At 38.8% G+C, this 72,089-nt stretch overlaps 1 protein-coding gene across 4 annotated transcripts; it reads left to right on the top strand.

Moving 5' to 3' along the window:
• Positions 1 to 16,118: 16,118 nt before the first annotated feature.
• On the top strand, positions 16,119 to 45,106 carry LOC18434949 (putative lipid-transfer protein DIR1). Of its 4 annotated transcripts, none has more exons than XM_020667805.2 (3): positions 16,119 to 16,546; positions 43,471 to 43,718; positions 44,519 to 45,106. In XM_020667805.2, the coding sequence occupies exons 1-3, from the start codon at positions 16,237 to 16,239 to the stop codon at positions 44,663 to 44,665; spliced, it is 705 nt and encodes a 234-aa protein (XP_020523464.1). In that variant the 5' UTR covers positions 16,119 to 16,236; the 3' UTR covers positions 44,666 to 45,106. The 4 variants fall into 4 exon arrangements, with proteins under 4 accessions (XP_020523464.1, XP_020523463.1, XP_088726471.1 ...); XM_088870345.1 differs by having other exon boundaries at positions 16,120 to 16,546; positions 43,471 to 43,669; XM_020667804.2 differs by having other exon boundaries at positions 43,471 to 45,106.
• Positions 45,107 to 72,089: the final 26,983 nt, after the last annotated feature.

The raw sequence follows: 72,089 nt of genomic DNA, 5'->3' as shown, positions 1-72,089 counted from the left end.
GAGTCTTCATCCTCATGGTCTGCTTGTGCAGTATTATTGGTACTTGCAAGTAATTGTCAGTACTTGAGTGTTTTGCTTCGGCAGCTACTTCTTGGAGATTTCTTATTCTTTTTTTTCTTTAACCGTTATGCCTTTTCAGGTTTTCACCGCGTCTATTTTTTTTTTTCCCCCTTTGTGATGCCTTTTCATGTTTTCACCATGCTTTTGGGCCTATTACGTGTAGTATTTTCTGAAATGCATCACATTAATGGGGTCGTTGAGTTCGTACCCCTCCATGTGCACTCGTGTAACTACGAATGGTCCCTCCCAATTAGGTTTGAACTTGCCTAAAGGGTGTGGATTTGCAGGAGTGTGGAAGATTTTCTTGAGTACCATGTCCCCTTCTCTGAATTGTCGAGGAACAACTTTTCTTTAGTATGCCCTCTCTATTCTAAACTAGTAAGCAACAATATTTTGTCTTGCTAGTAATCGTCTTTCATCCAAAGTAACTAAGGCAGTGATTTGTGCTTCGATCTTTTGTTCCTCATCTGAAATTTTGTGAATAAGCACTCGGAGAGACGGTATCTCAACTTCAACGGGTAGCACTACTTCCATACCATACATCAATGAGTATGGGATCATGCTAGTAGAAGTCTTCTCGATTGTCCGGTAGGCCCATAGTACGCCATTTAGCTTTTCATACCAATCTCTGCCTCCTTCTATTATTCTGTCTATAACCCTGAGAAGTCTTTTGTTCGTGGCCTTTGCTTGTCCATTTCCTTGAGGGTAGTAAGGTGTGGAGAATTTTTGCGCCATCCCGAACTTCTTTCCTACCATAGTGACCTTTTCATTTTTGAAGTTGGATCCATTGTCAGTAATGATTGACTCTGGAACATCGAATCTGGATGAAATGATGTTCTTTATGAAACGGGCAACATGTTGTCCCTCAATTTTAACAAATGATGCGTCCTTTACCCATTTTGTGAAGTACTCTGTAGCCGTTAATATAAAATGGTGGCCATTTGAGGTTTTCGGTGAGATCACTCTCCCCACATGGCAAAGGGCCATACAGGTGGTGTTGAGTTGAGTGGTATGAACAGTGCATGGATGAGGTCTCCAAAAAAGTTGACGTTTAAGACACCTCTTAACGAACTTCCAACACTCTTCGGTCATGGTGGTCCAATAATAGCCTTGGCGCCCGATTTTCTGAGCTAAAGCGGCTGCCCCAAAATGACCTCCTTCATTGTGTAACTCTATCAGTACTTGGTTGATTTCTGGCTGATCGAGACACTATAAAATAATGCCATCGAAGGATTTTTTGAGCAGAAGATCACCTCTTACTAAGAATCCCATGAAAAACCTTGGAAGGGCTTCTGTATTCTTTTTGGTGGCTCCTTCGGGATATAAACCATCTTTCAGTAGGGACAAAACATCATAAAACCAATGTTTTTCCTTAGTTAGCGCATCCGAGGCCACTAAAGACACTTCTTGATCGTTCACATTTTCTTACTCTGTTTCTTTTTCGATCCTTGATAGTGAAGGGTCATGTTTATTCTTGATGTAGAATGGCGGCATGGTGATTTCTGAAGGAATATCAACCATTGAAGCAAGGGTTGCAAGGGTGTCGGCGAACCGATTATTTTCCCTTGTTACATGCTTAAAGGTGATTTTCTTGAAATATGGGATCATCTTTTCCATCTTTTTTTAATAGGATTTGAGCGTTTCTTCTTTCACCTTCCAAATCCCTTGAACTTGATTTATGACGAGTAAGGAGTCACCAATCACTTGTATTTGCTGAATTTTCAATCCCATGGCATTCTCGAGCCCGGCTATCAAGGCTTCATATTCAACAATGTTATTGGTACACGGGAAATTCAATCTGATGGCTATTGGTATTAAAATCTTCATAGGTGAGCATAGTATGATACCTACACCTGACCCGTATTCATTCCTTGCACCTTCGAAGTATAGCTCCCAACTCGAGTACTCAATTGTGAAGAGATCTTCTTCAGAAAGATCCATGTTAACGGGATTGTTATCTAGCAGTGCATGTTCAGCTACGTGGTCAACAATGGCTTGTCCTTTGACCGATGTTTAAGGATACATTTGATCTCGAACTTGCTCTATAGTATTCTCCACTTTACCAAACATCTGTTAAGGACTAGTCTTTCCAATAGGTACTGGGTCAATTTGTTAGATGAGCTCGACTGTATGAGATAAGACATAATGTCTTAATTTCTACATAGACCACACAAGTGTTAAGTAATTCTTCTCCACATTTACGTATCTTGTCTCGTAGTCTGCCATAGTTTTGCTGATGTAGTTATTTGGAGGCATTTTTCAACACCTTGATCCCTGATGCGTAATAAAGGAGAGGCCGGTCAATAAAACCTTGACTTACAGTGGAATTTTCGACAGCCTCAGAAATGCCCTAGAGCGGCTGAGAATGTTCTTAAGGACTTCAAAAGATCACCTACCATGTTTCGTCGCAATCCGAGATGTCTAAGGCAGTGCAGAAAAAGAAATAGTTTCGAAAAAATAAGCCTCTAGCACCTTGAAACGGACCCTGTAAGTAGAAGCCTATTTTCGAAGCATCAAATGGTTGTAAGACCAACGCCATTGGATCCGACACTGTTAAAAAGCCTCAGGGATCAAGTTTCAGCTTAAACGGACATTGTATGACAAATTTATGGGCAAAAGACTTAAAAAGGAGAGATCGCACGCTTTTCTTGTGGGCCCTCCCTGCACTAATCTCCATTAAATGAGACTGGTTTTCACAGTCACGAACAACAACGTTGAAGACTCATATCTCCCTCGTTTTGAGTTGAATCGATCCCAATTTTTGGGAGCTTGTTCGTTTCATCAAGACAAGCATTTATATGTGGCACGGCCTCTGACGACACTCGAGCAGGGAGAAAAGCTAGAGAGAAGTTGGTGATTCGTGATCAAGGTTGTACGAAAATCAACAGTAGCACGACACACTTGAGCGGTCATATCACAGCGTTCGCGTACCCAATCGATGCGAAACCAGTTGCATTGTGTGCGTAAGATCCCGAGCTATGTCTGGTCCGAACTACGCCTATGATGAACGGTTAGATTTGGCATACGAATGTATTAAAGTTGATGCAAAATTTCGGCCTGTAAAATCCAAATTCCCGTCAAAAACCCAAGATGGTAAAATCTTCGTATGGGCATGAAATCGAGCTGCGCTTGTTGCAACACAATCGTGACGGCGTGCTCAACATAATACTATGAAAAGACCATGAAAACATGTCGAGAAACAAGCGCAATCTCGATTCAAAGATCGCAAGTTTCTCTCAAATCTCGCGTCGCATGATCGTGGCCTAAAAACGCAATCTATGGCTCGAAATGGGTATCAAATTGATCGTCGTTTTAAGCCTAACGAGAAAACATTCATCTTTTTGCCAAACAAACGTCGAAGTAGCCCCGAATTAGCTTAGGAAAATCACGAGAATTCTATGATAGCAGTAGGGACTGAAGTGGAATTTCGTTAATTGTTGGGTGGGGGCAAAATCGTCATTTTACCCCCATTTTCAGAATTTCTTCTAATTCAGTAAAATTGTAATTTTCAGCAATTAAGGTAGATTTTGATCAATCCACCCATATTCGTACAAAAGTCTATATATATCACGTGATATCATTATACAAAGGACCCCACTTTGCTTAATAAAATTTATATATTTCTTCATTGTTGGGTCACGTTTTTTGAGAGAGAGGAAGGAGAAAGAAATTTTTGGGTCGATACACCTGAGCTTAAGATAATTGTTTCTTTTCTTTCCTTCTTTTTTTTCTCTCTCTGTTCGAGCACAAATTTTTTTTTTCTCTTTTCTTTATCCCTTCCCCTTGCAGTCTCGCATGACCACAACATCCTTTCTTCCTTCTTGTGGTCCCGCATGACCATCATACCTTTCCTTTTTTTTTTCTTTACCCTTTATACATTCACCTGCTCCATGTACCCCCTCGAGTCCACTTCCTCTTTCTTTTTCTGGTACTCCGTCGTGCGCACCTCCCTTTCTCTTCTTTTTCTGTGTTCCCTCCCATCACCCCGTTGTGCACCTTCGTGTTCCCTTTCTCTCCCTCACGATCCGTGGTCCCGCGACCACTTTTTTCTAAAACTTTTATTCCTTATTACTTATTGCAACTCATGTTGCCTATAGCGGTTTGCAACCCATCTTTACTATTGCCGTTTGCATCCCACCTTATCCTAACACGGCACATGGCACATGGACTCCACCCAAACGCAGTGCATGAACCAACCCCTATCGCCGCGTGCGACTAACCTCTCCCCATTGCCGTGCGCGACCGAAGTCTGTCGCCGTGCGCGACCGAAGTCTATCGCCGTGGGCGACCAACCTGTGTGCGACCGAAGTCCATCGCCGTGCGTGATCAACCTTTTCCTATCGCCGTGCGCGACCAAAGCCCACCGCCGCACACAACAACTCCTGCACACCATTCACCCAATCTCTGTCCCATTGCCGCCCCTCTCTTAACCACACACCCAGCTCCGTGCGTCGCTGCTGCCCCTTCCCTGCCTGTGACCAACTCTACTGCACCCGGCTGTCATCACCTCCTTCCCATTCAGCTGCGCCTCAGCCCCTCTATCTCGGCCCAACAACAACTAATTTCCGTCATCTCTCTTAACGCTTTACTCTGACCATTCTCGTCTTCCGAATTGCAGCCATTAGCTGCAACCAATTCTCCCCAACTCTCAACCAACTTCGTTTCTCCCTCAACAGCAGTCATTAGCTGCAGCCAACTCTCCACCATCTTCTCTACCCATTCTCCTGTTCCAACCAGCAACCCATCGTCTCCGTTTCTTCTCAGCCATCCAGCTCTTTCCCTGTTATCGTCTCCTCACCTCCATCAATCTCATTCCTCTTTCCTCCACAGTTGAGCCACCCACCCCAAAACTCAGCTCTTTCTTCCACCTCTCTCTACCAACAATTCCAGCTGTTCCAACCATCTAGCAGCAATAGCCACTATCATCTGAAGTCCTCCACTCACCAGCCACCTCACCTTCTCCTTCCCATCACCCTGCTCTTCACCATATCTCCCCTGCCTTCTCTCTCCACCACCACCCTCTTCGTCTCATTCCTGCCGCCTCGTCTCAGTCGTCTCACTTCTCTCCCTGCTTTCAAATCTTTGTGCAAATCTCTGTTTAATTCTCCAGCCCTCCACGATCATCCCTTTGCAACCTCTCACTCTCCCTCTACAAAAACCCCATTTCTTCTTTTTCGTTTGTTTTCGTTTCGTCTCTTTTCGTCGTGTTTCATCCAACCCTCCTCATTTAAATATTAATGAGGTCTTTGTATTTCTCTCTCTCTCTCTCTCTCTAAACCTATTTTTCACAAATAACCCAATAACGCCCACTCTTGATCAAACCACTTTCTTTTTTTTTTAATACTATTTCACTTTACCGTCATCCATATGTCAAACTCTCCCTCCCTCTTAATTAGTCCACCCTTCCTTTGCTTTTCTTTTCATTTTACGTTAGTTTCTTTCATTCATCTTTTCCTATTTCGTTTTACCATATTTCATCTTACTCTATTTTACCTCTCTATCTACCTCTTTCCCTTTTATCTTGCTTCACTTTACTCCTTCCTTCATCTTATTGTATTTGCTTCAATTTATTTCCCTTTATTCCGTTTTATTTTTTTATTTTATTTCACTTACTTTATCCCACCACACTTAGTTTATTTTCGTTCTTATTTTATTTTAAACATGTCATTTTATTTTATTTTCTTCCATCCCTTTTATTTTATTTTACCTCACTCCATTTTATTTTTATTTATTTATTTTATTTTATTTCATTCCAATTACATCTTCTAAAGTTAATTTTTATTTTATTCATTGTTTCACTTTCGTCTCTTTTAGAAGACCTAACGAGAGTCAAGCTAGTCTTCATCTCTTCTCTTCTTTACTTGTTTGACCTCAGGGCAGGATGAGCCTTGTACTGCCGTGTCAGTCTTGTCGTCGAGTAGTTAAGTCGACATACCGATCTAAGTTACCGTGCCCGTCTAGCCGTCGCGCTAGGCTAGCCATCACACCAGTCTTGTCGTTGAGCAGTATTAGTATCGTGTCGGTCTGAGTTACCGTGCCCATCTTGCTGTCACGTTAGATTCGCCATCACACCAGGCAAGTCGGTGTTGGTTATGCCATCGAGTAGTACTACCGTCGTGCTAGTCTAAGTTACCGTGCCCGCATTGCTACCACATCAAATCAATCATTGTACTGGTCTAGCCACTATGCCAACCAAGCCGCCCAGTCAAACTTCTTCTCTCATCTTCATTTTATGTCTTTTCTTCTCTCATTCTTTACGGTAAAATATGTACGGAGAGTCCCATGTCGAGACGACGTCGGGAGGCTGTCGAATTGATACGGATTCTCGTGTGTTAATTTTCCATTTCTTCCTTGAGTACACACACATGTGTGCGCTCGCCCTATAACAAGGTGGGGACCCATGCCCCACTTGTTTGTACTTTTAATGTGTATATATGTTTGCAGGAAAGGAGAAAACAAGATAAGGGAGGCGAATCCAAACCGGCCACAAGGTAGTGGGCATTCCAACGTGATCTAAGAGGGCGCCCATACAAGCTAGCGTGAGCGTGTCACGGATCAACGCAAGGTAAGTCCCGCCTCACGACCCTAATTCCTCTCTCACCGGTTGGTACTCATGCCCACGTCTTCTTTACGTGTTTCCCGAGAGAGCGATCTCTGGTCCCGGGTCCATCTCAAACCCGGAACCACGCCACTAGGTCAACCCGACTCGGAGGGAGAGATCGAGGCACCTAACCAATAGTATATGGTCCGTTGTTTTTCATGGTCATCGTATTGTCCTAACATTGCCCCCATGGTCTTGTCTTTCATAGTTATGTATAGGAATAGGGGTTTATTTGGACTAGGAGGACTAAAGATGGGATGTTTGGTGAGGTACTCCTTGATTTGATGGAACGCTTCTTGGCAATTCATTATCCCATATGAATGTGTTATCTTTCTTAAGGAGTCTATTGAACGGCGTGCACTTGTCCGCCAGTTGTGAAATAAAACTTCTTATGGCTTGTATGCGACCTTGAAGCCCACATATTTCTCTGATGTTTTGAGAAGGGCATTTCAGTGATGGCTCGTATTTTGGACGGGTCCACCTCAATGCCCATTTTGCTCACTATAAATCCTAGTAATTTGTCGGATTCAACTCTAAAGGCACATTTCTGTGGATTGAGTTTGAGTTGATGTTTTTGGAATCTTTCGAAAATGGTTCTCAGTTTGGTGAGATTATCAAACCTGACCTTCGACTTGACCAAAATGTCGTCGACATAGTCTTCCATAATGGTATGCATTAAATCGTGAAAGATGCTAGTCATTACCTATTGATAAGTTGCCCCTGCATTTTTTAGGCCAAAGGGCATGACACAGTAGCAGTAACTTCCCCATTATGTTATGAATGAAGTCTTGGTCTGGTCTTCTTCTGCCATGAGGATCTGGTTGTGGCCCAAGAATTCGTCCATGAATGACAGCATCTCGTGCCCTACAGTGTTGTCAACAAAGGCATCTATATTTGGTAACGAGAAAATGTCTTTGAGACATGCCTTATTGAGATCTCTGTAGTTGACGCACACTCTAATCATCCTGTCTTTCTTAGGTACGACCACTATGTTGGCCAACCATTTTGAGTAATCGACGGGGGTAGTGAACTTCTCTTTGAGCAGTTTGTCGATTTCTTCCTTAATTTTGAGCTCAAGGTGGGTCTTTTGACGTCGGAGTTTCTGCCTTACAAGCTTTGCCCCTTCATTGACTATTAGGTGATGTTGCACTAATATGGGATCTAACCCTAACATATCGATGTATGACCAGGCGAAGACATCACGATATTCCTTGAGAAAGGACATCATATATTCCTGCTCATTAGAAGATAGAGAGGTTCTAATCTTGGTTAACCTTGGGTCACTCTCAGTTCCTAAGTTTACGTCGATCATCTCTTCAATGATAGCCGTTGGGTCACCATCGAATCTCTTCTTGAATTGCTCAACATGGGAAGTGAGTTCCTCAGATTGAGGGATTTCTTCAGACTCTTAGCTCTCTTAATCTTTGTCTTGGTCGTCCGATTCATCGTCTTGGGTATTGTGCACTGTTATTGGGCTATCTTAAGTGTTCACCATTTTTTAAAACTCTTTTTCCTTTTTATCAATCTTATCATGTTGTGAATTTTCAATGATTTTTGAAATAACACAAGAGGTGTCCCTTATGGGACTCGCGAGAGAACTGTTGGGGACTAGACACACAGGGCGGTTAAATGGCCACCCTACGCCGATTCATTTTTTGGTATCGGGAGTTAAAGGTGTCGCTGGTATGCTTCCAGCGATTCTCGAGATAGGGGAGTGATTGACCAATTCTGACCCTGGATTTGAATAGGCTGATGAGCACACTTGGCTTGAGAGTGGGTTCCTAACTATTGAAATGCGACTAAGCTGATATAGGTCCCCACATAGATCTTGGCCTCTTATTATAGGATTTTCACCAGGTCCTACTATACGCGGAGTTGCTTTGAGGCAAAGGATTACGGAGGGGCGCTCCCATTAAAAGTTACGTGAACCCAAACCGCCTCGACTCTCAAAGCTAGGTTCCCCTCATGCCGTTAATGCATATTTTGGGGGTTTTCATAGTTTCTTAGGCATTCCCTGTCCGGTGTGTGTTGAAGTGTGTAAAGAAGCACGCAATCAAAAACAATTGTCATGCACACAATGCAATGAAGAAATAAAGCGAGCGCTTGGCACTAGTGGTGCCTAGCTATGCGTGCCTCGAGGCAAAGCTCTCTCGAAGCACTGTATAGTTGGAGGGGTAGGCAACCGCTAAGAAGGTACAGTCAAAACAGTCACACCAAGCACAGTCCGTGCTAAGTCAAGCGCGGCCCGAGTCAAGGTTAACTCGAAGGGAACACGGTTCAGGGAGGGTGCAAGCAACCCTCAATGCATTTTTTGTAATAATTTTTTTTATCTTTTTAACTTTGATGAAACACAGTTAAACTAAGCATGGTGAAAGCAAGGAAAACATGATTTCAATCAAAATTAACAAACTAAAATAAAATCAGAAAGCTTGGAACAAAACATGCCTATCTAAAGAAAATATTTTTTTTGTATTTTTAAAAATTTTATTTTAAGCCAAAAATTGGTGAACAGGAAGCCAACAGCCCCTGGAATTGGGCCGTACAGTCCCAAGAAATTTTTGGAACCACTGCACCGAGCGACACTACAGGTGACGCCCTTGCAAGCTAGATGAAACTGCTAGTGTCGCCCAAAAATAAATTTTTTATGAAATAAGGTTACAGTAAACCTGCAGAAGCATGGAAAATAATGTTTCTGATGAAATAAATTAAAACAAAAAAGTGCAGGTAAAACAGACCTAAATTAAGAAAAATATTTTTTTTGTATTTTGAAAATTTTATTTTGATCTGAAATTTTTTGAGCAGTCACAAAATAGTCCTTGGAATAGGACTACAAAATCTCAAAAAGTTCTGAGACATCAAGATTTGGGCGACAGGGGGCGTGTGGCCTTGGACCTGGGCGGCACTGGTGGTGTCGCCCGGACGGCACTACTGGTGCCGCCAAGGACAGACAGTGTTTCACAATACCGAAACTCTGGGTCTTGGTCACTGCCAATTTTTTGGACTTTTTGTAACTGAAAACAATAAAAATAGTGAATAAAACTAGTGTTTCGGAGCTCGGATCAAGCTCGAAATACCCAACGGTGGGCGCCAAATTGTTTACGATGAAAATCGGAAGGCCTTCCAACAAAGATCCCTCATATTTTGATACCTTAAACTGATAAAAAATAATGTGGTAGAGATAATAGGATAAATCGAATTCAGATCTGAGGCTAGATTAGCCCAGAAAAGAGCAAATCCACTCTCATATCTGTGGCAGAGCCAGCATGATCCAAAACATTAAAACACAAATTCAAAACAATAAACATATCAAAATTAAATAAACAGTAAGAAGAAGAAGAAGGAAAGGGTAAGAGAACAATACCAAATCGGGTCAGATGGCTTAGAAGTCTCGAGCCTTCGAGGGCTCGCCCATATCAGAACCGACATCCTCTTTGCCCCTCTGATTAAGATGTTGATCAGACAATCTCTGGTTGAAAAGGTTTGTTGTGCCCCAAGGATGGTTTAGAACTAGGGAACCCTAGTTCTAGGTTAAGGTTTCTCCGGCTTAGGGTTAGGGTTTTCAGATTAGGGTTTCATAAGCTCACCAAGTTTTTCCCCTCTTCCTTTCTAGTAAAAGTCTTTCTGAATGGCCATGAAAAAGGGTTTATAAAGGCTAAGGATCTGTTGGGAAGGGAATCTTTCTGTAACCAACAGATCCTCCAACCAAAGGTACCATTTTTTGGGATCCGGATTTGGGTGACATGTTGCCCAAACAAATATGGTAAAAACTTCTTAAAAAGGCAAGAAATAGACACACAAAGGAAAACTCTAATTTGGGACTAAACAGGGATGGGAAACACCTTGGGCGACACTAGTAGTGTCATCCTAGTCTGGGCGGCACCACTCATGTTGCCCAGTCTAGGCTGAGCGACACACTTGGTCCTGCCCAAACCAAAGTTGGTCCAAATTAAAAAATTTTACTTCAGGTGTGTTCCTCATCATCTTGTGAATCTCTCCTAGAAAATTTGGGTCAAAAAGAATTTTTCTATTATTTTTAATGATTATTTTAGTAAAACAGAGCGTCTGCAGGATTCTGGGTCAAAACAGGGTATCTGCAGGGTGCTGGGTAGGTAGAATGGTTTTGGGTCACAGGGTAGGCTATGTGGGCTATAGATTTGGGTTTACTAAGGCAATGTGGTCCTAAGGGCAGGAAACTATAGAATTTTTCAGATTAAAAATGGGGTGTCTACACTAGTTTGCCTGCCAAGCATTCTGATCATCACTCACGCACACATGTGTTCGGGATTATTTAATCCCTGCATCCGAGTTGGGGACTTCATCATCATTACACTCGTAAGTTTTTCCCCTGGGAATCGGGTTCCACAAACCTCATACCCTACTTTTTTCTTGAGCGTCGACCAAGTTTTGCACTACCGACATCAACAGACCACCCGTTGATGTCACTTGCATCGGTGGTAGTACAACCACATCTCACGACATTCACCCAGCTATTGACAAATCACTTGAAGCCGAAAGGACACCACTCTATCTTCTGCAATTGGCAGAATGCCTGCCATTGCCTTTATGGGTTGCCATGCGGCCACCCTCCACTCTTAATAAGGACACCACTCTATCTTCTACAATCGGCAGAATGCCTGCAATTGCCTTTATGGGGTGCCATGCGGCCACCCTCCACTCTCAGTCACTCCGAACCACCACTTCTGGTGGTTCGGCGCAAAAGGGAGGCTTCAAAGCCACTCCCTCTCACCCATTTGCAAAGACAAGCAGCTCAGCCGCCAGGTCCACATCTTGGGGCAGCCCAGGACTCCCCCGGTCCACCATCACAAGCTGAGTCTCTTAGGACTTAGCCTCACACATGCGGGCGGCCCAAAGGTTGCCTCACCAAGCATGTTGCATCTCTATCACTCAGCTCTGGGTGGCACCAAAGCCACACCTCCACGAGTACTTGGGCAATGGCCCCCACGTCGACCTCGCTTGAACATATCTGCATATCCCATGAGCTCGTAAGACTACTTCATCATGCACAATGGCTCATGGGACAGGCATTATTAAAGCCCCCCCAAGTCACTCGAAAGCCCTCTGTAAGCCATACACACACACGCGACCCTTGGATTGCCTCTATCGCAAAGGGTAAAGTCCATTGGTGTGTGCTCGATCCCCCGTTCGCTCCTCCTGTTTTGCCAAGACAACTGATTATATGGTATTCGAAGACGCTCCCACCGAGTACCCTTCTACAATCCCCTCAAAAAAATGAGCTCGAGACAGAGCTCTAATGGTCAAGAAAGTTCAGTCTCCCCCATCTCTCTTGATCAAACCATGGCCACCCAAAGAAGCTGTAGAACCGGCCGGCCCTCTCAGATCATTCCCTGCCTCAATTGATGGAGGTAGTCTTAGCTTCCCTAAGAAAAGCCAATCGCCTGCAATCAGTCTCCCAATTCTAGTTTTGGGAGAAGATATACTGGAATTTGAAAATCAAGCACAAGAAGGGCATGCATGCGGCTCATTTAAAGGGAGAAGCCCGAGGCACCGGCAACACTTGAACTTATTGACCCCCTTAAAGAGAATCCTTCTACGCAGTGTGTGCAGACTCGAGAAGGGGGGAGGAATGCATGGTGATCGAAGTTGATGGAAATGACCCCAGCCATCAGAATCCACAGTCCCAAGACCTCCGCAAACCGATGATGTCCCTGTCTACCATCAGAGCCCAAGCTCAGTCGAGGTATGCCCAACCCCTTCTGACTGGCCTCTCAGACCGAGTCACCCAGCAGTACAAAGCCCCTGCTATGCTTGAGACCTCCTTCCCCAAGGGGAGGGTTGAGGTCATGGTTATTAATCAAACCAATGATGAGCCTCAAGATCGCATATCCCAACTTGAAGAGATCACCAATTGAATGGTGGAGAGGCTTAATTTGGTGGAAAATGCTAGGCCTCTAGCAAGCTCATCCCACCATGGAGCCAATTCACCACAGTTACCCCACTTCGCAGATGAGCTCCCTTGGGAACCCCCTCCACCGCCGATGTATGATTCTCCCCCAATGCCATCTCAAGCTCTTCCTCTCCCAATTACATAGGCTGATATTGATGTCATGGTCAAGCACAGCCTATGAAATAAACAGATCCCTGGGTGCGAGAGATAGCTCTTTATCAAAAGCCATGTATTCATCGATTTGTTACCATTCTCAGCAAATTACCAAAAAGGGCGACTCTCAGTCTTCAATGGCCCATCAGCATATTGCGCACTTCATGTCAGCATGCCATCAAACAGCCTCAGACAGCGGACTCCTTCTCCATCAATTTGTGGAACCCTAGATGGATCGACATTCAGATGGTATGCTCGTCTTCCTCCAAACTCTATTCAAACATGGGATGAGATGGAGCATTGTTTTATAAGCGTTTCAATGAAGTTGAGAGGGAAGTACAGATCATAGAACTGCTTACCATGACCCAGGGTCTAGACCAGCCCGTTGATCAATTCATCTCCAGATGGAAAGACTTTGAAACATACTAAAGCAACCCTATGCCAAAGATCGACGCAATATAGACTTGTGTCTGTAATATGTGACCTGAGATCTCGCTGCATCTCGAAGCTTCGAATCCCACTACTATTTCGGATCTGATTTCAATGGCATTCATATAGAAAGCTTGTTTAAGCACTACAAGGGAGCCCCGTCCGAAACCTCAAGTAGGGGAGCCAGTGAGAATCACACTAACCATCAGGGCAAACAACAAAGGGGTGCAATTAGTGTAGCAATCACTATCTCCGTAGCCAAATAGGCTGTTGACCGAACCCCTCTTCAGAACTTGGTCTTTTGAAAACTTAGGAGACCCCTCAGCAAGGGCAGCATAGGTCACAGTCATATAACAGGGTGCCACCACCTCAAGGCCTCTATCGAAGGCACTATTGGGAAGAAAACAGGAACAAAGTCTATAGCTTCGACAAGGAGTGGGTCCCAACACTCCTCCAAATGTTGTTGGAACAAGGAATGATTGCCCTTTCTGAGGAAAAAAGCCAAAAGGTTAGACAAAGTTGAACTAGTGAATAACAAGAGGTATTGTGTGTATCACCGAATGTTGGGGCATCCAGTCCAGAATTGCTTCACTCTGAATGACCACATTGAGGAATTGATTCAGAAAGGTCAAATATAGTTGGATAGCCTCAAGAGAGTGTTTGGGACCGCTGAAGTCTCTCACATGGTCGTAGTCCGGGAAGAAGAGTGAGTTCAAGGATTGTATTCCGACGAGCTGTCACTCGACCTTCTCCCCACCATATTTTCCATGATGGTCCAAGAAGGAGTAATCTCCCCTCACCCGTCGCGTTGCGGCAACCCAGGTACATAGTTCAAGGGACTGAGGATCGTAGGTGCCAATACCATCAGATAGTTCTTAATGTTTTGGCTCTTGAGCGATGACCGAAGAGAAGATAAAAGAACGGAGAATTGTTGTGGACGTGTCAGTCCTAAGTAACAAAGTGCATGCTCAAGAACCTGGCCCAATGATACAAGAAGTCATTCAAGAGCGGACCTCCTGTGAATGTGCACCCCCTGAGTCGCCTGACTCCGATGAGCCCTCTACTTCGCATCTGGCAAACTTACAGGGGGCAAAGCAGAATGAAGTCCATGAAGAGGGAGGCAATTCGTCAAGCAAACATGGCGCCTAGACCCCGCATGCCTTGCCCGCCTGTTCCTGTCAATAAGAAAGGAAAAGGTAAGCGGACCATGCGAATTGCTCGTCGAAAGTGAAGAATACCACCCCCTGTTGAAGCTGTGTTCCTCCCACCTATTCTGTCTTTGACAACTTTGCGGGATTTCCTCCCCGAACTAATCACATTGTCTGATGATGGTTGTGATCTGAACTTACAAACCAGTTAAGAAATCATCCCAATGGGAACATCTACCCATATCTCCACTCACTCGTCTCCCTCAGTAGTCTATAAGGATAAAGACCTTAAAGATCTCCTGCACACGTCTGACAAGGGTTATGATGTTAAAAGAACCCCGATAATGTCCAATGAGAGTGAAAACATTAAAATCCTCTTCGAATCCAATGCAGGTGATGACCCCAAAAATGGGATCAAGTAAAAAACGTTTTGCATAATATGACTTTTATACCATTATGAAAAATTCCTAAGAGAAAGAGCCTTATAAGCGATATTTTCAAACAAATAATAGTTTTTAAATTAAATATAGTTCAATAAATTGATATCCAATTTTGTTTAACTTGTCAAACTAGCTGATTCAAACGGCCAAAACTGGTCAAGATTGGTTTTCCCAATTTCTGCTTTGGACTTGGTGGTTCGTTCTAGTCTTGATAAGTACACTTGGTAGTGAAGGGTCTTTCTTCAGCACATATGAACAGAATTGCGAATCCACAATTCTCGCCTATACTAGGTCAATATGGACATCATCCATGTAAGCCATGAAGAATGAAAGTGTCGAGGTAAAGGCCCTTGTTTATGCAATAATCTTATACATCACTTGCCTGTTGAATTTTAACCACCACTGGATAGAACTAGACTCAATGTGGTGTCCAAGAACCCACTCTAGCAGATGCATTCTGCGATCAATGGTACACTACAAGCATCTGCCCTAAACAGCAAAACCAAGCTAGAGTCCTACACTGCATAGGTGCACTCTGACAGCCAGCTTCAAAACATATAATGCTAATAACTGAGCCTATTCCATGGGCCCGCTCATCATGACACGTCATAAACCACTATATGAAAACTTGAACCGAAAACTTCCACTGAAAAAACAGAGCTAATGGTTTTTAGATGGCCACAAATCCATGGGGCATCCAACACCATGTCTGGGTTTTAAGACATTGATTCTAGACTTTTTGCATTATTTGTCAATATAATCTTGTGGATGGGGTATCTATGAGTTGGATGACTCATATGTACATATGTAGGCCCACACAAAAATTTATTTTAGATGCTATTTTTCTAATTTTTTTGATTTATTATCCTGGTCAAGATGATCATAAATAAGAAAAAAAAATAAACTTTTAAAATTTAAAATATAGTTTTTTAATATATTTTTTTTATGCACCTGCCATATCTTATTTATAGACAATACAGATAACGTCCATCTTTATGAAAGACGACTGTAAATTAGCGGGCTCTTGCTACTCATGAAAGAATTTTCCTAATCTTATTTACACGTTTTTATAGTCATAGCGGTTTACACGTTTTTATGGTCATAGCGGAAAGAACAATTTTTGTCAAGATACAAGATACGCGAGAAAGGAGCGTCAGTAAGACAAAGGGCAAAACAACAGAAAAGTAATAAAGCGTCATCCATTTCGATTCGATTCGATTTGATTTGTGACATCTTCCTGTTAAACCCGTGACAGAGTGTCCCAACCACACAAATCTTCCCCCTGTGTGCAAGTCACGGGCACCCTAAATATGGCCACAAAACCTCATTCCCTTCTTATATAACAAATCATTCCCTCTTCATTGACCACGCAAACTACTAAATAGGGCCACAAAACCTCCTTCCCTTCTTATATAACAAAGCATTCCCTTCTAATACCTCAAAACTAGAAAAATAAGAGAGAGAGAGAGTACAGCAAACATGGCTAAGGTGACGTGCAGGGTTCCGGCCTGTATGGTGATGGTGGTGTTGGTATTGGTTGTTGAATCCAATGCACAGATATGCAGGATGAGCCAAGATGGATTCAAGGCGTGCCAGCCCTCTGTGAGTGGGTCGTCACCCGCGCCCACCAACCCATCTAAAGTGTGTTGCAAGGCTCTAGCTTCAGCCGACCTCGGGTGTTTGTGCTCCTATCGACATTCTCTCCTCCTCCCCTCTTTCGGAATCGACCCCGACCTTGCCATGCAGCTCCCTGCCAAGTGTAACCTCACGACTCCACCTCAATGCCAAGGTCTTTTTCATCTCCTTGGATTTCTAAGCCCTTTTTCCTTCTTTTCTTCTGTTTATGCTGTTTTAAGGCTTAACATACACAATGCATGCAGTGCTGTGCTTACCGGTAATCAATCCTTGTCGGTGTACCATTGTTTATCAAGATTGATGGACGGCAAAATTGTAGAAGTCATGCATGTTTTGTTTGGGATGCCTTCATATGCACGAAATCCACCATTCTACTTAATTTCCCCACGAAGACCTTCAGAAACCACTATTATTCTTCATATATATTACTAAAAGGATGCAGATTCTATAAGGCACAGGCTTTAAGAAAACAAAGTAAAGCCTCACCTAGAATTTTCGAGCGGAAGACTCATGATTATTGGAAAATCGCTATTTAGCTCTAACATCAATTTCCAACACCAACTATAAAATTTGAAGTTTAAAAAATAGTACAGATCATACATATTTGTGAACACTTATTTTTAAGACGAAATGAACAGTCTAGATAATTTGTTATAATATAGGTCATGTTTAAGGCTTTAAATCTTAATTTTTTTTATAACCAAAATGGTCAAAGTCAAAATGATCAACTTGAAATTTTTTTATGCTAAAAGGATAATTATCAATGAGTTTTAAAGTGAAGATTTACTTATTTTGATGGGGCTGCAGCCCTATCCAACAATGTTCCTTACCTATATTACAGTGCCAAACTACCAAAATGACCCGCGCTGTTCCAAGGAAATTTTATTTATTTATTTATTTATTTATGTCATCCTAATGACACATTTGCTGGGGTAAACTTCGTTGTTTGTAGGCTTTACTCTATTTATTCTTGATATACTTGACTAGAAGTTGTCCTCCATTAACCGTTGATTATAACTCATTCAATTCAAATAAAATAATCGTTTCTGAAGTTCGTCAATTCGTACTTAATTTCTTTTGTTTTTGGGATAATATTACTTATTTTATTCATCAAAAAGACAAAGAAGGAAACTAAAATGGCATCACAGAATCCGACTTTTCCGAAATAGTCAAGCCCAATAAAGAAGCACCCTGCTTAGCTAATCCATCTACTATCTCATTAGCTTCTATAAACAAGCTTCTATAAACAAGAGAAAGAGAGAGAGCTTCTATAAACAAGAGAGAGAGAGAGAGAATTTCATGTGTAAAAATCGTCTCATTTGTATACGCATATGAGGTGCACTCTAACATGGACCTTGTGTGACGCAGGAAATTAGGTTGACGTAATTACTGTGTCCTCGTACTTCATGCTTCCAACAGCTGACTCAAGCATGGAAGCTGTTTGTTGGGAAACCACATTTTCTTTACATGAGATGTGTCTCTCACTTGTAAGCCTATCTTATGAAATAATATGTTTCCTACTATTTGAGTCTCAGGAACGTCCACGTCTTTTTACTTCTCTTTAAATTAATTTCCATGTTTTTCCTCTTCTCAGCCTAAACTTAACTGCTAAATGTTGCATTGGTACCAGCCATGAGTCTTCATAGTAGTATTGGCAGTGGATTGGGCTGACGACAGGCCATGCTTGGGCTTGGCCAGCCATGGCTCTAACTTGGCGATGTTCCCAATAGGATCGACGGGGTTGAAGAGTCCCTGGCCCAGGTCCTGTTTGGGCCAGGCCAAACCTAATATACTCAAAAGGGCAAAAAAAAATGAGAGAAAAAGAAAAGGGTTGGACTAAGCAAGATCGGCCCTGACTTGGCCTAGTCCCTGCCCGCCCTAGCCCTTAAGCTGTGGTGACCCATCCCTCAAGCCACATTGTGCACACCGGGCTCTAGTTTTTCAGAGTTAGGTCAAGCTAGGCGAGACAGACCATTGTCAACCATAGCAACGGACTAGGCTTCGAATGGGCCATGTTTGGCCCTAGCCCAATCTTGAACCGTAGAGCAAGCCTTGAAATGGCCATGCCCAAGCCTGGCACTGAACCAGCCAAGGCCAAGCCTGGACCTACATGGGCTCAAGGACCATGGCGTTGGCCCAATCCTAAAAGTACTTGTCTCCCTACCTCGGCCTAATTGCTTGGGCAGGACCGACTCTATTTCTGGCCCTGTTTACCTAAAACACATAACATGAGGCATTTTCTAAAAGTAAACCATATCATTCTTGGTTCACTGATGAGCATGTAGCCCTAACTCATATCGAGCAATACATTCAAACATCTTTCATTACCACAAGGAACAATAGAAAGCTAAAACTTTAAGGACCTGGTTGCAATCTGATTGTGCCTCTTTTTTAAATACATCAATACACCCATTAAAAAGATAAGAACCAAATTTGTTCGCTTCAACAAATTTCTTCCAGCCTCACAATCAATGCATCCCCTCTTACCGTGGAGTCGCGCCCAAGCCGGAGCCACGCACAGCCAAATATTAACCCACCCCTATTATGGGCCCAGATTACGGGTCTAGCCCTTGCTCTTGAGCCACAACTTACGGCCCAGGTCCTGGTATTTTATGGCCAGGCTGCCTGAGCCATTGTCACCCTCAGTTAAAATGAACCATGGGTCCCACTCTTCATAATGTGACGAGTTTTACGTCACGTACATTGTCACCCTCAGTTAAAATGAACCATGGGTCCTACTCTTCTTAATGTGACGAGTTTAACGTCACGTACGTGCACTGAAGGATGAAGCAACATCTTGTTGGTCCCTGCAAAATAAACACTAAAAAACAAGAACACATTGCTAGAATTACTGCCACTTAGATTTGTCCCCAAAACAACATTGGACATGAGATGCTAATCCAAATCCTATTGGTCAAACCCCATGATGACAAGTAGACTGACAGTGAATCATTACTCAATTTCTTTCTTAACCACCATTTCTTTAGAAGAATATCTCTACTTATCCCTATCTCAAAGAATTGCTTATAATAATTAATAGCCTACAGGAGTAGAGACCCAAAGTGTTACTCCATTGTCTCTGTAGGAGTAGAGACCCAAAGTGTAACTCCATTGTCCTATAGGAGTAGAGATCCAAAGTGTAACTCCATTGTTTGACTTGCCATAGAAAAGGCAGTTTGGGAGTTTTGACAGGCAGTCAACTAGTTATTAAAACTCCCATTAAAATTGAATATGCCACTATAGACCTAATAAAATAAATAAATCTATTTGGGACTCCCTTTTTTTTTTTCTTTTTTCCTTGTCAACAGCATGATATTTCTCATATAAGCATATGCTTATAATATCTGAAATGCCACAATTTCCAGCATCTCCCACTTGGCCTGAAAGCCTTTTAGTATTTCTTTTATACATAGTATTGTCTTTATATTCTCCACATGGGATATTCTTATTTAGCAATATAGCTCAACCAATCATATATGGCATTGCCTCATACCTCTAGCGGGTTTCACAAATATAGGAAACACCATTATAACACATATGCCATAATTCAATTTCCTTAGCTTTAATAGCCTCATGTATAGTGTGTCTCATGCTACCCATGGAATTTTGATTATACCCCACCAATTTTAGTGATATACACCAATTGGATTTCCTAGCTCGAATGGCCTTATATATGGGATTTCGTCATGCTAGTTATATCGGATTTCACATATACCCCACCAAAATGGTCAACACATACTCGAATTTTCTAGCTTAGATGGTCTCATATATGGCATTGCCCATTCTTCCTGCATAGGATTTCACATATACACTATATGGTATTGCTTTATGCTGCATGCATGGGATTTTACCCATACCCCATCAAAGTTATCATGCATCACACTTGGATTTCTTGCATGAGACTGCACATATACCTTATACCAAACTTAGATTTATTGGCTTAAATAACTTTATATACGGCATTGCCTTGTGCTACCTGAATGGGATTTCTCACCACACTCAATTTTCTGTTCATTGGACTTGTAGCCAACAAAAGCCTACTACTTTCGCTTGTCTTAAACATATCATCCACCATTGGTTTTTTAAACCAAAGCTCAAATATGCTCCACTATAAAATAAAATAAAATAAAAACAATAATAATAACTTGACTAGTTTGCCAGTGGGCCGGTCAATTCCAAGCTGAGCTGGTCTCAAGATGGTCGTGCTAGTCCCAAGCCCGAATAAAGGAGGGTTGAGTTAGGAAGGGCATCCGGTATAAAACGTTACCACATCTTTCTATGAATCATGAGCCTATGATAGGTGATAAGATGAGGAGAAGTAGACTTCGGTCGGTTGGCCATGTGCAACATAGGAATAATGCAATACTCGTTAGGCAGGGTGAATTGGTTCAAGTGGAAGGCTTTAAAATGGCAAGGGAAAAGTACAAAAGGACATGGATGGAACTACTAAGGAGACATACAGTGCCTTATAGTATGATTGAGCGTATAACCCTTGACACAACATAATGGTAAAACATGATTCACATACCTGACCCCAATTAGTTAGGATAAAGCTTAGATGATGATGACGATGATGATAATGATCTAGTGCACTGATATTATTATGTACACACTAATAATGCTTTCATCTAGATAGTCATCGACCTTGACTATAAAAAAATGCTATATCATTTCCAATTGACATGTTCAATAAGTTTAAGATTTATGCCATTATCAAGCTATTCAATAAGCTATTCAGCAAAGGCACCCACTATGCTCAATATGTTGCTAGGATCAAGATGTCAAACAGTTAGCCTAATATTAAATGGTACGATTGGCATTTGCTCCCATTTTCTGAATGTGTACTAATAACCATCAAAATAAATAAATTCAATTCTCATTAGGTGTAATTGACAATTTTCCCCAACAATTCAATTAAGGTTCTACATAATTAAACAAGTTCAATGTTATGTGCATATACGCAGATTACGATAAGGTGCCAATGATTATTACATCTCAAAAATATAATAGCTCAACATCACATAGTCATGGGTACAAATTTAACTTTTCAAATAAAATAAAGAATATTAAAAATAAGCGTCAATTTGTTTCAAAATAATGAACAACATCATGAATCCAAATAAAATATTCTTGGACGACATAACAAACAAGCTTAGACTTCCCAAAAATTTTGTAATGCATAATCTTCGTAATTACAACAAAGAAGAAAAAAAATCTTTTCATAGATATACAAGTAATGCTGAATTTGGAATATTCATGAGCATTGATCACCATGAAAAATTTCTAAACAAGAATTTCTTTAAATAAAATTGATAACCAATGGTTATCTTTTCATAATATGCATAATTGCTAGAGTGTTGTACTGGAACTAAATAGGAATGTTTCTCAACCTTTAGTTACACACATACACACACATATATATAGCAAGCATTCAGATAGCCATACGACATGCTCCATCAAGATTCAAAATTAAGTCTTTTTTCTTTTCTTTTTCTTTTCTTATTTTTTCTTAAGATTCCAACAAGAAACACAAACAACATTGCCATCACCTAATATTATTGCATTATGATCTATTGTATCTTTATAATCGATAGTTAGAATCAGAGATTGAAAACCAATTAATCATGTAAGCAATTTATAATATGTGGTTTAGATGTCATTGAGCCGCTTTTTAGTGGTACCAGCAAAAGAAGTTGCCGGTGCGTTCTCTTTAGCTTTCCCTTTCCATGTGTTTTTATACAATGCCAATGGTTGGAAGATGGGTGATGGCCTGCATAGGAGCTTGGGCATGTTTGGGAAGTCATCGATGAACATGTCAAGGACATATTCAACAGCTTGTCCTTTACAACATTGGCCATGAGCCATAATGTGGCCACATCATATCCATTCCCATGCACATGCGTATCTCTCTCGCAACAAATATGAACACATTGAATACATAGCCCACAATGGAATGCTAAAAATTACCAATTGAAGCCAATAAAGAACGTACCACAAAAGCTTTATCACTGAAACTTACTAAATACTTTTGATATTGAAGCTTACTGCAACAATTTTGTAATTGAGGCAATAAAGAACTTACCACAAAAGATTTGTAACTGAAACTTACCAAATATTTTTGATATTGAAGCTTACTGCAATAGTTTTGTAATTAAGGCAATAAAAAACTTAACACAAAAGCTTTGCAATTAGGACTTACCAAATACTTTTGATGTTCAAGCTTAGTAAAGTTTCGCCAAGTGCTTTTGATATTCAAACTTCCTAGTTAGAAGCTTATCAATTATTACGAAACACTACCTAACTGTGGTTACGGTCTCTAGAGGACTAGACTTTGACAAAAGGAGAGCTCGGAAAAGTAAGAAGAAACCTTACTGAGAAGACCCAAGAGGGTCTCTTTGGATGTTGATGCCATGGACATCTGCCATGCTCATATCCACAATTCGAAGCAAGCACATGCATTGTTACATGTTTTCTCCCTGTACAGTTGCGAAGTGAAGAACCAACTTGTCCATGGAGGATTGTGGCCAAAGGTTATGGTGCAATGCACTCTTTTGCCATGAGGAAGATCCGATTGAGACAAGTTTTGCCCAACCATTTCATAATTTACAGTTTAGCCATGCTCCAATACCAACGATCCCATTGAGACAAGTTTTGCCCAAACGTTTCACAATTTACAGTTTAGCCATGCTCCAATACCATTTTCTTGGTCCCTGCAAAATAAATATTATAAAACAGGAATACATTGATAGGATTACAGACACTTGGATCTGCCCCCGAAATACAAATAAAGCATAAGGTGCTAATCCAAATCCTATAGGCGAAAGCCCATGGTTACTAGTAGACTAAGAGTGGGTGAATCATTGCTCAATTTCCTTCTTCACCCCCATTCTTTGAGATGAAGTCTATTTTATAGTGTCCCCACCTCATAGAATTGGCAATGATAATTAATGGCATACAGAAGTTGAGATTCAAAGTGTAATTCCTACCTCTACTCATCATACCAAAATAAAACAGCTTGGGAGTTTTGACAAGATGTTACCTAACTATTAAAACTCCCACTAAAATTGAATATACCACTAAAGAAGTAAAAAAAAAACAAAAAAAGAAAATGGATCTATTTAGGGCTCTTTTTTCTTCCTCTCTTGTGCGCAACAACATGATATTTCTCATACAATATCACAAATCCTCCAGAGGCCTCTGGATCTATTTATGACCTCTGGATCTGGATCTATTTATGACTCCTTCCAAAGGCCTTGTGAGAGGTTGTTAACCGAGAGAGCAATCCTATGAATTTTGGAAATCACTTTCACAACTAAATGCATGGAGTGCCACTTTTTCACAAAATTGGCCAAAATCGTGGGAAGCTTTCACAACCAGTATAGTACTGCTGTCCCAACATACATGGGAGAGGTAGTCTAGTAGGAAAAAAACTGTCACATAAACAAGCATGCCCTTATGATGGAAAGGATGAGAAAGTGTGTTCCCGCTAAACAAATGTGTTATGATGGAAAAGATGCTACAAAGGTCAAGGGTCGCCAAACATATTCATCAGACATGCAAGTCTTTGGAGGAGGGCTAGATATCGTCAACCAAAGAGTAACAATTTGAATATTATAGGAGTTGAATAGAAACCAAAAACTTTAATTGAAGCTATATATCTCCCACATGCCTGTAGTTACATCCAACCCAACATGATATGTTAGGTTTGTGTGGTCATTAAAAGCCTTACAAGTGATTGTAATAAAACATTTGATATAGTGGATTACAAACTCATCGTGGACCATACTATACAAACAGTGTTTGCATATGAGTGAGCCGAGAGACTGTATGACCCTTGTATGTGATGGTGGCTTTCAGAGACGGGAGTCAAAACCTCATCTATGTACAATCACACGCAATACATATCGATGGACCGTTTCTAGAAAGCAAGCCACCTTTCAGGGTGAAGGGTATGCATGTGCGAGAGATACATCTATGTACCATAGGAGTTGTGGTCGCATTAGATCTAAGTGACATTGACTCGTCTCTAGGGGAGGACTTGAAATCCACAGACTGAGATTGCGACCCCTTGACTCAGCAGTCAAACTTTGGTGACCCACTAATGAGCCCCTACTTGGACTGTGGGTCATGGGAAATACTGGGTTGGTTCGATAAAACAAGTGTGGTCTGTAGACTACAGTTGAAGGTGGAGTGCCCCATGATTATTGATTTAATTCCTAAGCCATTTGGATCCATTTCCCATCAAATTAATTTAATTATGTTTGTTTTATTATAGAAATTATTTACGATTCATTATTTGAATTTTTATGAACGTCTGGATATTTTATTTATGAAATTTGGATTTGTAAAATTAAATATATTGAATTTACGATGCTTTAAATATGCAAATATATATTCTAAAATTATTTTTATTATTTTTAAGTATAAAATAAAATTTCATGGGGGCCCATTGTGCACATGGGCACTATGTTCTAGAAGATGAGGCCCATGCATGCCTTCCTTGAGTGGCACACTCTACCTCTTATTCTCTCTTATTTTGTTTCCATTTTAATAAGATATGGTATGAGGTCAAATGGAATCTTGAGGTTGGAAAATATTTGATTAAATATTGGCTTGATATGTTTTGATATATTTTATGAAAAATATGAGTAGGCTTGTGCTATTTATAGAATGCACAATATTTGATTGAAATTAATTTGACTTAAGTTCTATTGATGGGAAAATAGTTTAGGACATAAGGATAATGGTTCATGCATCTTTCATATTGTTGATGGCCCATCTATGGAATGGATAGCTCAGATATCTCATCCCACAAGTCACCCATGATTGATGGTCCATGTTCAATCTCACTTAAGAGGAAAACTATGAGAAACCCTAAAAAACCCTAAATCCAATTTTACACTATAAATAGCGGTGTACCCCCCTCCCTCCTATTCTCTACACATCTCTCTTCTCCCTCTATTGTCTCTCCTAGCCTCTCGCTAAGGGGCATGCCCCACTCTCTCCCCTACCTCTCAAGACTTTCTCTCTCCTCCCTCTAAAGTCTCTCTCTCTCTCTAGGCCTCTCTCTCTCCTAATCTATCTCTAGAGGAGCATGCCCCAACCCTAGGCCACTTCCTAAGTCTCTCTCTCATCTTGAATAGCCTAAGGGTTGGGTAGCATCGGATATACCAAAATAAGTCTTGCGGTTAGGATTTGGGTCTGATAAATTCTAAAAGGGCTCTATAGAATTAGTTTGGCCTAAACCTGCTTTCTCATATGAGATTTAAGCTAGATCGTCGATCCCGCGTCATCAGGTGATGGTGACTCAGTGTGGGGTGTAATAAGTATGGTTGAGGTAATCTACAGCACTCTTCTCTTTTATTTCTTGCAATCTTATCTTTATATTCTCAAGCATAGTGCATAGTTGTTTCAATGGCATCAAGTTTTAAGATCTTTGTTTTATTGTTATGTTGATTTTATTTTGAAATATACGTTATTGTAATAAGACTACTTGTAAGTGATCTTTTACAAAAATAAAAGGGGTAAATAAAAACAAAAAATTATTATTTCTCAGTAAAAGATCACATAGGTCTTTCTTTCATTGGTATCAGAACATAGTTACTTGATTTCCATTGAGAGTCTTTTCTAATTTTTTCTTGAGAATAAAAGATATAGCTGCTTGTCCTTCATCTCAGAGATCCTAAAAACCGAAAGGCTTGATGGGACCAAATATGCCTCTTGGAAAAGAAAGATTCGATATATTATTTATAAGGAAAACTTGCATGAGATGCTCTATGAGGATCGTCTTTATCGTCCAAGTGACGACTCATCACAAGAGATTAAAGATGAGTACGTCACTTGGAAGAGGAGGCACTTGAGATGTAAGCACATTGTTTTGTGCGCCATGACTGACTCATATGCTTCCGAGAATGAGTCAATCCCTAATGCAAGTGGAATCTTTGATAAACTTGAGAGAGAGTATGTTGAACCCTCTCTCATGAAATAAACCATGGCTATGAAGAGGTATAATGAGCTAAGGGTGGTAGAGGGTACTAAGTTTGCAGATCATGTGCACATCTTTCATGCACTAGTCATAGAGATGGAAGACACTAGCATGAAACCTTCTGAACCCATGCAAGTAATTCATCTCATGAATTCACTTCCAAACTCTTGAGAAACATTTGTATCCTCACTCTTGGTTAAGAAGAAAGGCACTAAAACTAGAGGAGCTCATCACGATGATCAAAGCAGAAGAAGAAATGAGGAACTCGAGGCATGCAATGACTACAACTCCGAGGGAAGCCATACACATGGTAAAATCTTCACCATATTTTAAACCTAAGACATGAAAGGGTAGAATTAATTTTGGAAAGAGAGGAAACTTCAAAAAGAGAGAAGGTAACAAAGGAGAAAAGAGAGAAACCATGACTTGTTTTATCTGCAATAAGGTAGGCCACATAATCAAGAATTGTCGGTCCAAAAAATTTGGAGGGACTAACAAAGAACTAGTTTGTGTGGTCTTTGAGACGTTGTTGGCTGACCCCAATGGAGCTTCTTGGTGGCTTGACTCAGGAGCTACGACTCATGGCACAAACACCAAGGAAGGCTTCTGTTCTTTTACTCTTATGGGGCAAGGAAAGCAATATATCTATATGGGAGGAAAACAAAACATTGATGTTCTTGGAGTTGGAGATTTCGAGCTGAAATTGAAGAGTGGGAGCATCTTGATCCTAAAAACAAGCATTTTATGCTGCTGATATGATGAATTGCTTGGTTTCGGTTCCTAAGATGTCTATGACTGGATTCATGACCACTTTTATTAGGGACAAGGTGGTAGTCAAGAAGGGCAATAATGCTGTCATAGTCGGACGTCTTATAGATGGCTTATTTACTATTGAAATAAAAGAGAATATTGTTTATGTCTCGTCCCCTAATGAATTAGATGCTACCCTTTGGCATATGAGGTTATGACACATTAATTTCAAAAGAATGGAAAGATTGAAAAATAACGGTATTCTTCAAAATTATAAAGGAGATTTATCGAAAATATGTGAGTCTTGTGTGCAAGGAAAACTAATAAGGAAAACTACCACTTAGGCAAAAAGAGCTACTAACGTTTTAGAAATCATTCATAGTGACATATGTAGACCTATAAATACAGCTACCAAAAGAAGAAAGAGATATTTCATCACTTTTATAGATGACCACTCACGATATGACCATGTATATCTTATTCACACAAAATCTGAAGCCTTTGAAAAATTAAAAGTATATAAAGCCGAGCTAGAGAATCAAACCAAGTTGATAATCAAAGTCCTTAGAACCGATAGAGGGAGAATATTCATCTGAAATTTTCAAATAACTATGTATTGAGAATGAAATCATTCATCAGTACACCATACTATACACTCCTAAACAAAATGGAGTTGTCGAGAGACGAAATAAGACCATGGTTCAAATGGTAAGGAGTATGATGGGGAATGCTAGTCTTTCCCTAAACTTTTGGGGAGAAGCCATGTTGATGGCATATTATATCCTTAATCAGACTCCCACAAAAGCTGCCCCACTTACTCCTCATGAAATATTCGCAGGTCGTGCTCCCTCCCTTAATCATCTGAAAGTTTGGGGTTACTCAGCCCATATTCTTATCCCGCACCAAAATAGGACCAAACTTCAACCCAAAACTGTTAAGACCATTTTCATTGATTACCCAAACCATCGTAAGGGGTATCGATTCTATAGCCTTGAAACAGTGGCTATCATTGAGAGTTGCGATCATCACTTCTTCGAGGAAGTATTTCTTGAAGCAAGAACAAAAGAATCAAGCCGACTTTCTGAGGAGGCAAGAAACAAGATTGTGCTTCAAGAACCCGAACCTGGAAGTTCCAATAGACCTGAGCTTGAAACTGAACTCTCAAATCAAAATATTATTGAACCCGAACCCACAAAAGAACCTGAACTCGAACCAAGACGAAGTAACCGAATAAGTAGTCCTCATTTGTACTTAGAACACTTTGTCTACCTAGGGGAAAACTATGATAGGGTTGGGGAAGATCCAGATTCTGAACCTAAAACTTACCAAGAAGCCTTGTCTTGTGCTGAAAAAGAATACTGAGTTGAAGCCATGAAAGATGAATATGCTTTCATTAACCAAAACCATGTATGGGAATTAGTACCTCTACCTCGAAATTGTAAGGTCATTGGTTGTAAGTAGGATTTTCAAGAAAAAGTTGAACTTAGAAGGGAAAATAGAAAAATACAAAGCTCTGCTTGTTGCAAAGGGTTTTAATCAAAAGGAAGGGATAGATTATGATGAGACCTTTTTCCCTATTGCTAAATTCCCATCTATCTGAATACTTATAGCCATAGAAGCCCACTTTGATTTTGAGGTTCATCAGATGGATGTCAAAACAGCTTTTCTGAATAGTGATTTAAAAGAAGAAATTTACATGACTCAACCCAAGGGATTTGAGGAAAAAGGGAAGGGAAACCTACTGTGTAAACTTAATAAATCCCTCTATGGCCTAAAACAAGCATCATGTCAGTAGTACATAAAATTTCAAGAGACCCTTGCTCTTGTAGGGCTTTTTACAAATAATAAGGACTATTGTATCTATCAAAAGGTCAATGGGAGTGATGTGGTCTTTATTTCCTTATATGTATATGACATGCTAATTGTTAGTAGCTCGATTGCCCTAGTACTAGAAATTAAGAACTTTCCTTGCACAACACTTCAATATGAATGATCTTGGAGAAGCTTCATATGTGTTGGGCATCAAGATAATAAGAAATAAAAAAGAAAAAACTATCCAACTTTCCCAAGCAACTTACTGTAAGAAGATAATGGAAAAGTTTGATATGAGTATGTGTAAGTCCATGTCTACCCCAATAGACAAAAAGATGAAGCTAAGCAATAAAATGTGTCCCACTGAAAACATCGATATAAGACCCATGGAGAGAGCGCCTTATAGGAGCGCAGTTGGGCCCCTTATATATGCCATGACGGGAACAAGGCCAGACATGTCTTTCATCATGAGCTTGGTCAGCCGATTCCAAAGCAATCCTCGAGAGGAGCATTGAAAAACAGTCAAGAGAATCCTCATATATTTAAAAGGGACCATGAACTATGCGCATACATACAAAGGAGGAACTGAAATAGCTATAGAAGGATATTCAGATGTAAGCTATCTCGTGGATCCAGATGATGCAAAGTCTACATCTGGATATGTGTTTATGCTTAGAGGGGGTGCAGTTTCTTGGTTGTCAAAGAACAAGATATAGTGGCATTATCCACCATGGAAGCTGAATATGTGGTATGTTGTCTAGCAGCCAATGAGGCCATATAGATTAAGAAGTTTCTTAATCAGCTCAGCTTTTATCTCGTACGCTAAAAGGCAGTGCGGATTTTCTGCGACAACATGACAGAAATTTACATTTCTAAGAGGCCTTGTTTCCATAAGAAGTTCAAGTACATTAAATTGTATTTCTATCCCTTGAGGAATGAGATGAGATTGAGAGAGATCGAGACTAGTTACATATCCACAGATATAATGATTGCAGGTCCTCTGACTAAGGGGGTTGCCCCTAATGCTTTATAAAACATGTTGGGATGATAAAAAATGAGGAAGAGAGACTGTAAGGCTTTCAAAGGCCAAGAGAGAGATGTTGAGTTTGTGTGGCCATTAAAGGTCGTATGAGTGATTGTATTAAAACACTTGATATAGTGGATCACAAACTCAGTGGGAGAGTGGTCCCTCGTGGACCATAATATACAAATAGTGTTTACAGGTACCGGACTGTGCTTGACGGTCTAGAGCAGTCTGTTGGAAAAACCCATGTTACTTGGGCATAGAATATCAACCGATAAGAGTTCTAATGGGTCGCCCCTTGATGAGGTCGGAGTATACCCTAATGAATGAGCTGAGGGATTGTGTGATGGTGGCTTTCAGAGACGGGAGCCAAAGCCTCATCCATGTATCATCACATGGCATGCATATTGATAGACCGTTTCAGGAAATCAAGCCACATTTTAGGGTGAAGCGTATGCATGTGCGAGAGATACCCCTATGCACCATAGGAGCTGTGGTCGCATTAGGTATAGGTGACCTTAACTCTTCTCTAGGGAAGGACCTGAAATCCAAAGACTAGGATTGCGATCCCTTGGCTCATCGGTCAGACTTTGGTGACCCGCTAATGAGCCCGTGCTTGAGCAGTAGGCCATGGGAAATACTGGGTCGGTTCAATAAAGCAAGTGAGGCCTATAGTCCACAGTTGAAGGTGGAGTGCCCCATGATTGTTGATTTAATTCCTAAGCCACATAGATCTATTTCCCATCAATTTAATTAAATTATGTTCATTTTATTTTAGAAATTATTTTATTATTTTTATTTGAATTTTTATGAATGCCTGGATATTTTATTTATGAAATTTGGATTTGTAAAATTAAATATATTGAATTTACAATTGGTTTAAATATTCAAATAAATATTCTCAAATTATTTTTATTATTTTTAAATATAAAATAAAATTTCATGAAGGCCCATTGTGCACATCGACCCGCCATGTTCTAGAAAGTGGGGCTCATGCATGCCTTCTTTAGGTGGCATGCCCCACCCCTTATTCTCTCATATTTTGTTTGCATGTTGATAAGATATGGTTTGAGGTCAAATGGAATCTTGAGGTTGGAAAATATTGACTTGATATGTTTTAAAAGATTTTATGGAAAATATGAGTAAACTTGTGCTATTTTATGGAATGCACAATATTTGATTGAAATTAATTTGGCTTAATTCTATTCATAGGAAAATGGTTTAGGAAATGGGGATAATGGTTCGTGCAACTTCCATAATTTCGATAGGTCATCTATGGAATGGATGACTCAGATCTCTCACCCCATAAGTCACCCTTGATCGACGGTCCATGTTCAATCTCACTTATGAGGCAAACTATGAAAAACCCTAAGAAATCCTAAACCCACTTTTGAACTATAAATAGGGGTGTACCCCCCTATTTGCTACACATCTCTCATCTCTCTCTCTTATCTCTCCTAGCCTCCTTCTAAGGGGCACACCCCACTCTCTCTCCTCCCTCTCAAGACTTTCTCTCTCCTCCCTCTAAAGACCCTCTCTCTATCCAGACCTCTCTCTCCTAGCCTATCTTTAGAGGAGCACATCCCAACCCTAAGCCACCTCTTCAGTCTCTCTCTCATCTTGAATAGCATAAGGGTGGGTTGGGTAGTATGGGATATGCCAAAAAAAGTCTTACGGTTAGGATCTGGATCAGATAAATTCTAAAAGGGTTCCATAGAATTAGTTTGGCCTAAACCTCCTTTCCCGGATTAAGATTGAAGCTAGATCGTCGATCCCGTGCCATCGGATGGTGGTAACTCGGTGTAGGGTGTAATAAGCCCAGTTGAGGTAATCTCCGGCACTCTTCTCTTTTATTTCTTGCATTCTTATTTTTATATTTTTCAAAATTTTTTGGCTTAAGATTTTCTTATCTTATGACGTGGCTTGTAGTTTCTCTTACGTGTTGGCCCTTGACAATCCACTATGACGCATAAGTAAATTAAATGTGCCATCTTCTTATGGTATAACCATGAGATGTGTCTTTTTAACTGAAACTTTTATCATTGAGCTCTTGTGCATACTGATTCCATAAGATCTACTGTAAATGGACGGCCTTTTAATGCCCCAACCAACCTACACCAAAAGCATCAATTTCGTGAGTGATTAAAAGTAAGTGACATCGTCGTCCTGAAAAATAGTCAGTTTTTAATAAATAGTGATATTTCCATCCAGGATTTTTATTTTATAAGTTTTGTGTGTAAGTGACCTCATTGTCTCGAAAAATAATCCATTCTTTTTAAAAATAAAATGAAATAATTATTTTCGCTTATTATCATGAATTTTAGGCGCGGTAAATTTTATGCGCACGCGACCTCATTATCTTGAAAAATAATCTTTTTAATAAAAATTGTGATATTTTATCTGTGTTAGAAATTTTAAATGCTGTAAATTCTTAGAAAAATAAATTTATTTATTTTTCTTGTCTATTGTTAGAAAATTTTAGATACTATCAAATTATTAGAAATAAATGTGATATTTCTGCTTTTAGTAAAATTGTGAGAATTCTTTCTACTGTTTTTTAATATTTGGACATTGTAAATTTCATGTGCAAATGACTGCCTTATTATCTGAAAATTGATATTTTTACATTTTATTATAGCATTGTTGTGAAATGTTTATTTGCAAATTAACATCCCATAAATTGTGATAATTCTGTATTCTTGAATTTCTATAAGTGTTTTTCTATACATATTAGATTGGCAATTATGTTAGAATATCTTTACAAACTGCTACCTTTCTAAATTTGAGCCCAAAATATTTGATTGGTTATTTTTGAAATTTTATTGAAAGTGACTGTTGTTAATGGTGTCAGTGAGATTCATATTAATGATTTCAGTGATATGTTGAGTACATGATATTTGCTGCTTTCGAATGTTTAAAGAGATTTAGAAATAATTTAAGTATACAAGTGGACTCATCCGGTTCGCCAGTGAGGTATAAGTGGACCTACCAGAGAAGCTGGTAGGGATTAAGTGGACTCATCCGGTACGTCGGTGAGGTATAAGTGGACCTGCAGGGATTAAGTGGACCTATCTGGGATGCCGATAGGGATTAAGTGAACCCATCAGGACGCTGATGGGGTATATAGGTGACCTACGTGGGATGCCAGTAGGGTATTTTGTGAAATCCTTTTAATTATGCACTGCCGTTAAAGTGGTATGTGCATTTCAATTATTCGGATTATACTTAATTATGCATTTATTGAAAGTGAAACTGTTGATGCATTTCTGTTAATAGATCTTCTTTTTGAAAATATTGATATCTTTCAACCATGATTATTTTTTAGGATTATGATGATCACTTACTGAGTAGCCAAACTCATCAAACTATGGTAAACATTTTTTCAGGATAACTGCGGATTCATTTTGAGTGCTAGTCAAGATCAACCTTGGAAGATACTGTTGTTGTGCTAGCTTTCTTTATTTACTTTGTAAGACCTCGCCACTGTAAATTTGTCCTGTCAATAGATGTATATATGTTTTGGACTGTCACATCTCAAGAATATCTGTATTGTAAATTCTTGGGGTGTGACAATTATGGTATCAAAGCAATAGATTTAGGATTCTTAGGAAATTTAAAAAGAATGTACTTAAAATCACATTTATTGTGTGTACAGACCAGGATAAAGTCAAGATCCAGAATAGCTGAAGCCAATATGGAAGGAATTCACAAAGCCTAGGAAAATATGGTTGCTCTAATGCAACATCAGATGGAAAACAACAATCCACCCAGGCAGTCAGTTACGGTAAATGGTGGGAGTAATATCGAACAATTTAAGAAATTAAACCCACCTTCTTTTAAGGGTGCTGTAAACCCACTGGAAGCCGAGGGATGGATTATGCAATTGGAAAAAATATTCGAGGTTATGGAATGTCTTGATGATAAGAAGGTGGCAGTTTTTATGTTAGAAGTTGAGGCACAACACTGGTGGCGAATGGCAAAAGGAGTATTGGTCAAAGAAAATAAACCCTTGACTTGGGAAGAATTTCTAGAGGCAATTAATGAAAAGTATTTCCCAGATTTTATTCAAGAACAAAAAGAAATGGATATTCTAGAATTAATCCAAGGAAATAGGACAGTAGCACAGTACGAGGCCAAGTTTACTGAATTGGCCAGGTTTGCACCACATATAAATAACAATGAGGCAAGAAAGGTGAAGAAATTTGAAAGGGGTCTCAGGCCAGCTATTAGAAGCAGAATATCAGTCTTGAAATTGAGAACTTATGCTGAAATAGTAGATTGAGCCCAAATTGTCGAAAACGATTTTGAAGATTACCAAAAGACGAAAAATCAGAACAATCATGTTAGACCTACATCATCTAATCGACAACAGTTTGAAAGGCTAAACAAGAAGCCAAGGCCCTCGCCATTTCAAAACCCAATAGAACCATGTAGAAAATGTGGGAAAAATCATGGATCAAGCCGTTGTTATTGGAATACCGGAGTCTATTTTAAATGTGGAAAATTGGGACACCAGATTAGACAATGTCCTAGCTTACAGACACAACAGCTTCCAAAGCAGGGAGAGATAGCTCCGAAGCCTCAGGTGAAGCGAAGAGTATTTGCGATTACCAAGCAAGACGCTCAGGCCTCAAAATCAGTGATCCAAGGTACTCTTACTATCTTCCAAAAAGTAGCTCATGTTTTGATTGATCCTGGATCTACTCATTCATTTGTGTCACAACACTTTGCATGCCACTTAAAGGTAGAACCAGAACAATTAGAATACATTCTAGAGGTAGCCACACCGATGGGAAATTCAATTAACACCAATATAGTGTACAAATCATGTGTAATAAAGATAGAAGAAAAGGAACTATTGGTTGATTTAATACTCCTGGAAATTCAAGATTTTGATGTAATCTTAGGCATGGATTGGCTTTCTGCATACCATGCAAGTATTGATTGTTATAAGAAAATTGTTACCTTTAGTATTCCGAATCAACCAGTATTTTACTTCAATGGTGTCAAAGAAGACTCCCCATCATATTTAATCTCTTGTATTCGAGCTAATCGCCTCCTTCGAAAAGGGTGTCAAGGCTTTCTTGCCTATATCAAAGAAGATAGGAAGGAAAAAATAAATTTGGATACCACTCCGGTTATCCGAGAATTTCCCGATATTTTTCCAGAAGAATTGCCAGGATTACCGCCTGACAGGAAAATTGAATTCTCCATTGAATTATTGCCAGGGGTAGCACCAATTTCTAAGGCACCTTACAGAATGGCTCCCGCAGAACTTAAGGAACTAAAACAACAATTGGAAGAATTATTAGATAAAGGTTTTATCAGGCCCAGTGTGTCACCTTGGGGTGCTCCAATACTGTTTGTCAAAAAGAAAGATGGGACTTTGAGATTGTGTATTGATTATAGACAGTTGAACCAAGTGACAGTGAAAAATAAGTATCCATTACCTAAAATTGATGATTTATTTGATCAAGTACAAGGATCACAAGTGTTTTCAAAAATTGATCTTAGATCTGGATACCATCAGCTTAAGATTAAAAGTGAAGATGTTCCCAAGACAGCTTTCAGAACAAGGTATGGCCATTATGAATTTTTAGTCATGCCTTTTGGATTAACCATTGCACCTGCTGCATTTATGGATTTGATGAATCGGATCTTTAGGCCCTTTTTGGATAAATTTATTGTCGTATTCATCGATGATATTTTAATTTATTCCAAGAATCAGAAGGAACATGAGCAGCATGTAAGAATGGTATTGCAAATATTAAGAGAAAAGAAATTGTATGCCAAACTTAATAAATGTGAATTTTGGCTTGAACAAGTGACATTTTTAGGACATATTATATCAAAGGAAGGTCTATCAGTTGATCCTTCAAAGGTTGAAGCCATTGTTAATTGGAAACAACCAAGTAATGTGACTGAAATTCGAAGCTTTTTGAGATTGGCAGGATATTACAGAAAATTTGTAGAAGGATTTTCTCGAATCGCAACCCCATTGACTCGATTGACACAGAAAAATATCAAATTTGAGTGGACAGGTGAATGTGAGGAGAGTTTTCAAGAACTAAAAGTTCGATTAACTTCAGCACCTATTTTAACTATTCCTGAGGGGAGTGGGGGATTTGTGATTTATAGTGATGCTTCACATAAAGGCTTAGGCTGTGTATTAATGCAATATGGGAAAGTAGTGGCATATGCATCCAGACAGTTGAAAGAATATGAGAAAAAATATCCAATTCATGATTTGGAGCTAGCTGCAATAGTATTCGCTTTGAAAATATGGAGGCATTATCTATATGGTGAGCAATTCGAAATATACACGGATCATAAGAGTTTGAAATACCTATTCTCTCAAAAGGATTTAAATATGCAGTAGATAAGATGGATGGATTTCTTAAAAGATTATGATTGTAGAATCCATTATCATTCAGGAAAAGCTAACGTTGTGGCCGACGCTCTAAGTAGAAAATCTACAGGATACTTAGATCATCTAATGATCCAAGAAATGAGATTGTTAGAGGAAATAGTGGATTGGCATCCAACTTCGTCCATTAATGGTGTGGTAAGTATGATTGCCAACATTAAGGCAGAACCGCAATTAATCCAACAGATTCAATTGGTACAAAAGAAATACCCTCAGCTTATACCAATTATAGAAGAGGTGAAGCAAGGAAAGAGAGATGAATTCTCTATATGTCTCGAATGATGAGAGTGTGAATAAAGCTATCTTAGAAGAAGTACATCATTCTCGTTATACAATACATCCCGGAAGTATTAAAATGTATCAGGACCTGAAGAAAACATTTTGGTGGAATAATATGAAAAAAGAGGTAGCACTATTTGTGTCTAAATGCCTAACATGTCAGCAAGTAAAAGCTGACTATCAAAGGCCCACTGGGTTGTTGCAGCCTTTACCCGTGCCAGAATGGAAGTGGGAGCACATCTCTATCGATTTTGTCTCTGGCTTGTCTAGAACAAATTCAGGACATGATAGCATTTGGGTCATTGTGGACCGGTTGACCAAAGCTGCCCACTTTCTACCGATTCGCACGATACACTTTGGATCGACTGGCCCAGTTGTACATTAAGGAAATAGTGCGGTTGCATGGCGTTCTTGTCAGTATTGTATCGGACAGGGATACTCGATTTATTTCTAAATTTTGGGCTAGACTACGATCAGCCATGGGGACGAGACTCACCTTTAGTACTGCCTTTCACCCCCAAACTGATGGACAATCGGAGAGGACCATCCAAACCTTGGAAGATATGCTGAGGGCCTGTGTTATTGACTTTACAAGAAGCTGGGAAGACCATTTACCCCTGATTGAGTTTGCTTATAATAATAGCTTCCAAGCCAGTATTTAGATGGCACCATATGAAGCCCTGTATGGAAGGAAATGCAGGTCACCCATATGTTGGGACGAGGTTGGTGAAAGAATGCTTTTGGGGCCAGAAATTACCTAGATAACCACAGATAAAATAGCATTAATTCGTGAAAGGCTCAGGATAGCTCAGTGTCGGCAAAAGAGTTATGCCGATAACCGAAGGAGAGATCTTGAATTTGAGGAAGGTGATCGAGTTTTCCTAAAAATCTCACCAATAAAAGGCATTATGAGATTCGGCAAGAAAGGAAAGTTGACCCCACGTTACATCGGACCATTTGAAATCCTAGAAAGAATCGGAGGTGTCGCTTATAGACTTGCCTTACCACCCGAATTGGCAAACGTCCATAATGCCTTTCATGTATCTTCACTACGAAAATATCAGCCCGACCCATCCCATATCTTGAAATATGAACCTTTACCGATCAGGAAGGACCTATCCTTCATTGAGCAGCCAATTTTGATACTGGATAGAAGGGTGCAAGTGTTACGTAAGCAGGATATTCCTTTGCTCCGTGTATTATGGCAGTACCATTCAAGAGACGAGTCGAATTGAGAACGAGAAGACGATATCAGAGAAAAATACCCCTATCTTTTTCAGTAATCAGGTACACAAATTTAGAGAACTAAATTTCTATAAAGGGGGAAGAATGTAATAATCCTAATATTCCAAAAAAAAAAAAAAAAAAAAAAAAAAAAAGGGGAAAATAAACTTTTAATAAGTGATGGTCCATATGAGCATGATGGTCCTTAGGGACCATCACTATTTTCAAAAGTTTTTGGCTTAAGCTTTTCTTATCTTATGATGTGGGTTGTAGTTTTTCTTATGTGTTGGCCCTTGAAAATCCACTATGACGTGTAAGTAAATTAAATGTGCCATCTTCCTATGGTATAACCATGAGATGTGTCTTTTTAACTGAAACGTTCATCACTGAGCTCTTGTGCATACTGATTCCATAAGATCTACAGTAAACGGGCGGCCTTTTAGTGTCCCAACCAACATACACCAAAAGCATCAATTTCGTGAGTGATTAAAAGTAAGTGACATCGTCTTCCTGAAAAATAGTCTGTTTTTAATAAATAGTGATATTTCCGTCCAGGATTTTTATTTTATAAGTTTTGTGTGTAAGTGACCTCATTGTCTCAAAAAATAATCCACTCTTTTTCAAAATAAAATGAAATAATTATTTCTGCTTATTATCATGAATTTTAGGCGCGGTAAATTTTATGCGCACGCGACGTCGTTATCTTGAAAAATAATTTTTTAATAAAAATTGTGTTAGAAATAAATGTGATATTTCTGCTTTTAGTAAAATTGTAAGATTTCTTTCTACTGTTTTTAAATATTTAGACATTGTAAATTTCATGTGCAAATGACTGCCTTATTATCTGAAAATTGATATTTTTGCATTTGATTATTGCAATGTTGTGAAATGTTTATTTGTAAATTAACATCCCATAAATTGTGATAATTCCGTATTCTTGAATTTCTATAAGAGTTTTTCTATACATATTAGATTGGCAATTATGTTAGAATATCTTTACGAACAGCTACCTTTCTAAATTTGAGCCCAAAATATTTGATTGGTTATTTTTGAAATTTTATTGAAAGTGACTGTTATTAATGGTGTCAGTGAGATTCATATTAATGATTTCAGTGATATGTTGAGTACATGATATTTGCTGCTTTCGAATGTTTAAAGAGATTTAGAAATAATTTAAGAATGCAAGTGGACTCATCCGGTTCGCCGGTGAGGTTTAAGTGGACCTACCCGGGACGCCGGTAGGGATTAAGTGGACTCATCCAGTACGTCGGTGAGGTATAAGTGGACCTACAGGGATTAAGTGGACCTATCTGGGACGTCGATAGGGATTAAGTGGACCCATCAGGATGCTGATGGGGTATATAGGTGACCTACTTGGGACGCCAGTAGGGTATTTTGTGAAATCCTTTTAATTATGCACTGCCGTTAAAGTGTTATGTGCATTTCAATCATTCGGATTATACTTAGTTATGCATTTATTGAAAGTTAAACTGTTGATGCATTTCTGTTAATAGATCTTCTTTTTGAAAATATTGATATCTTTCAACCGTGATTATTTTTTAGGATTATGATGATCACTTACTGAGTAGCCAAACTCATCAAACTATGGTAAACATTTTTTCTGGATAACTTGCGGATTCATTTTGAGTGCTAGTCAAGATCAACCTTGGAAGTTACCGTTGTTGTGTTAGCTTTCTTTATTTACTTTGTAAGACCTCGCCACTGTAAATTTGTCCTATCAATAGATGTATATATGTTTTGGACTGTCACATCTCAAGAATATCTGTATTGTAAATTCTTGGGGTGTGACTAGCTGTTTCAATGGCATCAAGTTTTAAGATCTTGGTTCTACTGTTATGTTGATTTTATTTTGAAATATATGTTATTGTAATAAGACACTTATAAGTGATCTTTTACCAAAACAAATGGGATAAATAAATAAAAATATTATTTCTCGCTAAAAGTTTACATAGGTCTTTCTTTCATAATCTATGATAGATCTTTCTATGTTTTAAGCTAAAGTTGTGAGTAGACCCAGGAGCTTGTTCAACATTGAGCATTCAAGAATTCAAACCATCACCAATAAGGCTTTTGATGGGAGATCTAGAAGAAGGGTCTCCTACAATAATGACCTTGGGTTAATTATTCAGAGGGACAACGCCAATCTGGCCATATTAGAAACAATAACATCCTCAAGATCCAAATATTAAGGCCTTCGATGCAAAATTCCAGTAAATGACTATTTATTTTATCTTTACCTTGTGCTTTTCCATCTGAAGATCCCTTGTAAGAAAGCTTTTTTGTGCGCTACTCCAGGCTTAGTTTTGATTAGAAAATCATAGATATGATCCACTATACTATGTATTAGAGACAAAAGACCTATACGCTAAATCTGAAATACAAATGAGAGGTCCTAGCTCGTCAAGCCTGAAGCCGTCGTCAATTTCAGTTGCATGTACTATGGTAAGGTAACCAAATCCTTGATTTAGTATTTTTTTTAGCCGCATAATCAAGTACAGTTTAGAAGCATGCAATTTTGTTTCCGTTTACAAATGAATTGAATAGTGAACAGGGGGCAGCCAAATTCCAGCATGTGTCCAGCATGCTAACCATAAAATGACCAAACAAAAAAGAGCCTCCCAAAATTCTTAAATATTAGATTGAACTGGTGACATCCAACTGAAGGATTGATACCCTATAATTACTTCCTACAAAGACCTAGAGAGGTTCACCTAAATTAAATTAGTTAGTCCAAAGCCAGGAAATTTAGCCTCCTTACAAATGTGTTTGGATGTTCCATTTAATAACCTTACCTTTACACCAGAAGAATGACATTCCTAGCTTACACCACCATTTTATACCAGTTAAACAGTCCATGTAAACTAATCATAAAGCAGACAATGAATACAACTAATCTATATTATACCTCTGAAATATTTACAGAACAAGTCTCATCATACACCATATTTAGCGTCTTTTAAAGAAAGTAATATTACTTTATTCATACATATATTTTATAGGTAGCATCATATGATTCTGATTTAAAGATAACTTATTACCAGAAAATGGTTTTGTTTCATAAAAGAATAACTATATGTCAATGACTTAGTGGGGCTTAAAACAATCTAATCTTTTGGAGAAATAATATACGGAATTTCCATTTACCTGCCAGACACTAAAATGCAAGTGATTTTTTATTCCCTTTACAAATTTAGAACTGAGGTTGCAAGTTAAATTTCCAATGTTGGGAGTCAAAGTTGGACAGACCAACAGTATTCTGAAAACAATATTCTAATACGGTTGCAGCCCGTAATTTGAAGTTTGAACAGTATGATCTAACAAAGCCTCAATCTAGAAATCAATCCCGAACTTCATTACGTCTGAATCCAAAGAGTTTGATCCCCCACAATCAATGGCATACCATACATAAAACAAAATCACAATAAAAATAAAAATAAGAAAACAAAAAAAAAAAAGGATTTTTATGATTAATGTACTTGACTGCAGAAGAATTGCATTTGCTTATAAATTTTTCAATTTGTATAAGTGGAGCGACTCAAGATGACAAACGTAGAGATCGCCTAAGAAAGAATTAGATATAGATATAGATATAGATATAGATCCTTAACAAAATTGTTGGGTTTGGTGATAGCTAAATCACTATACTCATATTTTCTTCTAGAGATTAAGGTATTATGGGAAATATAAAGTTGACTTTCTTGGGTAGCAAGAAAGTGATATCTTTATAAGAGAGAGAAGGAGGACATAATACACATCCTTTGAAGGTCACCCTTTTGGGCTTATGAGAATGGATCTCCAATATGGAGATGGGTTTCCAAGAGAGAGAGACATGGCCTCCAAGAGAGAGGTGGTATTCCCATGAGTTTTGGGTTGGTTACCTTCCACTTCTAGAAAGAAAAAATCTCTATATTGCTCTCAAGGTTATCTTTTTAGTAGCGGTACTGCGGTGGGCAAGAGGATGTTGATCAACGGTGTTGCTCGGTCGGGAGAGAGAGTTTAGAAGAGAATATCGATGATGGTCTTTTACCAATGCTAAGAGATAGGTATTATCTCTTGTAACCCAAAACTGTAATCTTCATTGTGATAGTGGATTTCTAGTTGCCGAGGTCATGGATATCGCCCTACAAGGTGAACCACGTAAATCGTGTGTTGTTGTGGTGTGTTTTTTTTTTCTTCTTTATTTCTCGTACTCGATTTATAGTTGTATTTATTTGCTTCGCATTTAGTCAATCATGTACACGATCTTGGGTGGGATCTTGCGTGGGATCCTGGTGTGTGGGGCAATTATTAGAAAAAAGATACAATATTTTTATGCAAAATGGTAGCCTTTACTTGAGGGACCAAAGAAACAATTTGATTGCCAAAGTGATTATGACTAAAAATAGAATGTTTCCAATGAATATCAAAAATGAAAATTTGAAATTCCTCAAATCTATTTTGAATGATGATTCCTGGTTATGGCATTTTCGGTTTGGGCATCTTAATTTTGATGGTTTGAAATTGTTGTCAAAAGAAAAAATGGTGAATGTTTTGCCATGGATAAAGCAACCCGATGGAGTACGTGAATGGTGCATTGTAGGAAAGCAACATCGAGAAAGCTTCAAGAGTAGAAAATCAAGTAAACCACAAAAGCCTCTCCAACTCATGCATGTAGATGTGTGTGGACCACTTGAGCCATCTCACATGGAAAAAGTCACTACATTCTAACATTTATTGATGATTATAGTAGCAAAACATGGGCTTATTTCCTTAAAGAAAAATAGGAAGTTTTTGAAATGTTTATGGAATTCAAAGCTTTTGTAGAGAAACAAAGTGGTTTTCAAATTAAAGTGATAAGATTGGATAGAGGTGGAAAATATAATTCTAAAATTTTGTAAAGAACATCGAATTTTCCACTAAATGACCTTATCTTACACACCCCAACAAAATGGTGTGGTGGAAAGATAAAATAGAACTATTTTGAATATGGCAAGATGCATGTTAAAAGAAAAAGAAATGCCAAAAGAATTTTGGGCTGAGGCCGTTGCTTGTGCGGTATATTTGTTGAATAGGTGTCCCATAAAATATTTATGGTATAAGACACCCAAATAAGCTTGGAGTTCCTACAAGTCAAATGTAGAGCATCTAAGAATATTTGGGTGTGTGGCTTTTGCTAAAATTTCTGAAGAGAAAAGGGCAAAGCTTGATGACAAATCAGAAAAGTGTGTATTCATTGGCTATGTAGAAAATATAAAGGGTTACAAGCTATACAATCCCATTATTAAAAGGTATTCTTGAGCAGAGATGTGATCTTTGATGAAAATGGAATATGGGATTGGAAAATTAATCAAGAAAAAAAGACTATTGATGTTGATGAAGTGGAAGAAAAGGGACAAGTTGAGCATCAAGAAGCCTCTTTGAATCCTATTCATGATGCTTCTTCTAGTGGCCAATCTACTTTAACTAGTAGTTCATCTCATAGGCCCATGAAAACAAGAAGCCTTCAAGAAATTTATTTGGTAACTCGTAGGCTTGATGTTGAAAATGAATATCTCACATGGCTTTGTCTTTATGCAGATTTGGATCCTATTTATTTTGATGAAGCATGTAAAAGTAAAGTGCTGAAAAAGGCCATGGATGAAGAGATTGAAGCAATTGAGAAGAATGACACATGGAAGCTTACAATATTTCCTAGGAGCCACATGTCAATTGGTGTGAAATGGATTTACAAGACAAAGAGAAATGCTAATCGGGATATCGCAAGGTATAAAGAAAGGTTAGTTGCTAAAGGGTGCAAACAAAGACCCGGAATTGACTATGATGAGGTACTTGCCCCCGTTACCCATTTGGAAACTATTAGTTTAATTATTTCTCTTACAGTCCAAATGAAATGGAAATTGGCATTTTTTAATGGTGTTCTTGAAGAAAATGGGTCTATTGAACAACCAATTGGCTATGTGAAAAACGTCAAGAAAGTAAAGTTTACAAATTGGAACATGCTTAGTATGGTTTAAAACAAGCACCTAGGCCATGGAATTGTAGAATTGATAAATATTTTCTTGAAAATGGTTTTTTTAGGTGCCCATATGAACATGCCCTATACATAAAGAAAAATGAAAATGGACAAATTTTGCGTGTTTGTTTATATGTTGATGACTTGATCTATACGAGAAATAACCCAGGCATGTTTAAAGAACTCAAATAATCCATGATTAAGGAGTTTGAAATGACCAACATTGGGCTCATGTCTTATTTTCTTGGCATTAAAGTTAAACAAATAGATGGAAATATTGTGTCACAAAAATCTTATGCAAAAGAAATTCTCAAGAAATGTCAATTGGAGAATTGTAATCCTGTAAATATAACGGTAGAAAGTTGTCTCAAATTGAGAAAGAAGGTGATGGAGAAAGCGTTGATCCTACATTTTTCAAAAGTTTAGTTGGAAGCCTCTGATACCTAACAGGTACAAGACCGAATATTCTTTATGGAGTTGGTTTGGTAAGCTGGTAAATGGAGACTTCAAATGCCTCTCACTTGAAAGCAGCAAAAGGGATTATCCGGTATATCAAAGGCACATTTAACCATGGTTTATTTTATTCATGTTCTAATGTTTGTGATCTTGTAGATTTTGTTGATAGTGATTGGGCCGGAGACTTCGATGATAGGAAAAGCATTTCCGGGTACGTGTTCTACATGGAGAGTACGGCATTCACATGGTCATCAAAGAAGCAACCGATCGTGGCACTATCAACTTTTGAGGTCGAGTATGTAGCCGCCACATCAAGTACTTGTCATGTATTGTGGCTACGAAATTTTCTTAAAGAACTTTTAAAGCCTCAAGAGACTCCCACCAAAATCCATGTAGATAACAAGTAGGCAATTGCATTGGCAAAGAACCCGATGTTTCATAAGAGAAGCAAGCACATTGATACACGGTTCCATTTCATTCAGAACCAAGTGAAAGAGAAGAAGGTTAAACTTGTTTATACAAAGACACAAGATCAAGTTGCCGACATTTTTACAAAACCTCTGAAACATGAATTGTTTCAAATATTGAAAGTTATGTTAGGAGTAACTAAGTTGGAAAATCAAGCTTATGGGGGGATGTTAACAATAAGCTTGATTATGTTCAAGGGTATTTTGGGCATTAGATTTAAATGTAAGGGACGTTTTGGGGAAGTTATGTTAAAGGTTATTTTGGAATGATGAAAAAGAATTGTGTAGAGTTCCAAGGTCACAATTTCAAGATTGAGAGAGAGGAATTCCAAGATTGAGAGAGAAGAGTCTCAAGATTGAGAGAGAGGAGTCCAAAGCATGCAATGCATGTAAATTTGAATTGGGAATGGGTGAAGTCTAGAATTTTCTTGAATAATCTTGTAATTTCGTCCTAGCATATAGGTTGTAAGTTGTGAGAGGGAAAAGATCACTAGAATGGTGTAGAAGGAGTCAAGAAAGCTCCTAAGTGGTTTATATATACATGTATTATGTTTTTGTACAAGTAGAGTGAAGAAATTGTGTTGCATTGAGCTCTTTTGTGTGCATAACTACAAATTCAAGTAAGCCTTCTTCCTCCCTATTTTTTGACCTCACTTTCTTCCCATCCAAATGACCATAGGAACGCAACCAGAACCACCACCTTGGCAACAACCAGCAACATCCTTTGGCCTTGACGGCATCGCAACACCTGATCCAATCGACCCGTTAGAAAAAATGAAGAAGGTATACAAGTATCCCAAATTGGTTTTAAAATGACTGATCTACTTGCTCCTTGATTTGAATTAGGCAAGCTCAGGGTATCGGGTTGGCTGGGCTTCAAAGCCTTTCCTTTAGTCTTGTATGGTAATAGATGCTACTGTGCAATATATTCAAGCTTCAGTTCATGCGGAATTACAACTCCAAACTTCAACAATTGTACCAAAACTAAAATTAGATCAGATGCGAAAAGAGCCACCAATGGAAGAAAAGATAAGGAAAAGTGAACATGAGATCTAAGAAAATGCAGAGAAGAGACATCTTTCAAAACTGCAAGCAAAGAATGATCTTTAACAATTCAGTGGTGCTGGTTAGATTTTAACTGAATGAAATTTAAATTTGTCTCATTAGTAAATATGGAGCTCCTCATAACACCCTGATTTCATAGTTGGTTGCACAATGCAATATGCATTTCAATGCTTATTCTAAGGCACACTCAGGCACAAAGGATGTGATGCCTTCTAACTGAAGCCACACAGCAGTAGTCATTAGTAGAGAAACTTCATGACAATATATCCATGAAGAGTAGATAATGAATGTCTCCATTGGGAAGAAACAATGTTTTTGCATGATGATTAACTGTAAAATTTTAATTGACATTTTCAAAATAATAAATACATGGCTGCATATGATCATGTCTAATATTCGTCGCAATATACACCTGATGTATTATTATGCCTCTATGGAGTAATACTAGGAGAGACTAACTTTTATCCATTATAACAAGTAACAAGTATTGTCCTTGATGCACTTGTTGGGTTTGGTGATAGCTAAATTACATACCCATATTTTCGTCTAAAGATTAGGGTATTATGGGAAATAGAAAATTGACTTTCTTGAGAAGCAAGAAAGTGATATCTTTATAAGAGAGTGAAGGAAGCAATAATGCCCAGCCTTTTGAGGGTCACCCCTTTTGAGGTTGTGGGAATGGATCTCCAATATGGAGATAGGTCTCCAAGAGAGAGAGACATGGCCACCGAGAGAGAGGCAGTATTCCCATAAGTTTTGGGTTGGTTAACTTGCACTTCTGGATAGAGAAATTTTATCGATTGCTCTCAAGGTTAGCTTTCCGATGGTGGTATGCGGTGGGAAGAGAATGTTGATCGACGGTGTTGCTCGAGCACAAGGTGTGTACGGGGTTAAGGCTTGTATTAAGAAAAAGAGAAATGACGAAGTTTGATAGATACATGGTTTGAGGTCGAGAAATATAAAGGCGAAGTGTTTGTGAAAATTCCACATAGAGGCAAGTTGGAAGAAATCAAGAAATATCCATAGTTTGAGGTGGAGAAATATGACGACAAAGTGTTTATGAAAATTCCACAATGGAGGTAAGTATGAAAAAATCAATAAATCTATTCAATGAAAGTTGTCAAGACAATTATGGTGATTTTGCTATCAAGGTGGAAATTGTTGGGTTTAGTGATAGTTAGATCATCATACCCATATTTTCTTCTAAAGATTAGGGTATTAAGGGAAATAGAAAATTGACTTTATTGGAAAGCAAGAAAGTGATATCTTTATAAGAGAGTGAAGGAGGACATAATACCCATCCTTTTGAGGATCAGCCCTTTGGGACTTATGGGAATGGATCTCCAATATGAAGATGGGTCTTCAAGAGAGTGAGACATGGCCTCCGAGAGAGAGGCGGTATTCCCATAAGTTTTGGGTTGGTTAACTTTCATTTCTGGAAAGAGAAAGTCTCTCGGTTGCTCTCAAGGTTATCTTTCCGATAGCGGTATGCGGTAGGAAAGAGGATGTGGATCGACGGTGTTGCTCGGTTTGGAGAGCGGGTTTAGAAGGGAAGATCGGTGATGGTCATTTACCAATGTCTAGAGATAAATACTATCTCTTGTAACTCAAAACTGTAATCTTCATTGTGATAGTGGATTTCTAGTTGCCGAGGCCGTGGATATAGCCCTACGAGGTGAACCACGTAAATCGTGTGTTGTTGTGGTGTGCTTTTTATGTTTGCTTTATTTCTCGCACTCGATTTATAGTTACATTCATCTACTTCACATTTAGTCAATTATGTACACGATCTTGGATGGGATCCCGGTATTTGAAATTCCCAGTTCCACGAGCTAAGGGGTTGACGTGATCCCTACAGGACTGTGTACTCACTATATAGGAAAAATATAGCAATCCATAACATCAATAAAGTGAGTCCATCATCAAAGAGGAAACACAAAATCCTGCTCCTATTATATGCGACTTCAGCACCTATTATGTAACTATATAGTGCTTGCACGAGGAGATAACGCAAACTATACCCTTGGGGCTGCTAAATAGAGGCATGTGACATGCACCATACCATCACAGAATAGATCACTTACCTACTACAATGAATGAAGAAATATGATTGAGGCATGCACCCTAAGGAACACCAAAGAAAAAATCAATCATGTCTCATACAATTTGACAAGAACAATAATTCAACTGATGGACCCACAATCCCAATAAATCCCTCGATACAAATAATTTCCTTCGACCCTATACCCGAGTTCCCTGCCATTATAATTCAATTAACAACATAGACGAATCCTATATTGCTATAAACTCTGGTTAGCCCCTCTGTAAACTCTTTATTGATCGCATTCCACCTCCATCCACTGACTCAATTGCCATATTTACCTCTAAAAGCTACCATGCCCCTAGGCATAATCTTATCCCATAGTTTCATGTTTTCCTTCCATTTTGTCCTGAATGCTGCAACTGAATTAACGCTGTAGTCGTATTCACTCGCAACACTCGTCTCAAACTCATTTCCAAGCTCACTCGACGAGTGGAGTGTGCATTCTGAGCTTACGCACTGCACTCGCTGTCTACTACTAACTGCAGTGCGATTTATTGCTTATGCCAAAGCTAATATCATGATAAGTTTTGGCATATTTCAGGAGAAGTAATTACTAAAATGATCATTTCTGAAGTTCAATACTCATGCTCATATTTCAATCAGAATTTGTGAAAGATGTTTAGGACTAAAATTTACATAGACTACAAAACTGATATCCAACAAAGTTTAAGGAGCATGATGACAAGTATATATCAAATGAATAAAGCCATTAATTCATTCTCACTTTATTCATTAAAGATGTCACTGGGATCAGCTGCTGAGACTGCTTTAATGCCAGATTCTCCATTCCAGGAGTTTCTTTTAATGACTGTAACAAAACAGAGCAATTCAACAACAAGCCAAGGTCTTTCCAATAAAGCTAAAATCAAGCACTCAAACATAGAAACAACCTGAGGAGAGGCATGGATTTGCACAGCGCTCTAAGTTACTGTCACTGCTAGAGAAAGTGTGGCATTATGAGATGAGGGACCATGTAGAACCACAAGGGTTTGATTACATGAAGATAGAGCATCAACTAATGCAGATTTCCATTCAATGGTTCCCAAGCTATGTCCCCCATTTTGTCGAGGAGTTAAGATAAAAGGTGCAGATGCAGAATCTGAAGCAAAGGATTGTGAATGTGTTATCATGGGATCATCCCCATAGCCAAACCTCCTTCTGGGAATGTCATGGGAATTGAGCTTATTTGTCTTGTCTTTCCCAGTGAAACTGGGCATCCTTCCACCAACATTGGCATTTGGATGTTGATGCGTTCTTGAATCGCTAAACTCCCTTCCAATATCATTAGATCTTTTCCAAGATGAAGATGAAAGTGGTCTCTCCGATGAAACAGACCCATCTAACTTGATTTCCTCACGTTGTGGAACAAATTTCCTGGACTGATTTTGCCATTTTCTTGATGGGGATAGGTCAATTAAATCATCTGCAACCAATAACAGGGATCCAGAAAATAACACTACAGTTATCATGGAAAAACTTGAGATGGCATTAAAGAAAATAATTAAGAGTATTCTAATATAATGAAAGTAGCCATTTGATGTTATGGCCTATAGATATGCATGGAAACTTCAATAAAATTAAATTGGTTGGTCCATGACATACAATAGTCGACAAATAGACAAACAAGACATTAAAAAACCAAGTGAACAGTAAGGGTCGTGAAATTTGGAAAATGGCAAAAGAATTGATTCACCTAAATACGTTTTTGCCAAGCAATCGTACGAACAGAATTAAATGAAGCTCAATACAGTAACTTCTTCCAGGAAACAGAAAAGAAGTTGATTTTACTCAAACATGTAGAAGCATATCTCTGCCATTCTATACATACGAAGCTTAGAAACTTTAAACATCATAATCGTCCTCCGGCTGTCCCAAACTATCAGCAGTTGAAGCCACGAAATACCGAATCACCAAGAAACAGTAATGGCTTCGTATTAAGATTATGTAAAAAACGCGTCAACTTGACACATTTTCCATCTCCAATAATCCTTCTCCAAGAATAACTAAGCTCTCAAAAGATAAGCTCATATTAATCCTTCATAGCCATACTCAAATTATCGAACAAACAAACACCTTTCCCTACAAAGTCAAAAAGGTCAAGAAAATCTAATTATTTATCATTGAGCGATGAAGCATGGGTGATGAAGTGACTTGTATTATCAGAGTCGGAGATTAAATTCTTACAATGAGAGCAGAAGTTCAAAATTACCTGGGAAGTTGGAAGTTGCTAACGCCCAATGGAGAGCTCTCTCTATCTCTCTCTCATCGGTATCAAACACAAGAAAATCTCGCTCTCCCTCTCTGCCATCATGAGAGACACATAGCAGAGCTTCTGTCGACCGTCCGATCCACGAGAAGGACGCTGGGCGTGGCTGTGAAATTTTGAAGTGAGAGGGAGATAGGCGCTTTTGGGAATTTCCGTGGGGTCCACGTTGACTAACTGCTTACATGGATCCACGTGGCATGCTCAAGGTCAAACTTTATGGTTTTTGTTTTTACTTCAAATATAAAAAAAGAATTAATAAAAATGTCTCGATATTTTGAAAAATACAAAATAAATTATTTTTAAAAATTGTTGGTATAAGAAGTATCTCGCTACCTCACCTATTTTCATAAAAGGAATCCCATGGATATTTGTTTTTAATGCTTATTTATTGTTAAACGATTTTATTAAATGTAATATACTAGTGGATTAATCTAAATGTAAGAAGAGATAGAAGAAGGATAAAAATACTTCAAAGAAAAAAATAAATCAATAATACATTTATTATAAATGTAAGCAGAGATATATTAAAATAAAAATAAAAAATTAATAATACAATTTCAATAAATGTAAATTTTTATGGAAGTTAAAACATCATTACTTCAACATCCCAAAGAATTATATTAAATTATAAGAGTTGTTGAGCATTTATAATTTCATTGTAATAGATTTGGAAAATTCTGATAATTTAAAATATAAAAATTTAGCTTAAAATAAGCTCAATTTATATTTCAAATGCTCTTATTAACATAAATGTCATTAATTACAATTTGAAGCATAATAAATTCAATATTTTAAAATGTAAGATATCTAAAACTAATTTTACATTAGGTAAAACACATTTTATTTGGAAAAAAATTTATATTAGGTTGACACCTTAAAATGTAGAATATAGGTGCACCTTTAAAATCTTTCAAAAAAAGGTTGTTTTAATATTGGAAAAGTATCGCATTGATCATCTTGACATCAAGACGTATAAATGTAGAGAAAACAAAAATGAGATTTCAAGTCCCAAAAATAGTACATCTTGCAACATATTATCTAGAAAATCTATTTTCAAGATTTTCATGTGTTTATAGATATATTTGATTTGAACCCGGAACTTAAATTTTTATAATTAACAATTTTTTACACCAAAAATATATCTCATGTCAAAGTTTAGAGATGCACCTTACTTTGATTGTTCAAATTTGCAACCCTATATAAACCACACCAATTTATTTAGAAAACTTTAAAATTTAATATTTTTTTAAAAAAATCAATAAAAATAGTTTCCTTTTTGAATTGATTAAAAAAATACAAAAAATATAAAGTTGGTTTTCAAGACAATCTAATTAATTTCAAACAATTCAGAATACATAAACAATTCAGAATACATAAAAAAATTATCATTCAAACAATTATAATCTTAATAAAATATTTAAAATCATAAACAATTTTGAGAATCATGAATATTCACTAAAAAAAAATTTAATAAAATTAAAATCTTTTGATTATAATGAGAAAAAATAACAGTGGTAGTTTTTGGAAAAGTATAAAAAAGATTGTTTAAAAATAAAACTTTACCTCTTTAGGTAAAAATTGGAATGAAATATTTTTGTATTTAAAATTTTAAAAAATAATTTTATATAATTTTTAAAGTTCTAAAATAATAAAAATTATAAATAATTTGGTATTAAAAAATTGGGAGCAAAAGGTAGTTTTCCTTTACGTATTTTTGTAGAAAGCTGTGCATAATTTTTTTGGAGCACTTTCAAATTGTTAAAATATTTATAAAAACATAAACGAAACCAAAATACCCCTACCAAAAGTAATACTTTGATATTGATTCAAAATAAAAAATCAAAATAAAGAAAGTGAATATTTGATTTAAATTAAAAAGGTCAATTTATATATAAAAATATAAAAAATTGACAAAAAAATTGAATATATATCTACAAAGAAAATATAATCTATTTAATTTTTCGAGCATGCCTCGTTCATATCGGAGAAAGCTAAAAGAAGAAAATGGAAAAGAAATAAATTCATTTCCTAACAAAATGAAATTTTTAATGATATTGAAAAAAAAAAAGTAAATTAATCAGTAACTAAAAAGGAAAAAATAGTTTAGATGACATGAATAAAAGTTTTGGCATAAATTTGATTAAATATCCAAAAGAAATCAAATATATTAGTAATAAATAAACAATCGAAGTCTATAATAATTAAAATGATGGATTAGAATAGTAACATACATTATTTAAAGGAAAATATTTTGTATAAATGTGAGGTTCTAAACAATCAATTGTGGTGCACCTTAAAAATTTCACTAGAAGAAGTCGTTTAAATGCCCAAAAATCCTCAAATTGATCATCTCGACCTCAAGATGCATGGACAAGAAAAAAAAATAGATTTCAAGTTTTGGAAATAGTGCGTCTTGTAAAGCATGTTTGAACCGTCAATTTTCAAGATTTTCAACTTTTAATAAATATGCTCAATCTACACTATTTTTGGAGCTTTAAAGTTTATAATTAGAGATGAAAATAAATTTTAAGGCTATCAAAAAAATTTCAGTATTGAAACCATATTTCTCGACACTATTTGAAATTTTGCTTTACTTTGATTGTTTAGAGCCTCGGCCTTATACAAGCCGCACCCTTATTTAAATATAGAAAAGTGTTTCATGCTCGCAGGACTGTATTTCTATATATGGTGTCCAAAAAGTGTAAAGCATCCATCATAAAGATGGATGCCAGTAGTTGTTCCATCTCAAAACAATAGAAACTAACAGTCCAAATAATTTCTTACTAGAATTATTATTTCTAGTTTTTAAAATTTATTTATGTTTTCATATTCATGATCTCCATTTTAGAGATTACATGTCCTTAAAAATTGAATCTTAAAATCCATCTCAAAAATATATTTATTAAGAGGCTCGCATTTCTACATATGCGGGCTTGGCCACATAGAAACCAGGTCATTTAAATATTGGCTTTAGAGAGAGTGAAAATTAATGCTAATTACCTAAAAAAGGAAGAGAAGCAAAACATGATAAAATCAATCTATAATATATACATATACTGATCAAATAATATAAAATTAGCCTATAATATATACATATACTGATAAAATAATATATACATATACCTATAAATTTATATAAGAACACATGAAGTTGATGATGGTATTATAAATCAATTAGATCCATATAAAGGGCTAGGATAAAATATGGAAAAGATAATAAAAATTTCCAAAATAACATACTAAAGTGAATTTGAATTTTGTAATACTTCATATCAAAGAGAATTTGAATTTAGTCATACTTCACATCAGGAGAAAACCTACATAGGCATAATACAACAGTAAAAATTGGATTATCAGTAGATATATAAAATCAATAAACAAAACTTCAAAAGAGAATATTTATCAAATAAAATAATAATAATTTTGAAAAAAAATTGTGGAATAGATTTTAAAGGTAAAAAAATTCAAAATAAAGAGATGGACTGGGATGTTCTCTCTTCTCATATTAATCTCTAAGTCCCCACCCCTCGCTCCATAGCCCCTCTCTCCATAACCCCCTCCACCTCCCCCCCCCCCCTTCCCTCTCTCTCTCTCTCTCCCTCTCTCTCTCTCCATATCCGCTCTCCCCCCACTCACCCATGCCTCTATCCCCCCTCTCTCTCTCACTCTCCATATCCACTCTCCCCCACGCCCCTATCCTCCCCCTCCCCACCCACTCACTCTTTCCCCATAACCCCTCTCTCCCTCCATATCCGCCTTTTCCATAAGGCCTCTCCCCCCCCCCCCCCCCCCCCCCCCCCCCTCATAAGGCCCCTTTATGCCCCTCTCTCTTTATGCCCCTCTCTCTCTCTCTCTCTCTCTCTCTCTCTCTCTCTCTCTCTCTAAACTCCTCACGCCCTCTTTCTCTCTCCTCCCCCCACCCCTCTTACACATTCTCTCCCACTCACACTCTTTTTTTTTTTTACCAGAGTACTTAACTTTTATTAGAAGAAATAGGAGAACAATACATCAGTTACAGCAAATCAAAATAAATAGCTAGAGAATTAAGACACTCCGTTATTTGGTAAGCCATCTTTAACCTCGTTTGCTTCCCTTAAAACATGTTGGAAAGTACCCACCCAAGATGAGAGAAAATCCATAACCTTCAACGAAAGAGATCTTAATCGCCAAGGAGGTTTAGAGATAACAGAACACCCATTAATAACATTAGGATAATCCCCTTCAATAATCAGCAATTCCCCATTCGTTTCTCTATCCAAACCCTTAACCCTTGTAACAATCCCTCCAATTCAGCATAATTAGCAATTGTTATACCACACAGACCAGCATAACAAAAAAGAATAGCACCTAGATTGTCTCTACAAACCCCCAAAACTAGCATTACTTGGGTTTCCAAAAGAAGAGCCATCAAAATTAATATTGTAGCTACCCAAAGGCAGAGGAACCCAACTCAATATTGGTCTCTGTCTCAAAAATCGATACTTAATCAAAATTTCCAAATTATTGAAAACATCGACTTTAGAAACTCCTAAGCCTTCGTTTGTGATCCTGAACCAATTTCACACGACATTAAGAATTTTATTTTTGAGTTCTTGAACCTCCAAATCCCCACCATCAAAAATTCTTCTATTTCTTTCCAACCATAATTCCCAAATAATGGCACCCCTCATAATATTCCAAATTATTACACCAATTTTAGGAAGGCCAACCATAGAGAAATGCTTCAAAAAATGAAACAAAGAATCAAGCATAATCTTGGAGACCCCTATTTTCTGTAAAGCCCATTGTTAAATGTGAAAAGAAAATGGGCAAAACAAAAATAGATGAGCATATGATTCTTCATCATTTTTACAAAACAAACAAACATTAACTAATATCTTCCCCCTTTTTCTCAGATTATCCGCATTAGCGCCTTACCTTGTAGCGTAACCCAAATTAAACCTTTAACTTTAAGGGGAATCTTCCACTTCCAAATATCTTGAAGCTCTGACTTGCTTCATCTAATTCGATCATGTAAAAGCAGTGAACAGGTCGAGCACACTGAAAATATACCATCTACTTCAGGTTCCCATACAGCTTCATCCTCCGCCATTGGAGACAAATAAACATCTACCAAAAGGTTGAGAAGGCCTACAATTTGATCAGTCAACGCCTCTGGAACTCGATAGTACCTGCAAGTAATATTCCAAATAATAGAATTCTCAACGTATACACCCACTTCATTTACTCTAGCCAATACATTCGAGCATCTGGTAAACAAATCTGGGTACGTATATTTTAAAGCACTATCAGAGACCCATCTCTGATGCCAAAAGAGAACCCCATCTCCTTTACCAACAAACCAACTTAGCCATAAATGTACGCATTGAGCAGATAGTTTTTTACACATACGATTGACTACTGTCCCCCCTTACCCCATGCAATCAAATAATTCAATGGATCCACCTCGTACTTAGTACTTAGAATTTGCTTCCAAAGGAAATTCTCCTGCCCCAACAACCGCCACCACCACTTGCAGTAACTGCTTGATTCATAAGCTTTAACCAACAGATCCCTAACCCTCTTTCACTTTTAGGTTAGCATACATTTTCCCAACTAACAAGATGAAACCTCCTTTGTTCACCCATTCATCCCCACTAAAAATTCATCATTAGCCGTTCAATTCTTTTTACAACATCAGAGGGCATCATCAAAAGTGGCATCTGATGTATGGGTAAATTAGAAATATATGAATTGATTAGAGTTATTCATTCATCAAAGGATAAATTTTTTGCTTTCCATAAATCTTATTTAACATTAAGTCTTTACACCACCGGATCCCATACATTATAAGAAATGATTCAACTCTGCAATTCATTACTTGGGTGAAATGGTGAACCTCAGCTGCCTCACACCCAACCCCAGTAATGGACGTTTTTCCAAAATTAACTCTAAGAACTAAAGCCACCTCATAACATCTCAAAAATCTTTTGATATGTAGAATCTGATCCAATTATGCTCCACAAAAAATTATTATATCATCTACATACTGCAAATGAGATATAAAACGTGAATCCTGAGAAACTTGAAAACCATGGAACCAAAGTCTCTATTCTACATTATTAAGTATAAGGCTGAAGGCTTCACCCACTAAAGTAAATAAGAAAGGAGACAAATAGTCACCTTGTCTTAAACCCCTTGTTGCTTTAAAAGAACCTTCCGGACTCTAATTTACCAAAACTAAGAAATGGATCAAAGAAAGATACCCATTAACCCATCTCCTTCATACCTCTCCAAAGCCCATGCACCTTAAAATCTCATCCAACACTTTCTATTCCATCCTATCATACGCCTTTTTTATATCCAGTTTTAACAAAATTTCTGGCTCCCTACTCTAAACTCTCAAGTAATACATTCTTGGGCAATGAGGACGCCATCCATAATCATCCTGCCACTAATAAATGCGGATTATGTTCTAAAGACCACATGAGAAAAGACCCTTTTCAATCTCTCAGCTAGAATCTTAGACATAATTTTATATAAACTAGTGAGTAAACTGATAGGACTAATGTCACCAATACCCGAAATTGAGCTTTCTTAGGGATTAATGATTTAAAAGTAGAATTAATACCCCAACTAAAAATACCCTTATCAAGAAACTCATTAACCATTAATAGTAATTCATCTTTAAGAAGAGTCCAAAATTTGAGCAAGAAGACCAATGGAAAACCATCGAATCCAGGAGCCTTGTCCCCTGGTAGAGGCGTTTTACTTCAACTGTTCTATATCCACCTTCCTTTCCAAAAACAATCTCTCAGCTTGTGGTAGTGATTTAAAAGGGATTCAATCCAAATTAACCTGGAAAGGAATTTCCAAAGAAAAAACTTTTTCAAAATGTTTTACAAATTCCAACTCCCAGGCCTCGACATTTTCTTCATTAACCCTTGGAAATATAATACTAGAAACATCATTCTGCCTCCTTCTAGCATTAGAAATACATAATTAAAAAACTTTGTATTAAGATCTCCTTCTTTTAAGCATTTCATAATTAAAAAACTTTGTATTAAGTTTGAACTTGTGTCATAATTGTATGCTGGAAAAACCTCCTTTGGTTCACCAAAACAAATACCTTGATCAGAAATCTATATGGATTTTTTATTTACCAATCTAAGAGAAGACCTTGTAGGCTACATCATTGATTTCCCTTTTCCTTTAGGGGTAACATTGCTCGCACCCTCCATAGGGACATATATCTTCTCTTTCACAACATTCTTACTTCCTGAAGCCACAATACTTGACTCTAACGAATCAGCAATTTAATCTTCAACATTCTCTCCCCTGACACCTTCCTTTAAGATGTCCTTCTTCATGGCAGCCTTCACTCGATCTCTAAACAACTTTACCACCACAGCATCTGGCACATTGAAAGATGCCCCCATCACTAACATCGTGTTTAGGACTTGGGCATCTGAATCATCCAAAGTAATGTCCCTCACCCCAACACAATCATAGTTCTCCATCACACCAACATCAAGCAATTTCTCTCCCACTCCAAAATGAACAAAATTCTCCTCCACACCAGAATGATCGAAGTTCTTTACATTACCAATATTCACCACCACATCCCCATCAACCAAATGCGTCTTCAAAATGAGTCTCAGACATAAGGGGTAAATCTAAATATGGAGCATCAATACCACCCACTAAAATCTCATTATTCATAGCCATCGCCACCTCCCCTTCAATAAAGACATGATTGGTTAGGAAGAATCACTTCTAGAGGATTCGAGAAATCAACTACTTCTTCAGGTCAACCGTCTGAAATCATCAAAGAACCAATGACTGAGTTCGGCTTTAGATGATTCACCATATTGTCATCTTTCGTCACCACTAAGGATAGTCCCTGCCCTTCAAGAGGCACCTTAAGATCTACTGAATTCTGACTTCTGTTTGCCATCTGTCCAAAAGGCTAATACTTCTCTGATATGGTGTCCCAAATCTGATTAAGAAACTCTCAAAGATAATTCTTATCAACAAAAAGTAACAGCCTTACCATTGCACAAAGCTCTGGATCAACCACCACTAGATCCGTAGTAGGTGAATCATGACTACCACTACTTCCCGAAGAAGACTCTTCTCCACCACAAAAACCAGGATCTTTCAATTTATAAGCCTTAAGACCAACAGGCTTATCCCATCGCCCCACATCACTAATCTTTATCCAATCAGTCATATTATGTTTTTCATCTTCAAACACTTTCCCTTGATTGTATCCTCTACATACTAACCCAACCACCACCTTAGCAGGCTTAACTATATCACAATCCACACACTTTCCACCAGCAAAATCAATTGCTGCTTCAATGCTTTTAATTCCATTATAATCCTCTTTAACCTTTTTGCACTTATCCAATAAGGAAACTGTCAAATCCTCTTCAAAATTCTCAAAAGAAATATTAGTTAATCTCGAAGAACCAGTAACCGAGAGAGAAGCTGATGATTTTGAATTATCAGCCTTCTTTTCAACTACACAAACTATATTTCCTTTTGATTTTGAAAAGGTAAGTTTTGACTTTTTGAAACTGTCCTCCTTCTTCACGACACTGTCTTTCCCCTACCTTGAATTTCGGATTTGCTTCCAGGCACCATGGAAGGTTGAATCTTTTGCTGCACATCTCTAAATTTAACCAAGTCAGCCATCTTCTTCCTTCACGTGACTTCCACCCACCCATCTGATGTGAGAAAAGGATCAATGATTGTCACTTTAGCTTCTTCTTCTTTTTCTTTTTGAATCACATTCTCACCTTACATAGATAATTCAATAATAAAATCATCCTTATCAATCATCAGTCGAACTTTCCTGGGTAAAGTAGCCATCCCATTACACACATAACCTTGATCCAAACAAAGGATAAATCCGCTCTAGCAAAATACCAATCTATACCCACAAACATACCAGATAGATTAACTAAACTACGAAAGATATCAATGTTCCAAGCTTGGGATACCCCTCATTCTAATCTCAATAGCATTTTTTGGAACAAATGAAACATGAGAACTCTTCTTCAAAAAGTCTAAAGTCAACAATTTACCCCTAACTCTCCTTATTCTAATACTAAGATCCCTATGAACCCTGTAATCGATCCGAGGATGAAGACAACTCTGCCATCCCCAATATTTTTAACACTAGGTTTATAGTTCAGATTCCAAGCCCGCTTAGCCCAGTCTCCCAAACTTAACTAAAGAAAGCCCTACACTCTACTCCTGCATCTCTAAATCTCTCTGTAGATCTATGACAAAGAGTAATTGTGACTTCCTTCTCTCTCTCTCTCTCTCTCTCTCTCTCTCTCTCTCTCTCTCTCTCTTTGACAATTCTCTCCCTCTCACACTCCACACTCTTTCATTATCACAATCATTCTCTCTCCATATCTTTTTTATTTGAACTCATTAATTTAGTTAGATTAGAAAAAATAAAATTTTAGGATGAAAAATACAGTTTCCAAAAGCATATTGGACCAGGATAAGAAAATACATCTAGATCTCCTTATAAGATATATATAGTTTCTAAAATATATGAAGTCCCACGACTGACACAAAGTGCTTATTCGGAACGTCAAGAACAAATTTACAAACAAGATCGACATCCTATAGAATGTCCACAAGATTTCGGTATTAAAGTTGATCTCCCATAATTTCATGGTGAGCTCCACATAGAGGCTTTTATTGATTGGTTAAGTGCAGTTGAAAATTATTTTGAATGAAGTGAATCGCTAGAAGAACATAAGGCTAAAATTATTGCAACCAAGATCTTTGGGTATGTTGCAGTCTGGTGGAAGCAAGTTCAACAATCCCGAATTCGTAGTGGAAAGGCAAAAATTACTAACTAGTAAAAGAGAAAAATAAATTGAAATAATTTTTTTTTCCTATGGATCATGAGCAAATTTTGTTTCAAGAGCTCCAAAATCTTCGATAGAATGAAAAGAAAGTGGATGACTATGCTAAGGAATTTTATCGATTAGTAGCTCGAAACATTCACTATGAGATGGAAGGACAAATGATTGCTTAATCTGCAAATAGGCTTCAACCAACCATTAGAGACAGCGTTTTTCTACATTGGGCATCAACTTTGTGGAGCTTTCCAAATTTCTTTACGAGTAGAGACTAAAAACCAATGGAGCATCGATAAGCGGTTTTACACTCAGAAAGAAGTTTTGCACCAACCGAAATTCAATGAAGAAAAAATGGATACTTTAAAGATTACTTGTTACTGGTGCAATGAAACAAGACATAATGCATATGAATGCCCAAAAACGAAGATGAAGGTACACTTGGCTAAGAAAGATGATGAAGTTCGAGAAGAAAACCAAGTTTTATAAATAATCTTGCATGGTGATGAAGGGGGGGCACTTTGAATCATGTTCGACTTTTCAGGCTTGAGGTCAAGTTTCTCCAACTTCGGGAGAATGATGAAAAATAAAAGATATTTAGAAATTTATTTTTATTTTATTTATGGGGGATTTTTTTTTGCATAACATTTTAGGAAAGACCTTTTTTTTAGAATTTTTGATTTATTTTATTTGTGAGGGATTTGTTTTTAGCTTGACTTTTTAAGAAGGACTATCTTAGAGGATATATTCTAATCTTTAAAAAGTTAATTTTAGGATATGGATATTTTACATGGGATATTGTTAACCTGAGACTACAGAGAGAGATAAGGGGGAGTTGAAAAAGTTGTTTCAAGATTAGAGAAAGTTAAGGGGGAGTTGAAAAATTGTTGCAACGTTATAGAGAGCATGATAAGGGAAAATTGAAAAGGTTGGTACGTGGGTCAATAGTTTTTTTTTTTTTTTTTTGTTACTTGTATTAAAAGAGTTGTAGCCCTTCTTTAGAAATGGAATATTGGTGATTGAGAAAAGAGTTTCATATTGTGAAAAGAACTTCGGGTGGCCTCCCTTGCTGACCCAAAAAGAGGGTATAATCTTTCAAAATCTTTTTTATTTTATTTTTATTTTCTTATTGTTATTTTTTCCTGTATCAAATACTTTAGAAATAGAGTAATAAGACAAATTAAACAAGATATAATAAACATAACACAAAATAAAGGAAAGGGAATGTGAGCGTACTTGTAAGTCGGACCCACAGGCCTAGCACCCAGAGTTTGGGGAACAAATCATAGCTGTTGGTGCGAGGGGATTGTTCCATTTTTTCCTTCAGAGTGATATTGAGCTAGAGATGCTCATGGAGATCGATTTTGGTTGGAGATCGAAGTGTTCGAGGCAGAGTGGACCACACTAGTCTAGAATCACCTAGGTTAGTCTGTAATCAGATTTTTAGGGCTTTAAGCGCTCTTGCAAGGATTATAGAAGTAGACTCAGGTTGCTAGAATTAGAGGTGGGTGTAGGAGCCTAAGGCTAGGATTTGGTCAAACCTCCAATTCCTAAGGTTTAGAGGGTGCCCATGTTACAAAATTCGGATTAGGAAAATGGGCCCAAGTAGACCAAGTTCCCCACCTCCCTCCAAATTCAAGCTGAAGGGCTTTAAAGATGAGGGATTGGATTTTAAAGTGGGTGTTTTGGAGTGTAATGAAAGGGGTTTTTAAATAGGGGATTTTGGAGTGTAATGGAGGGGGTTTATGAGGTTTAATAAAAGGGTTTCATGAGGCTTAATGAAAGGGGGTTTCAAGAGGCTTAATAATCCACTTAAAAAAAAAAATTTGATTTTTATAATTAGTAGGCCAAAAGTAGGTTTAAGGCAGGGTGAAAGGTGTTAAGGGCTCTAATCAGTGTTACAGGCTCCTAATCTGGGATTTAGGCTATTTTACAAGGTGTTATACAGGCTAATTAGGACAGTTTCAACCTAATTAAGCAAGTTTGAAGGGGATTGAATCCTAATTTGGTAGGTAGGAGTTTAGCCTTTAACTAAGTGGGTTTGGATTCCATTAGCTAGGGTTTAATTAATTGTGGTTTACGGTGACGTGCATGGAGAATGTAGATATGATGTACAAGTGTAATGTGGTCCATAATGCGGTTTAGGCTAGAAATAAGTTGTTTAAAGTTGGGCAAAAATTGGGGTTTTGTGGGGAATGGCTTTAAGAAAGCTCTTTTGTCAGGTGCCTTGATCTCATCCTTCTGATCCGGATGATCGGGCAGCACCCGTCTCGAGTTTCAAGGGAGACCCGAGATGTTTGAGCTCGTTCTCTCGGGAACCTCGTTCGAGAAAAAGGGCAGGTATTACCAACTTATGAGAGAGGAATTTTAAGGTGGATTCGGGACTTACTCGGGCTGGCTCACATGGGCGCCCTCTTAGATCACGAAGAAAGCCCCCCAGTAATAAAACTGGTTAGGAATCGCCTCCTTTGGCTTGTATTCTCATGCTTTCTACAAAAACACATATATGGCAAAGGTTATAAGACAGGTGGGTCAGTGGACCTCACCTGGCCTTTTGGGTGAACGTACACAGGCGTGTACATTCAAAAGGAGAAGGAAAGAATGAGAGAAGAAAGATGGGGGGAAGAAGAATTTGACCAGGCGAGGAGGTCAACACAGTGACTAAACTGGTGGATAATTAGCCCGAAGTAGTAGTAAAGCGGGCTCGGTAACTCAGACCGGCTCAACAGGATTACTACTAGACGTCAATACCAATATTGACTAGCCAGCAACGATGGTTAGTCTATCGTGATGATAAGCGGACGCAATAATTCTGGTACAACAACATTACGACTAGACGACGGGACTACCATAGGAAGCTAATCTCAACCCTTCTTAATCAAACGAAAGGATAACATAAAGAATGAAAATCACAAAGAGAGAGTAAAAGGTAAGAGAATAGGAAAGAGAAGAGAAAGAAAGAGAGGGAGAGAATGAAAGAAAGAAGGAGAAGAGTGTGAGAGAAGAGAGAAAGAGGGAGAAAAGAGGGTGAAAGACACAGTCGCGCTAGGCATCGCCGCCTGTGTTGGAAGAGGAAGAGAAGGAAAGACACAGACAGCGCTAGGCATCGCCGGCTGGGTTGGAAAGAGAAAGAGAAGGAAAAACACAGTCGGTGCTATGCATCACCGGTTGGGTTGGAAAAAGAAATAGAAGGAAAGACACAATCGACACTAGCCATCGTCGGTTGGGATGGAAAGAGAAGAGAGAGATGCACACAATCAACGCTAGGCTTCGTCAACTGTGTTTTAGAAATGAGGAGAGAGAAGACACAGTCGGCGTTGGGCATTGCCAGCTGGGTTGGAATGAGAATTGAGAAAAAAGACACAATCAGCGCTAGGCTTCGTTGGTAGTGTTTAAGAAGAGAGGAGAGAGATGATACAGTCGACGCTGGGCATCGTCGTCTAGGTTGGAATGAGAAGAGAGAGAAAGGTGCAGTCGGTGCTAGGCTTCACCTACTGTATTAGACAAAGAAGAGAGAGAAGATGTAGTCGACGTTAGGTTTCGCCAGTTGGGTTGGAATGAGAAGAGAGAGAAAGGTGCAGTTGACGCTGGACTTCGTCGACTGTGTTAGACGAAGAGAAAAAAGATAGACAGAGATGAGAAGAAGAGAGAGAAAGAGAGATAGGGATGAGAAGAAGAGAGAGAAAAAGATAGGGATGTAAAGAAGAGAGAGATAAGGATGAGAAGAAGAGTGATAAAGAGAGATAGAGATGAGAAAAAGAGAGAAAGAGAGATAGGGATGAGAAGAAGAGAGAGAAAGAGAGATAGGGATAAGAAGAAGAGAGAGAAAGAGAGATATAGATAAGAAAGAGGAGAGAGAAAGAGAGATAGAGATGAACAGAAGGAGAGAGAAAGGGAGAGATAGAGATGAGCAAGAGGAGAGAGAAAAGAAAAGATAAACATGAAAAGAAGAGAGAGAAATGAGGAAAGAGGAGAGGAGAGAAAAAATTACCTTATTGAAAGTTAACAACCCTTTTCTTCTCTCTCCAAGACGCACCCATGAGCTTAAGTAAAAAAGAAGTATTTATTGAATCTTTAAGAATGAACCCAAGGCTCTTTTTATAATTTGGCTTTGCATGCTTATATATAATTGGGCCCAAACAAGGGTGGATGCCCAAAAACTACCTAGAATTGAAGATAATTACAATTTAATTGAATTAAAAGAAAGTCTAAAAATTGGTGCAAAAAGACTGTTTTACCCCTGCCTAACAATGTGTGGAATTCCAGAGCAGTCCCTTCTGCTGCTCGAGAACTTACGTGATCTTTCATGATTGATTTGGGGTTGTTTTGATGCCCGTTTGATCGAAAGATGATTGTTTTCTTGTGGGGCTCAGCATGGGGATCGATTTGATACCAATGTCGAGTCATTAATCATGTTTTTAAGCCATGATCATGAAACTTGAAAGTTGTTTGAATATTGAAAACTTTGGATCGATTGTGAGCTCGTTTCTTAAAGTTTTTCTTCAGTTTCTTCGCTGAATCACACTGAGCATGCCGTCACGATCATGTTGCAACAAGTGTGGCTCGATTTCGTGTCCGGATGAAGATTTTGTCATCTTGAGCTTTTTGCCAGAATCTTGAAATCCGGTGGCTGGAATTTATAGCAGCTTTGATGCCTTCATATGTGAAATCCAACCGTTCATCGTACGTGGGGTTCGGACCAGAGATAGCCTTGGACCTCACGCACATATTGCAATTGGTTTCATGTTGATCGGGTATTCGAGCGTCGTGATTTGATCACCGGAGTGGACACACTACTGCTGAATTTTCTACAACTCTCTTCACGGATCAGCAACTTCTCTCAAGTTTTTCTCCCTGCTAGGGTATCGTCACGAGGCTTACCACCTATCGAAATGCTCGTCTTGATGAGATGAACATGCTCACCAAATTTGAGCACGATCCGACTTAGAACGAGTGAGATATATGCCCTGAAAGCCATTGCAAGTGATTGTAAAAATAGCTACCTTTAATGGTGTTTTGGTGCTGGGTGGCTACACGAGAATAGTGTGGGGCCTACCCCTTTTCGGTTCTTTACCCATAACTTTTTCTTAGAGTGTCCGATTAAGATAAAACTTGACCCATAAGGATTTTCGACCATGCCCGATCCAACGGCCGTAGTCTCACCATTATTTGACGTACCAAACAGATAGTTCTAGTTACGGGGTCCATTTCATGGTGCTAGAGGCCGATTTTGCCGAAATTATTTCTTTGTGTTCACTGCCTTAAATATATCTGATCGTGATGAAACTTGGCAGGTGACCTTTTGGAGTGCTTTTGAAGATCCAAATGAATTCTGGGGTAATTCTACGACTATCAAAATTTCCACTAATGTTGTAGGTTTTATTGACATGCTTCCTCTTTATTCTGCATCACGGACTAAGGTGTTGAAAAAAGTGTTCAAATAGTTTCCCCCCCAAATGTTGCGCTTCGAGAGAAACGAGAAGGACAACACTCAAAAAATTTCCTTTGGCTTTTACTTCTTTTTTTTTCCTAGTCACAAGACCACGTGAACGCCTAGGAGATTCATGCAATGGTGCAACTAGGATGCTCAGACGTAGGGATGCATTGATCGCAGGTCCGTCTATGGAGACCTTAGGGGGAGAAGAAACTCTTTGAGGGATCTTATCAAATTCTTCGTGCAGACTATTTGTGATTCTGAAGCTGAGGATTTTGTACGTACCTTGTCAGTCAGAATCAGGCCTGTCTGGCAATTGAGTGTTATGTCAAAGGGCAGTATTCCCATTTGGCCTAGGTTTGTGTATATCCTTTGGTGTTGAGCCACATTTCGAGGATTACGTAAATGGTATGTTGAAAGGCCTTGCATCATCTGATTCGTGCATCAGTCATCCTTGGCGAGTAGGGTACTTCAGTTTATCGAGGTAGCCCTGGGTACAACCACCCCTACCCACTGCTTTGCAGCTACAACAATCATCTGATTGCTTCTCCAAAGTCATGACTGACAAGTTATTCCTTGGCGAGTAGCATACCTTAGTTTATCGAGGTGACCAGCTCTGGGTACAACCACCCCTACCCACTACTTTGCAGCTACGACAATCATCTGATTGCCGCTCCAAAGTCATGGTTGACTTAGCTTCCTTAAGTCATCTTCAACATCTTAGAAGTATGTTGGTGACCTTGTAAGAATGATGCTCTTTACCATCAGACTTGTCTTGCATTCTTGGCAAATCTTCTATCCTTTCTGGCGAATGGACTCAGGCTGTCGAAATTGTTTCCTTGAACCTTGTATTTTTTGGTCTTGGTATGTGTCACCAGGGTTTTTTTTTCTTTTTGAGCGAGGGCTGAAGCCGCCTGTTGAGGCGAGTGCTACATCAACCTGTTTATTGGTCCAAGCGTCCTTTGTGGATTTCAATTGAACTTGGGAAGTGGTGTCATAGAGACAGTTTTCACGAACTTTCTTTTATTTGGGGCTCTTTTACCCATGACCTTTCAGCCATGTCCACCCTTTTCATCCATTTTTCCTCACAATGCCCTTTCGAGAAATCACTGTCCGGTTTTTATTCACGAAACTCTTTTACTCCTGGTTTCGTAACCATGCCCGTTCGTCATTTTTACTCATGGCGTTCTCTTATTAAGGTATACACCATGCCCGTTATTTCATCATTTTTTTTTGTGAAGCCTTGTTTAAGGTCATGCCCTCAAGACATGTGCGAAACCTTTTAATGTCATACGGCCAGGACGTGCACTATAATTTAAGGTCATACAGCTAGACCATAATGGAGATGGATAATAGTCTATAGGGGCCATGAAGTGAGTACGGTAGTGGTTTAGCTCACTGTTGGGGAGATGGCATGTAGCTACTTGTGCAAGATGGATGATGTATGAAAGGACGGTGGAAAGTGGTGACCCACTAGCTTATGACGAGTATAGGTGACGGGATGGTTCGCCATTTTGTGAGTGCGATTGAGGCTCACTGGGAAATGATGTATGATGATGAAATGAATGGACTCACTAGGGAGATAGTAATAGTAGTGCGTGTATGTGGGGCGCAAGTTTATGGTCATGCCTCCTGGACCTGTGCAAAGCAACTTATCATCATGCGGTCAGGACGTGCACTATGGTTTAAGGTCATACAGCTGGACCGTGGTTATGCAATTTAGAGTCATACAACTAGGACCGTGCAGTTTAAGGTTGTACAACTAGACCTCCGCTACAGTTTAAGGTCATATAGTTTGGACCATGGTGATGCAGTTTTGAGTTATGCAATTAGGACCGTGCAATTTAAGGTTGTGCAACTAGACCGCCGCTACAATTTAAAGTTATATAGTTTGGACCATGCAGTTTAGGGTCATGCATCTAGACTAAGGTTGTGCAATTTAAGGTCATGCATCACGGACCAAGGCTTGGATCACCATGTAGGTGAGACTCCATAGGGAATAGGTCTGTGGATGACAACCTGACTCCCTGTGGATAAAGTGGTTAATGCCATACACAAGTAGAGGGTTCAGATGGAGATAGTGGCCCGACGAGGGATGACAAATGGAAGCGGACTTCAATGGGGAGTAGCGTGTGAGTATGACTCCTGGGAGGTGAAAGATGAGACTCAATGGATAATAGGTAAGCCAACTCCCTGAGGATAAGATATCAAAGGAGTAGTGACTTGGTGTGAAACAGACCTACAGGGGATTGAAGAGATAAGAATGACCCTAACTCTACTGGGGATAATGGGCTGCAGTACAGGTGTGACTTGCACTGGGGATAAGCGACAGTGGCTTGCTCCAGACTCCATTGGGGATGCTAGGACACGCACAGCATTGGCATAGGTTGCTTAAAATACAACTAGTGTCAGGTGCAACAACCATTATTTATTGAGCACTCAATCGGCGCCAAGTCTTTGAAAACACACCCGACGCTGAAGTCGGCCAACACTGACTCTTAACCACTCAGCCAGTGCTAGGTTGTTAAAAATATAGTGGGCGCTGAAGACGACATATGCCACCACTGACGCTGAGTTGCCAAGCACACAATCAGCGTTAGGTTTGTTGAAACACAACCGGCGCTAGGTCACTTCGACCGTATAGCCCTAGGTTATTAAAAACACAGTCGGCGCTGAGGGCGACCTGTGCTATCATTTGAACATGGCCGGCGTTGGGTTATCAAGCACACGATAGACGTTGAGGGTTGTTGAAACTCAACCGGCGCTAGGTCACTTCAACCGCAAAGCCAGCTCTGGGTATGGATTGGTACTCGGGCCGTAGCGTGAGCCCGACCCGGCCTTGATGAGGCGGTAAATGAAACTTTTCCCAGGCCTCAGGTCAAATCCGACCCGGTCCAACCCGTTTGTTGGGATTTTACAGACGGCGATGAGAGTTTCCTTGAGCCTTAGGTGAAAGACCGACCCAGCTCATCCTCGTTTGGCTTTCCTTGGATGCGAATGGAATTCTCAATTTGTGAGGGGCGTTTGAGGGTAGTGTTGGCTATATAAGGGGGTAAAACCCCATTTCCTTCACTAAAGATATAAACCTTAAAATAAAAAAAAAATTTAAACAGTGAGCAGAGGATTTCTCGGTGAAAGCTCCAGCAAGCAGAGGGATTCCGACAAGAGATCAAGTGTTCCAGCAAGCCTTACAGGGAAGGTTTCGCAAAGATTGTTAAGGGATTGTCGAAAAAGGAAGAGTTGCAGGAGTTTCTCGGTTTAGCACAGGAGGTTTTTGGAGAAGCGAGAAAACTCCGGCTGTGATCTTCAAGGGTAGAAGAGGTGGGAACTGCAATACTTGGCATTCCGCAAGTTTTGGGAAGTTTTTCAGGAGCTTAGGTGTTTCCCGATGACTTAAGGAGAGTTGCAGAGGGATTTCGACAGGGTTTTGGTGACTTCCCGATCAAGACGCAGGCAAGGAAAAGTCTCTTAGTCAGTTTTTGACCGTCTAGGAGAAGTCCCGGCAAGACACCGAAGGGTCGAGAGAAACGAACGGTAACGGGAGGTGAACCTTCGCAGGAGGTGGATGGTTTGCGCTTGGAAATCGTGCAACCTTTTTGGGGAAGTGGAGCGATTTTGGCCTTGAAAAAGAGGAGTTTTGGGAGGCAAACAATCACGACAGAGCCAGCTCTGGCAGAAGCACGGCGGGCACTTACACAGCCAGCGTTGATGGTTATAAGCATAACCGGCACTGATACGGTCAGCGTTGATCCTCAAGAAAGGCAACCGACGCTAGGAGTTGGGAGCACAGTCGGCGCTGGCCACTGGGGGACACAGCCAGCGCTGGCCATTGGGGGACACAGCCGGCACTGGCTTCAAACAGTGCTCCTCAGCACATGTGGCACGTTGTGATGCGCACAGTGCTGCTCGCATGTGGCAGTAAGTTACATGCAAGAATTGCAACGCTCGACGATGAACTACGTACAGTGATGTTCATGCATGGGGCTGTCATGGGTGGGAAAAGGGTGGTGAATGATGGTAATGGCTTGTAATACCTGTTGGAAGTCAAGTCGTCCAGCACAACAGTGAAGTCCATGTTGTTCTGTGGAAGGGCATCCACTGTGAACAGGTATGCTCTCCATCATAGACTAGTACCTTGCCAGAGCACCTTGCTTTTTATATTTGATACACATGTCGAATGAATTGTGCCTTGTATGTTTCATATACATGTTAGATGAGATCTCTGGCTTGTATGTTTGATATACACAGCGAATGAACTGAAGCTCACTTCTTTCGAGTGGTTTCGCTTCGTCTTTTGACCTGTAACCGTCCTCTTATGGCGGCACTCGTCAGATGAATTGAAGCTGACTATCAAGTGGTTTTGCTTCTTCTACATGATGAGGGTGCTTCTTTGGTAGGTTTGCTTCTTCTAAGAGAGCAATTCTTTCGTGGGTTTGCTTTTTTGGGAGAGCAATTCTTTTGGGCCTGTAACCATTCTCTTACCCTCAGATGCAAGAGACACAGTGCAGGTTTTTGATTTGTAACCGTCCTCTGTCTTTAGATGCAAGAGACTTGTAACCTCCCTAATAATAGGCTTCTTAGCTTGTAACTTGTAACTCGTTTTTACTGCAATAAAAAGAGTTAGAATTTGTTTGGACTATCTTGCGTACTTTTGCGTTGAGTCATTTTACTTTGAATATGTATCACATATAGTATTTCTTTAGGTATTGCCTATTGATAGGGGGCATTGCCTCCTCTCTATCAGGATGTGCTAATATGTAAGCTCCATTTGGTGAGACCTTTTTTACTATAAAAGGACCTTCCCACTTGAGTTCAAACTGCCCTTTACGATGTCCATGCATAACAATCGGCCTCTTGACGGCTAGAACTAGATCGCTATGAGTGAATGAGCGGACCTTGACTGACTTGTCAAAGACCCTCTTCATTCTCTGTTGGTTGAGTTCAAGGTTCTATTGAGCCTCTAGTCTCTTTTCATCAAGTGCATCCAATTCTCGATACCGGAGCTTGACTCTCTCATCTTCGATTATTCCTTGGTGAATAGCGACTCATAGTGAAGGGATTTGAATTTTGAGAGGTAAAACTGCTTCACCCCATAGACCAGAGAATAAGGACTGGAATCAGTAGCATTTTGTACAGTTGTGCGATAGGCCCATAACGCTTCGAGAAGCCTCTCATGCCAGTTCTTTTTCGTCTTTGATACCGATTTTCGTAAAACGTTGCACAGAGTCTTATTGAAAGCCTCAACTAATCCATTCGCCCGAGGGTAGTACATAGTTGAATACTTCCATTCAAAACCAAACTGGTTGACCAAATGATTACTATGGTGGCTTCTAAATTGGGGACCATTGTCAGATATAATCCGGTCAGGGACCTCAAACCGATATATAATGTGATGTCGAACGAAGTTAGCCAGTGTTGTCCCAGGAACTTGCTTAAGGGAGACTGCTTTAACCCACTTAGAAAAGTAATCTCTTGCAGCTAGAATGAAAACATGACCCATTACCGAAGGAGGGTCAATAAGCCCTACAATGTCCATTCCCCATTGTGAGAAGGGCCATGATGTCACTGTAGGGTGTAAGGCTCTGGAGGTTGGTGAACAAGGCTTGAGTGTATTTGGCACACTTGGCACTTTTTAGCATAGTTTAAGGAATCGGCTATCATGGAAGGCCAATAGTATCCCAACCTGCGTATTGGTTCATAGAGCTTAGGACCGGACTGGTGTAGTCCACAAGTGCCTGAGTGGACTTCTTCTAACACCTTATTTGCTTATTGGATGTCCACACATCTAAGAAGGATACCATCAAACGACCGTCTGAAGAGAGCATCTCCTTCAAGGAGGGTATACTTGGTAGACATTCGACATATGCTGTTGCATTCAGCACGATCTTCCGAGAGCCTGCCATATTTTAGGAAACTAGTGATGTGCTCCCTCCAATCTTCTACCCGTTCAATTCTTGTGCATATTTCTTGATTTCGACCCTTAGCTCGTTGACTCCGTACCATTTCTTGTTCAATCTTAATTACTTCCTTAGCTAATATAAGCGCTCCAAATGGATAAGGAGGACACCCCGAGTGACTCATCTAGAGCAGTCATGTATAGGATAAGGGGTTTTCCCAACACGGGTGTAGAGAACACTAGAGAGTTGAGAAAATATTGTTTGATGTCATCAAGAGCTGCCTGATATGCTTCATCCCAAATGAATGGGGTATCCTTCTTTGACAGTTATATGAAGGGTTTTCTGCGACCTAAAAGATTTGAAATGGCGAATGTACGCCAGCTGCCCTTGAAGGGAGCACAGTTCTCGAAATGTAATCGGTGACTACATTTCTTAGATTGCTTTGATCTTAACTGGCTCAACCTCAAGCCCTCAATGTCAAAGACCATTTACCTTGGATACAAGGTGATCACAATGTGACCATTTACCTTGGATACAAGGTGATCACAATTAATCGTGACCATTGGATGTGAAATTTTGTGGCTACATTTATTCTATCGACAAAGTTTAAGGTTCAAAAGAACTTTGT

The sequence above is a fragment of the Amborella trichopoda genome, chromosome 6 (assembly GCF_054954075.1).
Source record: "Amborella trichopoda isolate Santa Cruz 75 chromosome 6, AtrichopodaSantaCruz75HAP2 v2.0, whole genome shotgun sequence".
In the NCBI taxonomy this organism is placed as follows: Eukaryota; Viridiplantae; Streptophyta; class Magnoliopsida; order Amborellales; family Amborellaceae; genus Amborella; species Amborella trichopoda.
Note: the sequence above shows the minus strand (reverse complement) of the source record. Positions and strands in the feature narration are given on the sequence as shown.

What these genes read in the sequence shown, in the direction of transcription:
- LOC18434949 (XM_020667804.2), top strand. Translation starts at nt 16,237, where the DNA reads ATGGCTAAGGTGACGTGCAGGGTTCCGGCCTGTATGGTGATGGTGGTG. An exon ending in GACTCCACCTCAATGCCAAG is followed by an intron (nt 16,547 to 43,470) that starts GTCTTTTTCATC and finishes GTCTTTATGCAG; the next exon opens with ATTTGGATCCTATTTATTTT.